General features: G+C 41.5%; 2 protein-coding genes across 51 annotated transcripts; one reads left to right on the top strand and one right to left on the bottom strand.

The window, feature by feature from the left end:
- Positions 1-7,217: 7,217 nt before the first annotated feature.
- Positions 7,218-14,019, top strand: LOC120551356 (D(5)-like dopamine receptor). Its single transcript, XM_039788750.1, has 2 exons — positions 7,218-7,836; positions 12,549-14,019. The coding sequence occupies exons 1-2, from the start codon at positions 7,388-7,390 to the stop codon at positions 13,474-13,476; spliced, it is 1,377 nt and encodes a 458-aa protein (XP_039644684.1). The 5' UTR covers positions 7,218-7,387; the 3' UTR covers positions 13,477-14,019.
- Positions 14,020-14,955: 936 nt separating this feature from the next.
- On the bottom strand, positions 14,956-59,722 carry LOC120550709 (AT-rich interactive domain-containing protein 1A-like). Of its 50 annotated transcripts, none has more exons than XM_039787415.1 (27): positions 59,593-59,722; positions 56,273-56,331; positions 55,376-55,495; positions 54,216-54,326; positions 53,891-53,944; positions 53,652-53,687; positions 50,563-50,673; positions 50,159-50,293; positions 50,024-50,038; positions 49,940-49,963; positions 48,476-48,586; positions 48,117-48,206; positions 47,953-48,006; positions 46,140-46,250; positions 45,622-45,870; positions 43,459-43,581; positions 43,159-43,248; positions 41,884-41,952; positions 40,618-40,746; positions 40,279-40,347; positions 38,549-38,701; positions 38,211-38,279; positions 36,300-36,452; positions 35,948-36,016; positions 21,835-21,972; positions 19,235-20,924; positions 14,956-15,038 (listed from the first exon to the last, which is right to left on the bottom strand). In XM_039787415.1, exons 1-27 carry the CDS (start codon positions 59,613-59,615, stop codon positions 15,035-15,037), a joined length of 4,059 nt encoding a protein of 1,352 aa, XP_039643349.1. In that variant the 5' UTR covers positions 59,616-59,722; the 3' UTR covers positions 14,956-15,034. The 50 variants fall into 50 exon arrangements, with proteins under 50 accessions (XP_039643349.1, XP_039643347.1, XP_039643338.1 ...); XM_039787413.1 differs by having other exon boundaries at positions 49,940-49,948; positions 50,009-50,038; XM_039787404.1 differs by having other exon boundaries at positions 49,940-49,948; positions 50,009-50,038; positions 50,099-50,293.
- Positions 59,723-65,472: the final 5,750 nt, after the last annotated feature.

Genomic DNA, 65,472 nt, shown 5'->3' on the forward strand with positions numbered 1-65,472 from the left:
CGTCTGCACATGCATGGACACGCGCAAGGACGGAGTTATATCTTCCGATTCGGCAGTTAAGGGGAAACTTGAGGGAAACTTAACGTTAAAGCCTGATGTGACAAGTCTGAAGGTATAGTGGATATGATCTAGAGCCTGTCTCATGTGGTCTTGATGTGCAGAAAAACGAATATCAAAGCGGGTTTCAGACAGGTGTAACATTTCTTACAGGGGCGATTTTAGCCTTTTTTTTATTGTGCTGAAGCACCCCTAAACTTGATCCCTGCACCCCTGAAAAATACTTGCTGAATAGTCTTTGTTAATCTATTTTAAGATAATGGCTTCTGCTCTGGGAATATCACAACATCGTGAAACCTAAACCCAAAATTTAGATGCCGAGATGATTTAGAGAAACACTGTGAGCCATTTTTTGGAAAACAGTTCCTGTCAGCCATGAGTCAAAATCGCATAAATAATCTAATTTTCAAAAGTTATTGATGCTGCATTTTGGAAATGTCTGCTTTTCCATAGATATATATCCAATTTAATTCGCAATACCACCTTTACTTTTGTAGTAACGGCCCCCCCGTGGCTCAGCATTAATCAGAGTCCAACCTTTAAGGTTGTTGGTATCTTTCTAGTTACATAATTCAGTGTTCCCCCCCTACCATCATGGTCCAAAAATATGTCTAAATGCAAAGTCAGCCCAGCAGAATAACGTTAAAAGGGTGCCAGGCACCTCTAAAGCTCTGATCCTATAGAATTGCCCCAGATTTTGGAAATTTCTGTCTGTATCCCGGAGCTCTTTTAAGCCAGTGCGTTCAAAATGTGATACAAACTTAATTAGTTTGTACGTGTGTGTGCTTTCAGACGGTGTAGCTGTTATCTCTGCAACCCAAACAGAAAACGCACAGTTTAGTGTTGAACACTGTCTGGATTAGTGTCTGGATTAGCTGTACCGTACTCTGGGGGGAAATTAGGATCATGACAAAAACTTGATATTATTCAACACTTAAATTACTTAATATTTGTGTGTGTGTGTGTGTGTGTGTGTGTGTGTATGCTGAGAGGCCGTCTTTCTTTTCCAAGGCTGAAATAAATTAAAAAAAACACAAACCACGGCTTTAAAATGAACATTTTTGATCACCAGCCTACAGGCTAAGGCAGGGGTGTCAAACATACGGCCCGTGGGCCAGAATTGGCCAGCCAAAGGGTCCAATCAGGGGCCACTGGATGACTTTGCAAAGTGGGAAATTTGCAGGGAAGAAGTTAATTCCAATTCCAAATTTACCATCTTTTTACCATAAATTTCCGACTTTAATCTTACAAATTCAGAGTTTTTCCTCTGAATATTACCCCTCTCTCACGGGTCCATTTTTATTATTATTTATTTTCCTACGACGGCCTTAAGAACGCTGTCAACAAGCTGACAAGAAACTCTATGAAAGATAAATACCCTGTTTACACGTACGTAGTTATTTTTACAAACGGGGACATGTCCCTTCGTTTACACGCAAACTGAGAATTCGCCTCAGAAAAGAAGTCTTTCTAAAAACTCCGGCCAGAGTGGAGAATTTGGAAAACTTTGTTTGCACGTAAACTGAGACAAACGGAGGTTTAGGCAGCCGAGGAAGTGAGGAAGAAAAGAGAGAGAGGAAGTGATTGGTTGCTGTTGTTGCTATTTTGGGGATTCTGATTGGCTAACGTGGGCTTGAGCTTCTCGTCACACCGCCACCTACAGGTCTGGCGTGCTCTTGACAGCACATATATACACGGGGACGTGTAAACGAACACTTTTCTGAAAACTGACAGCTGTGCACGATGTTATTTTAGAAAACAGAGAGGTTGAAATGTCCGTTTATGAAAATAGCCAATCACGTGTAAACGTAGTATAAGTTTCTGATCTTTCTGGAGGTTTACTGGTCTGGGCCACTTGAAATCAGAGTAGGGGGATGTGGAGTTTGACACCCTACAGGCTAAGGTGTCAAACTCAATTTCCCAGAGGGCCACACTGGAAACTAAGAATCGCACCAAGGGCCGGACATGTTTAGTTTATTCACATGCTTTTATTTCATCGAAAAAGTCAAGGATCTTTTACTGGATTATTGCAGTGTCTCATATAGTCTTCTCACTCACAGTTTGGTCCACATGAAGCCCCCAAAAGGTAACTTAGCCATCAAAGAAATAAGCGACAAAAAATGTTGAAAAAAGCAACCAGAAAAGGCCCCAAAGAAGTTGGAAAAGTGGCAAAAACGTTGGAAAAAAAGCACCAAAAGCTTCTGCAAAAGTGACGAAAACTTCAGAAAAAGCTACAAAAACTAGGCGGGCCAAAATGTGTTGTGAACCTAAATTGATATTCAGGCCAGATATAAATCTGCAAGGGGCCAGATTTGGCCCGCGGGCCTCGAGTTTGACACCTGTGCCCTACAGGCTAAAGTAAACCACGTGACAATCATTCATAACGTTAATGTCTGATTACTTTCTGCCAACGTAGGTTACTACTACACAGACAAGCATACACACAACACTGATTTTTAACATCGCTGCGACAGTTTCTCGGTCCTACGTTTTTACGTTAAAGGTGCTCTAAGCGATGTCATGCATTTTTTAGGCTACAAGATTTTTTTGTCACATACAGCAAACATCTCCTCACTATCTGCTAGCTGTCTGTCCCCTGAACACACTGTAAAAAACATCTCCTCACTATCTGCTAGCTGCCTGTCCCTTGAACACACTGTAAAAAACATCTCCTCACTATCTGCTAGCTGTCTGTCCCCTGAACACACTGTAAAAACATCTCCTCACTATCTGCTAGCTGCCTGTCCCCTGAACACACTGTAAAAACATCTCCTCACTATCTGCTAGCTGCCTGTCCCCTGAACACACTGTAAAAAACATCTCCTCACTATCTGCTAGCTGCCTGTCCCCTGAACACACTGTAAAAACATCTCCTCACTATCTGCTAGCTGCCTGTCCCCTGAACACACTGTAAAAAACATCTCCTCACTATCTGCTAGCTGCCTGTCCCCTGAACACACTGTAAAAAACATCTCCTCACTATCTGCTAGCTGTCTGTCCCCTGAACACACTGTAAAAACATCTCCTCACTATCTGCTAGCTGCCTGTCCCCTGAACACACTGTAAAAACATCTCCTCACTATCTGCTAGCTGCCTGTCCCCTGAACACACTGTAAAAACATCTCCTCACAATCTGCTAGCTGCCTGTCCCTTGAACACACTGTAAAAACATCTTCTCACTATCTGCTAGCTGCCTGTCCCCTGAACACACTGTAAAAACATCTCCTCACTATCTGCTAGCTGCCTGTCTCCCTGAACACACTGTAAAAAACATCTCCTCACTATCTGCTAGCTGCCTGTCCCTTGAACACACTGTAAAAACATCTCCTCACTATCTGCTAGCTGTCTGTCCCCTGAACACACTGTAAAAACATCTCCTCACTATCTGCTAGCTGCCTGTCCCTTGAACACACTGTTAAAACGTCTCCTCACTATCTGCTAGCTGTCTGTCCCCTGAACACACTGTAAAAACATCTCCTCACTATCTGCTAGCTGTCTGTCTCCCTGAACACACTGTAAAAACATCTCCTCACTATCTGCTAGCTGCCTGTCCCCTGAACACACGTAAAAACATCTCCTCACTATCTGCTAGCTGTCTGTCCCCTGAACACACTGTAAAAAACATCTTCTCACTATCTGCTAGCTGCCTGTCCCCTGAACACACTGTAAAAAACATCTCCTCACTATCTGCTAGCTGTCTGTCCCCTGAACACACTGTAAAAAACATCTCCTCACTATCTGCTAGCTGCCTGTCCCCTGAACACACTGTAAAAAACATCTCCTCACTATCTGCTAGCTGCCTGTCCCCTGAACACACTGTAAAAAACATCTCCTCACTATCTGCTAGCTGTCTGTCCCCTGAACACACTGTAAAAAATCACGGTCTCTGTAGACAGCCCAGGCTCCACAAACGCCAACAAAAACAAACTGTGCCAACCTGCACCACCAAACATAACAAACAGTGTTCCAGCCAATAACCGACAAGAAGGATTTGGGGGGTTAGTGCACGGAAGGGAGGGGGAGGGATGAGGAGGAGGGAGGGGCGAGCTAGCCTTCGTTTTATGTCACCTTTTAGTCACCTTTTAGTCATCTTTTAATCTCCTTTTAGTCACCTTTTAGTCTCCTTTTAGTCATCTTTTAGTCATCTTTTAGTCATCTTTTAGTCATCTTTTAGTCTCCTTTTAGTCATCTTTTAGTCATCTTTTAGTCTCCTTTTAGTCATCTTTTAGTCACCTTTTAGTCACCTTTTAGTCTCCTTTTAGTCATCTTTTAGTCATCTTTTAGTCTCCTTTTAGTCATCTTTTAGTCTCCTTTTAGTCATCTTTTAGTCATCTTTTAGTCATCTTTTAGTCTCCTTTTAGTCATCTTTTAGTCATCTTTTAGTCTCCTTTTAGTCATCTTTTAGTCATCTTTTAGTCATCTTTTAGTCATCTTTTAGTCTCCTTTTAGTCATCTTTTAGTCATCTTTTAGTCATCTTTTAGTCTCCTTTTAGTCATCTTTTAGTCACCTTTTAGTCTCCTTTTAGTCACCTTTTAGTCATCTTTTAGTCTCCTTTTAGTCATCTTTTAGTCACCTTTTAGTCACCTTTTAGTCATCTTTTAGTCTCCTTTTAGTCATCTTTTAGTCATCTTTTAGTCATCTTTTAGTCTCCTTTTAGTCATCTTTTAGTCATCTTTTAGTCATCTTTTAGTCTCCTTTTAGTCATCTTTTAGTCATCTTTTAGTCTCCTTTTAGTCATCTTTTAGTCATCTTTTAGTCTCCTTTTAGTCATCTTTTAGTCACCTTTTAGTCACCTTTTAGTCACCTTTTAGTCTCCTTTTAGTCATCTTTTAGTCATCTTTTAGTCTCCTTTTAGTCATCTTTTAGTCACCTTTTAGTCACCTTTTAGTCTCCTTTTAGTCATCTTTTAGTCATCTTTTAGTCTCCTTTTAGTCACCTTTTAGTCTCCTTTTAGTCACCTTTTAGTCTCCTTTTAGTCATCTTTTAGTCATCTTTTAGTCTCCTTTTAGTCTCCTTTTAGTCTCCTTTTAGTCATCTTTTAGTCATCTTTTAGTCTCCTTTTAGTCATCTTTTAGTCACCTTTTAGTCACCTTTTAGTCTCCTTTTAGTCTTCTTTTAGTCATCTTTTAGTTCTTTGTCATCTTAGTCATCTTTTTAGTCATCTTTTAGTCATCTTTTAGTCTCCTTTTAGTCATCTTTTAGTCACCTTTTAGTCTCCTTTTAGTCACCTTTTAGTCATCTTTTAGTCTCCTTTTAGTCATCTTTTAGTCACCTTTTAGTCTCCTTTTAGTCATCTTTTAGTCATCTTTTAGTCATCTTTTAGTCTCCTTTTAGTCATCTTTTAGTCATCTTTTAGTCTCCTTTTAGTCATCTTTTAGTCACCTTTTAGTCACCTTTTAGTCTCCTTTTAGTCATCTTTTAGTCATCTTTTAGTCATCTTTTAGTCATCTTTTAGTCATCTTTTAGTCTCCTTTTAGTCATCTTTTAGTCTCCTTTTAGTCATCTTTTAGTCATCTTTTAGTCATCTTTTAGTCTCCTTTTAGTCATCTTTTAGTCTCCTTTTAGTCATCTTTTAGTCATCTTTTAGTCATCTTTTAGTCATCTTTTAGTCATCTTTTAGTCTCCTTTTAGTCATCTTTTAGTCATCTTTTAGTCATCTTTTAGTCATCTTTTAGTCTCCTTTTAGTCATCTTTTAGTCTCCTTTTAGTCATCTTTTAGTCTCCTTTTAGTCATCTTTTAGTCATCTTTTAGTCATCTTTTAGTCTCCTTTTAGTCATCTTTTAGTCATCTTTTAGTCTCCTTTTAGTCTCCTTTTAGTCATCTTTTAGTCATCTTTTAGTCATCTTTTAGTCTCCTTTTAGTCATCTTTTAGTCATCTTTTAGTCTCCTTTTAGTCATCTTTTAGTCATCTTTTAGTCTCCTTTTAGTCTCCTTTTAGTCATCTTTTAGTCATCTTTTAGTCATCTTTTAGTCACCTTTTAGTCGCCTTTTTGTCGCCTTTTTTGTCGCCTTTTTCGTTGCCTTTTTCATTGCCTTTTTCGTTGCCTTTTTCGTTGCCTTTTGTTGTCTTTTGGTCGCCTTTTAGTCGCATTTAGTCACCTTTTAGTTGCCTTTTCGTCGGCTTTTAGTCACCTTTTGGTCGCCTTTTAGTCGCATTTTGTCACAACAACTAACCCAGACTTGTGTTACCATGAACTAGCTGCATTTACAGCTAACAGCTAAAACATTAGCACTAACAACCTGCATGAAGGATATCTACATAGATACACATTACACATGATTTGTGTGTAAAAATGTGTAAGTATCATCAGGAAAATATAGTTAAAGTATTAAAAGTAATTAAAAATCCTCCCATTTTATTAATGTAGTGGAGTAAAAAGTCCAATATTTCTCTCTGAAATGTAGTGTAGTAGAAGTAGAAAGTGGCATGAAAAGAAAGGACTCAAGTAAAGTACAAGTACCTCAAGTACTGGAGTAAATGTACTTAGTTTTTACCTAAAATGTGTAGCGACAGTAAAAGGGGCAAAAAAAGGGGAGCATCAGTCACTCAGAAATGTAAGTTATGTTTCCTTTAACGTTAACCTAAACTATCAAAACTTCAGCGTCCATGGAGCGTGAAGTCTAAAAGTATAGGCTAGCTGTTTATGTGCAAAAAAAAATCCAGAATGCATTTCCACAAATAGTAAAAAAGCTTTTTCACAGCATCAGTAAAGAGCAGAAAACAAACGAGCGTCAGCCGCTCAGAAACAGGGACGTGCACAGACATTTTCGGGGGCTCAGGTCAGGGCTGCTCGATTATGGGAAAAAAATATAATCACGATTATTTTGGTCAATATTGAAACCACGATAATTTAACACGATTACTCGTTGACTTCTGGAAAGATGTTGCAGTTATTGAACTTAAAAAACAGTGGAAAAAGATAAATAAATCAACAGTAAAAAAACTTCCAACTGTGAAATTTGCCGTAATACTTTTCCTATTTAAACTTTATTATTTCATTCAGAACACAAAGAGAAAATAATAGTTTACTTTGCAAAACGTAATGAGCTAAATAATAGTTTTTCTCGATTATTCTGTTTTCGTGTTCATTGGGAGCCAAAAATCATAATCAGGATTACATTTCGATTAATTGCACAGCCCTAGCTCAGGTGAAAAAAAGGAAGTCTAATCTCCCAACCTGATATCTTGAAGTCTTATCCAATAAATATACGTTTTGACAGAGAAGCTGTGCACAAACTGGAATATTCACTCATGTCTATGTGTGCAGAAATGTAAGTTATGTTTCCTTTAACGTTAACCTTAACTGCGAATCGAAACTTCAGCGTCCATGGCGAGTGATGAGAGGGACAACCAGGATCCCCAGCGGCCTGCAGTGGTGGTCACGGCAGGATCGGACAGCTCCGGGCCAGGCGGCGGTCTCAGCAGCCTCCGAGCGCTCACGGGCTGCGTCCTGTGCGTCCTGATCGTCTCCACCCTTCTGGGTAACACTCTGGTGTGCGCCGCGGTGATTAAATTCCGCCACCTGCGCTCCAAAGTCACCAACTCCTTCGTGATCTCTCTGGCGGTGTCCGACCTGTTCGTGGCCGTGCTGGTGATGCCCTGGAGGGCGGTGTCCGAGGTCGCGGGCGTCTGGCTCTTCGGACGCTTCTGCGACACGTGGGTGGCCTTCGACATCATGTGCTCCACCGCGTCCATCCTCAACCTGTGCATCATCAGCATGGACCGCTACTGGGCCATCTCCAGCCCCTTCAAGTACGAGCGCAAAATGACGCGCAGGTTTGTCTTTGTCATTTTATGTTAATGGAAGAAATGAAAAAGAAGAGTTATAGCAGCCCGCAGGGGCGGATCTAGAAAAATATTTATAGGGTGGCGAGAGGGGGGGCAGGAATTTTTGAGGGGTGGCAACATATGGCAGACGTACAGTACAGGCCAAAAGTTAGGACACACCTTCTCATTCAAAGTGTTTCCTTTTTATTTTCATGACTATTTACATTGTAGATTCTCACTGAAGGCATCAAAACTATGAATGAACACATATGGAATTATGTACTTAACAAAAAAGTGTGAAATAACTGAAAACATGTCTTATATTTTAGATTCTTCAAAGTAGCCACCCTTTGCTTTTTTGATAACTCTGCAAACCCTTGGTGTTCTCTCAATGAGCTTCATGAGGTAGTCACCTGAAATGGTTTTACCTTCACAGGTGTGCTTTGTCAGGGTTCATTAATGGAATTATTTCCTTTAATAAAAAAGCAAAGGGTGGCTACTTTGAAGAATCTAAAATATAAGACATGTTTTCAGTTATTTCACACTTTGTTGTTAAGTACATAATTCCATATGTGTTCATTCATAGTTTTGATGCCTTCAGTGAGAATCTACAATGTAAATAGTCATGAAAATAAAAAGGAAACTCATTGAATGAGAAAGTGTGTCCAAACTTTTGGCCTGTACTGTATATACACTGAATTTTATCACAGTTATCACAGTGTGATGAGAAATAGTTTGTACACACTACAAATAGGGCACAGGCTGCCATTTACAAGCTCAATCAATGTCTTGCGTTTGAAGCGACCATGCAATGTGATCTCACTTAACAGGAGACAGAAGTATGATAGAAGTAAGGGGCTTTATCACAGGACAGGCATTAATGTAAGACACAGGTGATGAGAGGCAGATGTGTGAGAGGGGAAGCGAACAGGTTTTGACTGACTGCAGTCAGATATTGGAGATTCACGCTCGTAAATGGTCAAATTGGCCGTAACTGTACATTCGCCAGCCTAAGCCACCCCTGTAGCTCCGCCCCTGGCAGCCCGGTCTCATGGCAGTTGGTGATATGGTCAAGTTATTGAATCTATTGAGTCGTGGACAGGACATGTAAATGTCTTTTTTTTTTTCTTGTGGCAATTACGAATTTTAAAGCAATGTACAATACAGGCCAAAAGTTTGGACACACCTTCTCATTCAATGCGTTTCCTTTTTATTTTCATGACTATTTACATTGTAGATTCTCACTGAAGGCATCAAAACTATCAATGAACACATATGGAATTATGTACTTAACAAAAAAGTGTGAAATAACTGAAAACATGTCTTATATTTTAGATTCTTCAGAGTAGCCACCCTTTGCTTTTTTTATTAATAAGGGAAAAACTTCCACTAATGAACCCTGACAAAGCACACCTGTGAAGGTAAAACCATTTCAGGTGACTACCTCATGAAGCTCATTGAGAGAACACCAAGGGTTTGCAGAGTTATCAAAAAAGCAAAGGGTGGCTACTTTGAAGAATCTAAAATATAAGACATGTTTTCAGTTATTTCACACTTTTTTGTTAAGTACATAATTCCATATGTGTTCATTCATAGTTTTGATGCCTTCAGTGAGAATCTACAATGTAAATAATCATGAAAATAAAGAAACACATTGAATGAGAAGGTGTGTCCAAACTTTTGGCCAGTACTGTATTTCAATGGGAAGCATATCTCGTGATCACAGAACGATGCCGGTAGCGAGTAGTGTTGATAAGGAGAAAGTCCGTGCAGGGAGGTTGGTCGGGGGGGTGGATGATGGGTCAAACAACACGGGACTTTCACCATGGAGACCGGGGGATCGTGTCCCGCATGTTGCAGATCCTTTCCTCGTTATTCTCTTCCTAACCACGACCGTCCCGTTGTTGTGGCGTTTCATTTCCCCCGTTGTTGCGTCCCGCCCCAGAGCAGGTTCGAAAATCGTGACCTGTACTAGGGCTGGGCGATATGGACCAAAAGTCATATCCCGATATATTTTGGCTGAATATCGATATACGATATATATCCCGATATTTTTTTCCGCAAAGTGAGAGCAAATGTTCAGTCAAAGCCAAAATCAATTATGACATGTCACAAGTAGTTTCATAGAAACAGTTGCAAAATCAAATAAATAATAAACCGGTTTCTTCACCTGGTTCATGATTAAATGCTTAGCTGTTCAAATAACAATACAATGTAAACCTAAATACTGTATAAGAGGAGTACCTTTTTTAAAATCAAAGCTCCATAAGGTGCACATTTACATAAAAAAATCTCTTAAATAAAAAGCCTATAAAATAAAAGAGGCCAATCCAAAAGGAGTCAGCAGCTTGCTTGGAGCAAGGATCACATTTGAGCTATATCGATATATGCGATATGGTCTAATTCCATATCTCATTTAAAAATATATCTCATATTTATATATAGTTTTTGTATCGATATATCGATATATTTTTTATATCGATATATCGATATATTTTTTATATCGATATATCGCCCAGCCCTAACCTGTACCTGTTCAAAATTCGTGGCGCGTACACGAAATAAACGTCAAAATCGTGACCTGTACACTAATCAATAAATCAATAAACTAACGTGACTATTTCACGACCTGGCGTGAGACCGGGTTGGTTACAGGCCATTAATAAAACAGGGGCGGAGCAGAGGGGGGTGGCTTCTGGGGGCTCCAGCCCTGAAGGTTTTCTCAAAAGCGCAGAATGTTTTAGACCAACTTTTGCGTCATTAAAGGCTCTGACACAGCAAGGCAGTCAGACTCAGTCGGCTCCCATCTCTCAAAAAAGTGTCTCGGAACTAGGGTTGGGTCCCGAAACGCGGTGCAAATAGGGCGCCGGTTCCGACGTAAACGGTAGCAACGAGACCGAATAAGAACAAAAATTTCGGTGCCTGACTTTTGAATGTTAACTTAGACTTAGACTAGACTTAAAGCTGCTTACACACAGCCGACGGCCGACCGTTGACAGAACAGCCAGTCGAAATGATCGGTCTCCCCGAGTCGGTCCAAAAAGTGCCACAGAACTCACCGAAGAGACGAGACGTAATACATCTCCATAGTCGCAGGCGGCGCTAATCTGTACTGTCGCCCAGGAAATGAAAACCGGCAGCTGATTGGACGAACGCGTCACATGGGGTTTGTTTTCTCCAGGAAATTCAAAGCCAGACTGTCATGGCGGCTCGTTCAGAATACGATATCTCATATTGTACTAAAATAGTTCACTGAGACATGTTTCTGAAAACATTTGAAGAGAGAAATAGGCCGTGCAGTTCCTGAATCTGTCTTCATTTCAGATCAACAAAGGCCAGTTTAAAAGATTTTCGTCAGATTTTGAGAGACTCTAGTCACACTCATCCCGCTCGCCATGTCCCGGTGAGTCCCGACTGCCCTGCCGCCGAATGAACACGTCAGGTCGCCCAAAATGAACGCCGACAGCCCCCCAGACGGACAACGGCACGGGACACACCGAACAGACTCGAGTCACCGACCTCGCCAGACTGTCCAACGGCCGATTATCGGCCTGATGTGTCCCGGCTCTTAGACTAGACTTAGACTTCTCTTAATTGATCCTTTTGGGAGGAAATTAGATTTCCAGGAGCAGATTTCACACTTACAAAACACACAAATAAAGAGGTATAAAAAAACAGTATAGAAAATACAGTATAAGAATAACAATAAAACTTTTAGCTAAATATAGGAAGTAAACAAAAAGTAAATAAACAGTAAAAAAACAATAAACTACAGATAAATAAAGATACATTATATATATATATATATATATATATATATATAGGACTGTGTATGGCATTGTGTTATAAGCGGTGTAAAGTGTGACTGTGAGGTGTTTTCAGGTGCATTCTGGGAGTATTGCTATCTTGAGGCAGCGGGAAGTGATCCCACCATTGACCAACAAAAACCTGGTCTAAAGTCAATAACTCAGCATTTCATTGTTATTTTAACAGAGCATTAGTACAATGCTCCTAAGCTCGTGCACAGCGCGCACACACTATGCTTGTTACACACACAGGGACACACACACACACACACACACACACATACACACACAGGGACACACAGCAGCACATACACATGCAGAAGATTACAAATAAAAATATTACGGTGCAAATCCTCCATCATAACAGCAATGCTCCAAGGTCCAAACGCGCCTTGCTTTTAAAGGGAATGGGAGATGATCTCTGATTGGTTGATGAATGGGAGATGATCTCTGATTGGTTGATTGCATGTTACGCCCAAAACACACCTCTGATTAATGAAGACACTAAGGACAACCCTTTAGGACCAGGCGCCCGGCGCACGGACCCTTTTTCCCGTCGTTAAACTAGAAAAAGTGGATTTGGACACGCCCTAAACACACCTGCACCAGGCGCTTCACAGACGTGCGCTTAGATCGTTAAAATAGGGCCCCATGTGTCTAAACCTAACCAAACTGGAACTGTTTCGTGACCTTTACTTTCTCTGGTTAAGATACAAGGACGTAAAACGCTCTGATGGGTCATATTAGAGGGGGAGGAACCAACTACTGATATTGCCGTATGGTTTGGAGGGTCTTGTTGGATCTGAGTTAAAGTGAATTTGTGAAAGGAAACGGGAAGTGAATTGTTACAGAATTGAAACACAAAGGTACCTAATGTGAAGTTTATTGATGTCAAATGTGTTTAATAACTCTCAGGTTCGCCTTTCTGATGATCTGTGTCGCCTGGACGCTCTCCATCCTCATCTCCTTCATCCCGGTGCAGCTCAACTGGCACCGCGCGAACGCCGACAACTCCACGACGGACAACCCAGACGACTGCAACGCCAGCCTGAACCGGACCTACGCCATCTCCTCGTCCCTCATAAGCTTCTACATCCCCGTGGTGATAATGGTGGGCACATACACGCGTATTTTCCGCATCGCGCAAACCCAAATCAGACGGATCTCGTCTTTGGAGCGGGCGGCAGGGCCCCGTGCGCAGAACCAACGCCACCGCGCGTCAACGCACGACGAAAGCTCGCTGAAAACGTCCTTTAAGAGAGAAACGAAAGTCTTAAAGACTCTGTCCATCATCATGGGAGTGTTTGTGTTCTGCTGGCTGCCGTTTTTCGTGCTGAACTGCGTGGTGCCGTTCTGCGACCTGGAATCGCTCGGCGAGCCGCCGTGCGTCAGCGACACCACATTCAGCATCTTCGTGTGGTTCGGCTGGGCCAACTCATCGCTGAACCCTGTCATTTACGCCTTCAACGCCGACTTCAGGAAGGCCTTCTCCACCATCCTGGGCTGTAACAAGTACTGCTCCAGCTCCACGGTGGAGGCCGTGGACTTCAGCAACGAGCTGGTGTCTTATCACCACGACACCACCATGCAGAAGGAAGCCTGCGCCATGCCGGGCGCCGGCGTGCAGAGACTCCTGCAGCTGCCTCACACAGATGGAGATCTGGGGCAGAACATTGACAGAGTTTCTGTCATTTCGGACGATTCCCGCAACCACAGCAACTTACTGCTGCCTGCGATTCTGCAGTATGAGTGCGAGGCGGAGATTTCTTTAGAAATGTTGCCCTTCAACTCCTCCGGACACACAGACTGTTATAACATCCCGGGTCAAATCCAGGACCTGTGAGCAACCCTGAACAATAAAAACTCAACATTTCCTGCATGATGCAGAGGCCCCCCTGCGCAGTTTCCATTAGAGCTGCAACAAATAATCGCCAACTGTTTTGATAATCTATTAATATTTTAAGCCATTTTTAAAGTTTTTCAGTCTCTTAAATGTGGAGATTTCCCATTTTATTTGTTTTATATGTGTTTAAACTGAATATTTTGGGGTTCTATACAAAACAAGACATGTAAAGACATGGACATTTTTTCATAGTTTTCTGACATTTTAGAGATCAAACGATAATTTGATTAATCGAGAAAATAATTAGTTAAATAAATAGTTGCAGCCATAGTTTCTACATCATCCCAGGGAGGAAAGTGTTTTTGTGCAGATATAACCAAAGTATTATGTTTAGAATCTGAGAAAATTCAGTAAAACCTGAAACATCTTCGGACCCTTTAGATTCATGTTGGGGGCCTCTCTTTGGGTCTTGACCCAAAATTTCACAAACAAGCATTTTCACAAACAGCAGACTGGACTCTGTCTACAGAGATAAATCATGAGTTGGTCATTTTATATTTGCTAAACTATCTATTTTGTGTGGTTTTCATGTCATGATGCATATTATAACCTTATTTAAAACTTATAAAAGTTGAGTTTCTGTCACAAATCAAAAATATTCCTGTTGATATGGAGACAGATGTTTCAATAATATTTGCGTGAATAAAAACTTAAGTTCTGGGTTCTTTACATTGTTGGTAGTTCATATCAGCACACAGCAGCTTTTAGACATGTTTCTGTTATTTGCTAGCAGATGGAATTGACGATACTTCACACAATACAAGTCAATGGAGAGCGGAGAGTTGTTTTCCTGGGACTTAAATGCACTCTGTCTCTATTTCTCTCGCAGGAAATAAAGTCTAACTCCTGCACACAGTGTCTGACGGTCGCACATGATTGTACAGTGTGTAACAACACACAGATTGAACTGGGTGACTGTCGGCGGCTGTAAAATCCAGTTGTTTGAGTAATTAATTCAGTGGTCGAGTGACATTTTGAACGTTTGTTTTGATGTGAATGCCCGGGTCCTGCACCACTCCCTGAACTGGCCTTTGATATGTTAAAAAACGGCAAATAGAACAAGAAAACATTAGTTGATAACAATTACATCATTAGTCTAAGTGCCTAATTGGTCCTTCGGGTAATTGTGAGCAGTTTTTGTTGGATAGGTTGTTCATGGACACTGAAATTAAACACGAAGCTGAAGAACAAGAGATGAGACGGACAAGTGTTTGAATGACCTATGTTGTGAAGGTCTAACAGTGAGTGTTTGTGTTGAAATGGTTAGGCTAAGAGTTGAATGAATAGATGCAACCTTACAATGGTTGAGGGCCCCTTTCAGACCTGGTATTAACATGTGATCTGTATCTGTTCACCAGATTGAATTTAAAACCCAAATAGGTGTAGGTCACAAGACAATGGTAAATGAAAAAGCACAAGTTCTCATGGTCAGATTTTTTATTAATACTTTTTAAACGTGTAAACAGTTCCAGGAAGCTGAAGCTCTCAGTCACCAAGTTCACCTGCAAAACAAGGAAAAGGAGGTTAGTGATGATAAAATATTTTATAACAGGTAGCTAGAGATTGGTTCATAACAGTTACAATAACTGCATGAAAAAACCCAGAAACTGATAGCTGGTAACGCGGCGAGAAGCCATTCCATCTGCAAACTGCGCCATGAAACAGAGCCGGTTTAAAAATCAGCTGGTATCCCTTTAAGTAAATGCTATATTTAAAATATTTTTTTACTGTTTTACCTTGTGGACAGTGGTAAGGATGCCTCCTGGGCCACTTCCACTTGAGGTCTTTCAGGTGTAACATGATTATTAAGGCTTCTACTTGCCATACGTGTATTTGTGTACTTTGGTTTAGTGTTCTGCCCCTTTAAAGTATGTGAGTGGTTAATTTTAAGGGAATGGAACGCATGTTACGTTCTTCCCAGTTCAACCTACCTTTTTAAGCGGTAAACAATCTTTATAAGACTTTAAAAGGTCCGATGGCATGAAAATTTCACTTTAAGAGGTTTTTTAACATTCACAAACACAAATACAACCTGTAGCTGCTAAGGACTAAGGACTACTGTTATGAAAGCGCTATAACTAGAGATGCACCAAATCCAGATTTTTGGGGTTCGGCCGAATACCGAATCCACTGGTTAAGATTCTGCCGAATCCGAAACCGAAAACAGAATCCTCCTCCCATCCTCAGTCCATTTACACAGTAAACACATTAATTAAGTAAACAACGTCCACAGCAGTGTATTTTTCATTGGGTGTAGGGCTAGCAAAGCTGGTAATGGTCGTCTGGTTAACACAAGTTTTTAGCTGTGACTGTCCTTTCTTTGCAGTACCTAAAGTTGAAAAAACCCACCCTTGATCCTGAGGTCTTAGCCAACTATAGACTTATATCTAACCTTCCCTTTCTCTCCAAGATCCTTGAGAAGGTAGTCACTAATCAGTTATATGATTTTCTACATAGCAATAGTTTATTTGAGGACTTTCAATCAGGATTTAGAAAGCATCATAGCACAGAGATGGCACTGGTGAAAATTATCAATGACTTTCTAACTGCTTCAGACAAAGGACTTGTCTCAGTACTTGTGTCACTTATCTTACTAGATCTTAGTGCTGCATTCGACACTATTGACCATACCATCCTGTTACAGAGATTGGAACATTTAGTTGGCATTAATGGAATTGCACTAAGCTGGTTTAAGTCCTATTTCTCTGACCAATCTCAATTTGTTAATGTTAACAATAAATCCTCCAGGTACGCTAAAGTTATCCATGGCAATCCACAAGGCTCAGTGCTTGGACCAATTCTGTTCTCCTTATATATGCTTCCTTTAGGCAATATTATTAGGAAACACTCAATTAACTTTCACTGTTATGCGGATGACACCCAATTATACTTATCAATCAAGCCAGACAAAACCAGTCAGTTAGCTAAACTTCAAGCATGCATTAAAGATATAAAATCATGGATGACCTACAATTTTCTGATGTTAAACTCAAACAAAACTGAAGTTATTGTGCTGGGCCCTAAACACCTCTGAGCCTCATTATCCAAAGATATAATTACTCTGGATGGTATTGCCCTGGCCTCCGGCACTACTGTCAGAAATCAGAAAGAGTCTTTTTTTGATCAGGATATATCCTTTAACGCCCACTTAAAACAAACCTCTAGAACAGCCTTTTTTCAGCTTCGTAACATTGCCGAAATTAGGAATATCCTGTCTCAAAACGATGCTGAAAAACTAGTCCATGCTTTCGGTACTTCCAGGCTGGACTATTATAATTCCCTATTATCAGGATGCTCAAATAAAACCCTTAAGACTCTCCAGCTGATCCAGAATGCTGCAGCGCGTGTTCTGACAAGAACTAAGAGAAGAGATCATATTTCTCCTGTATTAGTTTCTCTGCACTGGCTTCCTGTAAAATCCAGGATTGAATTTAAAATCCTTCTCCTGACCTTCAAAGCTCTAAATGGTCAAGCACCTTCATATCTTGAGGAGCTCTTAGTACCTTATTGTCCCACTAGAGCACTGCGCTCCCAGAAAGCAGAGTTACTTGTGGTTCCTAGAGTCTCTAAAAGTAGAATGGGAGCCAGAGCTTTCAGCTACCAGGTTCCTCTCCTGTGGAACCAGCTCCCAATCTGGGTTCGGGGGGCAGACACCGTCACCACTTTTAAGAGTAAACTTAATGTATGAGGTATGAGGAGTTGCAGCGTTCGCCTAGACCGGCGGGGAGCGTGTGTAGCCACAGTCATGACGCACCCCCTCCCTATCCCTGCTTCTCCTCATAGAAAGCTTACTATATTTAGGGTATGAGGAGTTGCAGCGTTCGCCTAGACCAGTGGGGGTTGGGGTGTAGCCAGAATCACGGAACACAGCCTCCCTATCTCCCCTTCCCTGCAGCTCTTAGTTATGCGGTTATAGTTCTAGACTACCGGGGTACCTCGTTTGACACACTGAGCTTCTCTCTCCTCTCTCTTTCCATCTGTGTGTATCCATGTCCCAGAAATGCTTGTTACTAACCTAGCTACAGGAGCTTATTCCCTGGAGTCCTTATGTTCTTTTTCCGCCCAGCATGTTTCCTTGGATGATGATGGCACCTACATCATGGTGGCAGCTGTCGCCGTGGTCCTGCTCTACGCCCTGCTGTGCCCTATTACACCCTGCTACTGTGGTGGAAAATTTTATTTTAACCATTATTGATTAATGATTTTAGACCATTTGTTTAAAGATTGTTTTAAACCTCCACACAATCCTGTTCCTTCCTCTTAGACTCTTAAAGACAGAGAGGGACAGCTGCAGCCATGAACTCTCAGCCTAGTTTTATTTTTCAGAAACTCTAGCTTCTCAGCTTGTTTAACTTTTTAGCAGACAAAGTTGGAGAAGGCCATAAACTGTGTCTCCTTCTGCCTCCTGAGATAAACTGTTGTTTAGGCTAATGTTAGGAACAGAGAGCAGAGGGGAAGGTGAGACAATGGCTTAACAGAGTTTCTTCACTATATGATGTTTTGATGTTTAGACTTTAGGTTAGAAATACATTTTCAGTTGTGCTGTGTGTACCTTTGAAACTGTGTTTCTCCATTTGCAAATGTAAATAAATACTCAAAGACCAAACTTTGGTTTAATTCTCAAACAGTCGTTATTCGTTTTGATTTTATCATGGATATCACTAAACTCTGCTGCTTCACGAAAAAAACTTCCACCACATTACGCTCTGCAATGCCCGGCTTCGACTTGCTATGTCCGGCCAACGCAATTACATTACAACATTACAACTACTAATTCTAGTCATTATCTTTATTGTGACTGTTTCCACTGTTCATCACACCCCCAACTGGCCCCGTCAGACACCGCCTACCAAGAGTCTGGGTCTGTCCGAGGTTTCTTCCTAAAAGGGAGTTTTTCCTCGCCACTGTCGCACTTACATGCATGCTCTTAGGGGAATCACTGGAATTGGTGGGTTCTTGTAAATTATAGAGTGTGGTCTAGACCTACTCTATCTGTAAAGTGTCCTGAGATAATTCCCGTTATGATTTGACACTATAAATAAAATTGAATTGAAGTTGCTGCATTCTGGCTGCTATCTGGAGATTCCTTCGTGCACAACTCGTATTCTTTCGGATGTTTCATACCAAATGTTGTAACAGCGGCCATGTTGTGTATAGTTTAGGGTCCTCGCCACCACCAGACCAATCAGCATTGAACAGATTGAACATGTAGCTGGACTTGAATGGCCTTATTTTGGCAAACAACACTTTTTCTGCTCACCAGTTTCATGTCCACTTTCTCACAGCCTGCTGCATTGAACGCTCCACCTACGTAAACACCTTCCCGTAATCAACGGCGCCGTCGTTACGGCGACCAGCGTAGCGTGCCGAGTGCAAGCGTAGGGTTCGGTTCAGTGGGAAAAAATTCTAAGGTTCTGCAGAAACAGAACCCACGGCAAAAAGCCCAATATTCGGCCAAATCCGAGGCCAAATCCTGGATTCGGTGCATCGCTAACTATAGTGAGTTATAGGAGTACAATGCCTTTGTTTGTGTCTTTTTATTAGTATTTTATCTTGTTTTTATAATTGATCTACTGCTGCTGCACTGATTGCCACCAACGCCCCTTAGCTGTGATAGAATCACAACTTACCACGGCCTGTCTTGAGCTATTGTTTAATTATACAGTACGACAGCTTAAATTTCAATTCAGCTTTTTACCTGATTACACCTTGACGTGCCATATTGGCATATGTGGTTGAGTCCCGCCTTGTCCATAGGGGGGCTGTCCTCCTCCTCCAGGCACAGTCACTGGTTGAGTCCCGCCTTGTCCATAGGGGGGCTGTCCTCCTCCAGGCCCAGTCACTGGTTGAGTCCCGCCTTGTCCATAGGGGGGCTGTCCTCCTCCAGGCCCAGTCACTAGTTGAGTCCAGCCTTGTCCATAGGGGGGCTGTCCTCCTCCAGGCCCAGTCACTAGTTGAGTCCAGCCTTGTCCATAGGGGGGCTGTCCTCCTCCAGGCACAGTCACTGGTTGAGTCCCACCTTGTCCATAGGGGGGCTGTCCTCCTCCTCCAGGCCCAGTCACTTGTTGAGTCCCGCCTTGTCCATAGGGGGGCTGTCCTCCTCCTCCAGGCCCAGTCACCGGTTGAGTCCCGCCTTGTCCATAGGGGGGCTGTCCTCCTCCAGGCCCAGTCACCAGTTGAGTCCAGCCTTGTCCATAGGGGGGCTGTCCTCCTCCAGGCCCAGTCACCGTTTGAGTCCCGCCTTGTCCATAGGGGGGCTGTCCTCCTCCAGGCCCAGTCACCGTTTGAGTCCCGCCTTGTCCATAGGGGGGCTGTCCTCCTCCAGGCCCAGTCACCGTTTGAGTCCCGCCTTGTCCATAGGGGGGCTGTCCTCCTCCAGGCCCAGTCACCGTTTGAGTCCCGCCTTGTCCATAGGGGGGCTGTCCTCCTCCAGGCCCAGTCACCGTTTGAGTCCCGCCTTGTCCGATAGGGGGGCTGTCCTCCTCCAGGCCCAGTCACCGTTTGAGTCCCGCCTTGTCCATAGGGGGGCTGTCCTCCTCCAGGCCCAGTCACCGTTTGAGTCCCGCCTTGTCCATAGGGGGGCTGTCCTCCTCCAGGCCCAGTCACCGTTTGAGTCCCGCCTTGTCCATAGGGGGGCTGTCCTCCTCCAGGCACAGCCACTAGTTGAATCCAGCCATGTCCATAGGGGGGCAGTCCTCCTACAGGCCCAGTCACTGGTTGAGTCCCGCCTTGTCCATAGGGGGGCTGTCCTCCTCCCGGCCCAGTCACTGGTTGAGTCCCACCTTGTCCCTGGGGGGACTGTCCTCCAGGCACAGTCACTGGTTGAGTCCCGCCTTGTCCCTGGGGGGACTGTCCTCCTCCAGGCACAGTCACTGGTTGAGTCCCGCCTTGTCCCTGGGGGGACTGTCCTCCAGGCACAGTCACTGGTTGAGTCCCGCCTTGTCCCTGGGGGGACTGTCCTCCTCCAGGCACAGTCACTGGTTGAGTCCCGCCTTGTCCCTGGGGGGACTGTCCTCCTCCAGGCACAGTCACTGGTTGAGTCCCGCCTTGTCCCTGGGGGGACTGTCCTCCTCCAGGCACAGTCACTGGTTGAGTACCGCCTTGTCCATGGGGGGGCTGTCCTACTCCAGGCACAGTCACTGGTTGAGTCCCATGTGGTACATTGGTGGGGTTGAAGGTGGAGGCTGGTAGTTTAGGGTTTAATGGGATGTATGTACTGCGGGAAAATACTTGTTGTACACGCGTGTAGCTATTTTTGGAGCGGGTGATGTAGGTTGGAGGCGGAAGCTGATCGGGCATGTCACTCTCTGAAACAATTTGAGGAAAGCCAAACTCTGGGAACAAGACGTAAGTTCCCCATCCAGGCTGCCAGTTTTGGCTTACTTGATCTGAAATGAAAGACCGATGAGGTTAGTCTTCAGAGGAGTTGGGTAAAAAGTAGTGCTGTCAGTTAAACGCGTTAACAGTGTTAACGCAAACTCATTTTAAAGGCGTCATTTTTTTTATCGTGAGATTAACGTTCTTTTTGTCCTAGCAAACTTTGTAGTTTTTTTCACATGCTGTTGCAAATACTACAACACCACACCGGATCTAGCTAGACCGGAAACAACAACCGGCACACAAGAGAAGTAGGCTAACGTTACGCTTTGAGTAGATGGCGAGCGAGAGACGCCGAAATGGACGCCAATAAGATTCTGAATGGAAAGTTTACTTTTAAAAAGATGCCAAATGGTTCCATTGACGAGACCAAAGTGATCTGTGTGTTTTGTTGTTGTGAACTGAGCTATCATCGCAGCATGTCCAGTCTGAAATACCACTTGATGGCCGAGCACACAGCTGATGGCTGAGTACACAGCTGATGGCCGAGCTCACAGCTGATGGCCGAGCTCACAGCTGATGGCAAAGCACACAGCTGATGGCAATTCTCCGCACCCCTCGTCAAAGCCAGGTGACAATGGATGACTTCAGACAGAAGCAAGCCGATCCACTTTTCCATGTTGATAAGAGAATTAAAATGAGAAAAAAACTAATGGGACAAAAAGAAATCTAGGGACATTTAGAATAGATAAAAATGTGCGATTAATTGCGAGTTAACTATGACATTAATGCGATTAATCGCGATCAAATATTTTAATCGTCTGACAACACTAGTAAAAAGTTAAAAGTAAAGAAGTAGAACTGAGTAGCAATACAGCCAATCAGAATCAGTGTGGAATTATATGGCCTCAATGCCATGAAGGCAAATACTGAGCCTTTGGATAGTGAGACATACCATAAAAAGATTGTTGGGAGACTTACCAACACCAGGCATAGGGGGCATGCTGAAACCAGGTATGAAGTTTGGAGGATGGGTAGGTGGAGAAGCATGGAAATGCAGATTGCCTCGGGTCTCTTGGTCAAGATAAAGCCAGCCGGTGGAAGTATAGCTCACTTGACCTAAAACAGAAGACAGATATGATTTGTGCAGGAGGGGTCGAGTGCTGGGCTACAAACCCCAACTCTTGGTTGTGTGAAACGTAAATAAAAACAGAATACAATGATTTGCAAATCCTTTTCAACCTATATTCAATTGAATACACTACAAAGACAAGATATTTAATGTTCAAACTGATAAACTATTGGTTTTTGCAAATATTTACTCATTTTGAATTTGATGAAAAAAAGCTGGGACAGGGGCTTAATTGGTCATGATTGCGTATAAAAGGAGCATCCCTAAAAAGGCTCAGTCGTTCACAAGCAAGGATGGGGTGAGGTTCACCACTTTGTGAACAAATGCATGAGCAAATAGTCCAACAGTTTAAAAACAACGATTCTCAATGTACTATTGTCAGGAATTTAGGGATTTCATAATCTACAGTCCATAATATCATCAAAATATCCATAGTAATCTGGAGAAATCTCTCTCTCAGGCGGGACTGCATTAAAAACTGATATCAGTATGTAAAGGATATTACCATGTGGGCTCAGGAACACTTCGGAAAACCATTGTCAGTTAACACTTGTAGTCATAAAGTACAGGCCAAAAGTTTGGACACACCTTCTCATTCAATGTGTTTCTTTATTTTCATGACTATTTACATTGTAGATTCTCACTGAAGGCATCAAAACTATGAATGAACACATATGGAATTATGTACTTAACAAAAAAGTGTGAAATAACTGAAAACATGTCTTATATTTTAGATTCTTCAAAGTAGCCACCCTTTGCTTTTTTGATAACTCTGCAAACCCTTGGTATTCTCTCAATGAGCTTCATGAGGTAGTCACCTGAAATGGTTTTACCTTCACAGGTGTGCTTTGTCAGGGTTCATTAGTGGAAGTTTTTCCCTTATTAATAAAAAAGGAAATGCATTGAATGAGAAGGTGTGTCCAAACCTTTGGCCTGTACTGTACATCTTCAAGTGCAAAGCAAAGCAATTTATCAACAACACCCATAAACGCCGCCGGCTTCTCTGGGCCCCAGCTCATCTGAGATGGACTGACGCAAAATGGAATACTGTGCTGTGGTCTGACGAGTCCACATTTAGGGCCCGGGCGCCGACAGCGGCGAAGGCCCTATTGAAACTGAAGAAATTATTATACCTTCCTTCTTTCTTTCTTCCGGCAAATTAATTGCCTATTTGAGGGGCTTAACATATTCAAAAACTCCCCAAAATTGGCGTAGTCTGGTGAAAATGTAAGTATTGTAAGGGTTTCGGGCATAGATGCAAAAAAAGCTTCGCTAGCGCCCCCTACAAAACTTTTAAAATTGAGCCCCTGCAGTACGTTTAACGTAAACTAACGGAACTTGGTACACATATGTAGCTCGTCAACACGTACAAAAACTGTAATTGGAGCCATACACTAAACCCAACAGGAAGTCCGCCATTTTGAATTGAGGGTTTGATTTTGGCCATTTCCACGTGTCCTACTTTAACAAATTCCTCCTAGAGATTTCATCCGATCAACTTTAAATTTGGTCTGTGCCATCTTAAGACATTAAAGATGAAAAGTTATTATAAGAAAAACTTTTCATCATAGGACATGGCCGTGGCGGCGCGACCATTTTGTGTGTTTCGCCATCAAAACAGGAAGTGGGTGTAACTCAAGTGTACAGTGGCAGTTCTACACGGAGGGACATGTCTAGGGAGGCCCGTGCCTCCCTAGACATGTCCCTGGCCTCCCCCTTGTGACGTTAACCACATAACTTCATCCGTCTTGGCTGTTGCATTGCGATAAATACATTTGAGTAAGGTAATCGACAGGCCCGTGTTAAGTAGGGAGGGATGGTTAGGCAACCAAATGCAACGCATGCCCCTACATTTTTCTTCTTCTAATAGTTATCATAAAATGAGGAAGGGACATAGGGTAATTTTTTGCCCCAGTAAACAAAAAAGTGAGAGAAACAAATAAAGGTGGAGGATCGAAGGAGGGTGAGGAGGATGAAGAAGAGGGTGAGGAGGAAGAAAACATACAGGGACAGAGAGAGGAACAGCCAGAGGGACAGCAAGTGGATCCATGTGGATCAAGTAATGCACCATCAGGTTTGTGATGAAGGTTCTTACTATTTGCAAAGCAGTGCAATTATAATTTAATTGTAAGCCTGCTGTGTGCCCTTAAAATGGTGCTTTCTGCTGTACATTCTGAAATACATGCAGATATACAGTTAATGCGTAAGTAAATAAATGTTGTGGTTGTGCTTAAGTTTACTGTACATCTTTCTACAGATATCAGAAAGTCCAATAATGATGTACTAGTACATAACCCTAAACCAACTTGAATATATTCCCAACCACTTTGATGGGGAACAGAAGATGGAGCTTCATGCCAAATTGCTATAATCTTCATCCATGGCTTGAGTATTCTGTCATGATGGACTCTACATATTGCTATGCATGAAGACATTTTTTTTTTTTTTTTATTGCCCTACCTCTCTTGCACCTGCACTCACGCTTGTACAAAATAAATGTTTATATGATTTTAAAGTAAAATAAAGTGCATAATCTTTAAATTTGTTGCTATTTTTTGATGTGACCCACTGGATAAACACTGGCCCCTCCTTGGCCTCCCTAATAAAATGGGTCTAGAACCATCACTGCAAGTGTACAATGTCCAATTGGCAAATTGAAACTTTTCATGATTCATAAGACTCTGAGAATATTTAAAACCGACTCAAAGTCACAGCGCCCCCTAGTGGCAACAGGAAGTAGGCACAAAACTATACATGCTATTCTTTAACAAACTACTCTAAAACTAGATCTAATTCAATGGACTTCCGTCTGTGTCGTCTAAAGACCTCAAGGATGAAAAGTTATTAAAAGCTAAACTTTTCCTCCAGCGTGGTGCGGTGGCCATTTTGAGCATTTCTTGATGAACAAAGAAGTTGTAACTTGAGAGTACATTGTCATATCTGCCTGAAATTTCTCACGATTTGACAAGAGTCCAAGCCTGAGGACATCTAGAGGCCAAAATTGACTTTTGGTCATAACGCCCTCCGCTGGCAACAGAAAATCTGCCTTATAAGACAAACATCATCCGATTTACATGAAACTTATGTGTGATCTACATGTGATACTGAGCCGCCCCCTATACTTTAACCACGCCCACTCAATCAGGCCACACCCCCTATTAAGGTAGAGTCTTGTGTGAGGTGTCATTGTAATCAGCAGAGAGTTCCTTCTTCATTGGTTGGGGTTTGGCCCGCCCCCTATGCTTAAACCACGCCCCCTTTCATAGCTAATTACCAGTTTATTTTACACTATTGTGTGAGGTATCATTCAAAGAGTTCCGTTTTCATTGGTCATGGTTTAACCCTCCCCCCTATGCTTAAGCCCCACCCCCTTTCATAGCTAATTAACTGTATTTGTGAGGTATCATTGAACTCAGTGGGGAGTTCCCTTTTCATTAGTGATGATTTGCGGTGTCTGAGTGCCGCGCAGATGCACGGTCGCAAGGCAGCCAGTAACCCTGATGCACGCAGAAGAGCGAGGGCCCGTCCATCGCTGCTTACAGCTTTAATTAGGGCCCAAGTGCTGACAGCGGCAAAGGCCCTATTGAAACTGAAGGAATTAGTATAATTTTCAGCAAATGAATTGCCTTTTTGGAGGGGCTTAACATATTCAAAAACTCACCAAAATTGGCGGTCGCATTAAGTCCCGTGAAACTTTACATATTTTAAGGGTTTCAGGAATAGGTGAACAAAAATGGCTCGCTAGCACCCCCTACAAAGTTAAAAAAATTGAGCCCCTGCAGTGCGTTTAACGTAGACTCACGAAACTTGGTACACATATGTAACATGTCAAGATGTACAAAAAACTTCATTAGAGCCATACCCCTAAACAGTCCGCCATTTTGATTTCAAAGTTCGAAAAGTTATTAAAAGAAAAACTTTTCGTCATAGGGTGTGGCCTAGGTGGGGCGGCCATTTTGTGCGTTTCGCACATAATAATCACTAAGAAACGTTCAAGCCTCAGATGATGGGGAATACTGGCTCGGTGTGGAGGTTATCAATGTAGATCCACTGGGAAAATTCAGGATACAGACTTTTGTTAGACCAACACCTGCACCTAACGTCCCAGCTAATATAACCATGACACCTGCCCCTAGTGGTGCACCCACTGAGCCTAAACCAACACCAGACACTCATATAGTCCTATATATAACCTATACTCTTTAAGTTATGCTAATTTAACTGCATTAGAGGTAGGTTATGGCCAGAGTAATAAATGGTTAAATTGGGTATGGTACACTGCTCACAAACACAGCAATACAGACTGCCTTGCATATGCAGCGGCAAGGCCTCAATTAGGAACTACACTTTTTCTTCTAAATATGAACAATGATCACGAAGGATTCAAATGCATGACTGCTCTTTTCCACAAAACTAACAAAACACTAGAAGTAAAATGCCAAACTCAATTATCTGTTCCCTGCTGTCTCCACCACTATCCTTCCTCCTGCAGCCTTAGTCCTACCTGGTAACTATACACGTTTCCTGCGAAATGCCACTAATGCTAAGAATGTGAGAGATTTGCTTACAACATACTTTAATCAGACATATAACATAACTACTAACAATGTAGGATTTAATGTTTCCAGTTTTACCAAGCCAAATTTGTCCAGGGCTGACATCTGGTGGCTATGTGGAGACAAGTGTTTAAGAAATCATCTACTGTCAATTTGATGTGGCACCTGCACCCTTGTTCAACTCTTGATGCCAGTGAGTATTATCGCATCCCAAAACATGAATGCAGTTATTAAAGAAATGAGTACTCGTCATCACAACAATTGGAGGAAGTGTGCTATTGCAAACAAACCTAAATTCGACTCCGTTAACAACCCATTTGGTTCTTTGACTCTACAATTTGGTTGGATTTGATTGGAGTCCCGAGAGGAATTCCACATGAATTTAAGACCAGAGGAGAATTAGCTGCTGATTTTAGGTTAATAACTACAGCATTGTCAAAAGAGGGTGCCCCACCAGCCTATCAACTAGTAGCCACCCAAGAAGTCCCTTTTCCAGATTATCATCCTCCAGATGGTGAGGGTCATTCGAATGAGACCGACTCATCCTCTGATGAGGAAGAAGTCTAGTCACACTGGGTCTAAATTCTGCCTATCACCACCAAGTGCACCACCTTCTGTTTTTCCACAGGTTCTTTGTAGGCCTTTTGTTTTGAGTCAAATATAGCCATAAGCATGACATAGATGTGTGAAAGTTTTGCAAAATGCTACACACTGTTACATATTTCCACTCCAGGCATTTATAACCAATGGTATAGCTAGAGGATGCTATGTAACCTAACAGCTTACACTAGTAGCTAAATTACCACATATAGGACACATGCCACACACACATGCTCATATTGTCATATTTTACACTTTGCTGTATAGCTATGAGTTACACCTCGACTTATTAGATGGTTACAAGTTCCAGTATACAACGGCTATAATGTACATGGATATTAGCTCGAGTTGGGGAAGGAGGTTTAGTTTGCTATTTTTTACTTTACAGTTTGTTTAAACTGCATGTGCAGGGTAAAAAGGGGGATTGAAGAATGTATTTTGTAGAATATTAGTAAAAGGCCTTAAGCCATGTTGACCTTGTTTCTCTGTTTCATAAGATCTGTGAGTGATAAAACATGTGCTGGGTGTGCTGGAACAGAATGCACCCAGAAATAACTAACATTGTAACAAATATATCTCCAGACAAGAGAAGCAGAGAAAACAAGGTGCAGTCATGTGTTTGCGTGAGCTGTGTTGGGAAACAGGACGTCAACAGAAGAACTACCGCTCCCTGCACTGACCCAATGTATCAAGGAGAAGGATCCTGCAAGAAGAATAAAGAGAGAGGGAAATGTTAGGTTCAGGGTAAGATTTCGGAAAGACTGTTGGTGTCAGGGCGAGAGAGTTTGGTCTTATAGGAATTCGGATCCTTATGCATAAGTTGTTATTTCCTTGCAATACCATTTACTAAAATTTGTTATAGACTAATTGAGTGAATCCTGTGTATTGATTTCTGGTCTACCATTCAACGAACACAACTTAAAAGGTGCAGACTGTGAGGTGACCAATTGGAGTCAGAAAGACTCCAGAACTGGTCCAAAACCTTTCAGGACGTCACTGCTTATTTCAGCAAGACAATCCCAAGCCACATTCTGTACCTATTAAAACAGCGTGGCTTCGTAGTAAAAGAGTGCAGGTACTAGATTGGTCTGCCTGTAGTCCAGACCTGTCTCCCATTGAAAATGTGTGGCACATTCTCCCCCGAGTCCTTCAGTATATTGAGCAATATGGTACTGTCTCTGGGTATGAACTAAATATTAGTGAACTGTTCCCTTTAAACATTACTGCGGAGACCCTCTCCCCATCAGCTGTTCTCTTCAAACTTGCACATAATGAGTTTAGATATCTGGGAATTACAAATCACCCGAAAATACACAGATATGCATAAAAATAACTTTATATCCGCACCAGACTTGATTTTGCCCATTGGTCTTCTCTCCCCTTATCCCTTATGGGTTGTGTAAACTCAGATGAACGTGCTCCCTTAATTTCTTTACCTTTTCCAACCAATCCCAATCCTTATTCCTAAATCTTTTTTCAAAACCTTGGACCAGATAATTTTCTCTTTTATATGGAACAAAGGCCCTGCTAGAATACATAAGTCACTTTTACAAAAGGCCAAAAACATGAGGTTTACTGGCCCTCCCAAATTTTCTAGTGTATTATTGGGCAGCATACATGGCATCCTGTACTGGCTCCATTGCCATTATGGCCTTAGTGAATGGGTTCCAACACGGGTGCAATTAGAGGAGGCTTCATGCAGACCAGCATCTCTTGATGCACTTGCCTGTGCTTCACTGACTATGTCCTCGTCCAATCTAAACTATAGTCCCGTAGTAGGCCAATCGCTGGGAATTTGGAAACAGTTAAAGTGCAACTACGGAATCCAAACAATTTCAACACTCTCTCCTTGTAACAGTAACCCTGCCTTCCCCTTTTGCAGTATTTAAAGATCTTTACATGGGCAAAACATTTGCCTCTTTCTCTCAACTTTCACTTATCTTTCAGCTCCCCAAAACTCACCTCTTCAGATACTTCCAGATCCGGGATTTTGTTTGGAAAAACTTTAAAGGTCCCATGGCATGAAAATTTCACTTTATGAGGTTTTTTAACATTAATATGAGTTCCCCCAGCCTGCCTATGGTCCCCAATTGGCTAGAAATGGTGATAGGTGTAAACCGAGCCCTGGGTATCCCGCTCTGCCTTTGAGAAAATGAAAGCTCAGTTGAGCTGTTCTGGAATCTTGCTTGTTATGAGGTCATAACAAGCAAGGTTACCTCCCCTTTCTCTGCTTTGCCCGCCCAGAGGATTTGACCAACCCATAAGAGAGAGACATCATGGCTTTCAAACGAGAAAAGTGGCAGTTGGTCAAGGCCACACCCCCACCCTCCACCTTTCCTTTTCTTTAACACTGCCCTCTCTCCTACCGCAATAGGAGCACATCCAAAAAACATTGTGGAACTGGCCGCAAGTGGCTGTAGTTCTGCACCAAGGGGCTCAATTTTGGGAAAGAGACTTCGTGAGCACAGTATTAGGGGACAACTTAAGTAAAAGAGACTTCAGATACAGGTATTAGGGGCCACTAAGGTCTATATAAAAGAGACTTCAGATACAGTATTAGGGGACCACTAAGGTCTATATAAAAGAGACTTCAGATACAGTATTAGGGGACCACTAAGGCCTATATAAAAGAGACTTCAGATACAGTATTAGGGGACCACTAAGGTCTATATAAAAGAGACTTCAGATACAGTATTAGGGGACCACTAAGGTCTATATAAAAGCATCCAAAGAGCACCATGTCATCGGACCTTTAAAGGCTTTCCATCACTTCCAGCTGAAACTCTTAGTAAGTAAGTAAGTAAGTAAGTAAGTAAGTAAGTAAGTAAGTAAGTAAGTAAGTAAGTATCTTCCAAACCAATCTGCACAACAAAGGAGTTGCCTCCTGCCTATATACCCTTATTGCTAATTCAACATCATCTGAGGATCTGACTGTAATACATCAGTGGGAGACTGACTTTGCCTGTAAGTTTGAGGACTTAAGTTTTAGACAAAATTCACTCCTCCTCCATCTGCGCACGCCATAGTCTCATCCAGCTTAAATTTGTTCACAGAATATACTGGACTAAAACCAGAATATACTGGACTAAAACCAGACTTTCTAAGAATAAGCCTGGCATTGACCCTATATGTGATAGATTTAGACAGAATCCGGCTACATTGATGTTCTGGCTCTGCCCCACTTTACTTACTTTTTGGAAATCCATATTCAAAACTATGTCTAAAGCCTTTAACACAAGCACAACTATTGACCCCTCTCCATTTGTCGCACTTTTTGGCTTTCCTCCTAGAGACGTTCCTCTCTCTAAACATCAGAAAGATGCGCTGGCTTTTGCCCATTTAATTGCCAAAAGGCTGATTCTCACAGCCTGGAAATCTCCAAAGCCACCGTCCTTTATACATTGGATGAGAGACCTAATGAACTGCCTACATCTGGAGAAAATGAGACACACAAGACAAAATAAAGCAGAACACTTCCACTCAAGTTGAGGTCCTTTTATGTCCCTCTTCTCCTCCCTCAACCCCACTGAACAATATTTATGGACTTCCGGTTGGACGATGAGGGGATAGCAAGCACGGGTCGGTAGCTCTTGCTTAGTTGCGTTTAAAATTACATTCTAAACAAAGTCTAACTTACCTAGCAAATACTTAACTTTCCTTGTATCAAAAATACTTCACATAAAAAAGGAAACAAACCAGGTATAACAAACGAAAAATGCCGACTACACGAGCCGCTAAGACGGGGCAGCAGAGGAGGCAGGCCCCGATGAAGCCACGGGGGAGACTTTGGAGAGGAACCCCGATATGAGTGTACAGACCGTGAACAACCAGGAGGTCTTGACCGCCATAGGAACTTTGCACACTTAGCTCGCCCAGGTATATTCCGAAATATGCAATAAAATAGAGGAGAAAATTGCTGACGTAGCAACTATTCTAAGAGGGGAAATTGCTGCATTAAAAGCCAAAACACCTCGGCCATTAACACAGTAAAAGCACAAGTGGAAAGTCAGAATCGCAGACTGAAGGAGATAGGGGCGTGTGCCTCCGACACGTCTGATACCGTAGCGGAGTTGCATTACATGTCATTTAGCTGACACTTTTATCCAAAGCGACTTATAATTGCTACATATGTCAGAGGTCCCACACTTCTGGAGCAACTATGGGTTAAGTGTCTTGCTCAGGGACACATTGGATGATATCACAGTGGGAATCAAACCCAGGTATCCCACACCAAATTCATGCGTCATATCCACTGCACCATCACCACCTGTTTGCAGTTGCAAACAAAGTTAAACGATTATGATCTCAGGTTATGGAGGTTACACCTATGTTATGGTTTTGTTAGGTGTATATGCAGGAGCTTTTCTCCCACCAGTTAAGGTAGTTCAGAATGTTAGGATGAGAAGTGTTTTTTGTGTATTGTTAGAATGGGGTTGGGACGGGTGGAAGCACTGCTTAACTCAGGACTGTGATGAGTTAGTGGAGAGGAAAAGGAAGCCAAATAAGATCATAACAAATTACCATTTCAATGCAGGATATGTTCGATAAAGACAAAAATAGAGGTGACTTTTTGTACCTGGAATGTAAAGGGGATAAATGAAACAGTTAAAAGGGGCAATGTTCTGTCCCACTTTAAAGCATGTAAAGCTGATGTGATCTTCTTGCAAGAAACTCATCTGAAAAATGATGCTCATAATCAACTTAGATGTAGATGGATAAGCCAAATATTTCACTCCAAGTTTTCTACAAAGACAAGGGGGACGGCCATATTGATCCGGAGGGGAGCTCCTTTTAGGCACCAATCCACAATTCAGGACAAAGATGGGAGATAGGTTATGGTCATGGGGGAAATTCACTCAATCCCAATAACACTATTAAATATATATGGTCCGAAACACGACGATCCAGAATTCTTTAGGAAGGTATTAGGTTTAATCCCAGACATGTCAACCACACATCTTATTATCGGTGGAGATTTTAATTTAGTGTTACACTAACATCTGGGCAGGTCTTTTACTCAAAGGAGTATAAAAATGAATGCAAGTGGCCTTTTAACACATACATGGATAATATGAATTTATGTGACGCATGGAGGATACTAAATCCAACGGGGAGGAAATGTTCTTTTCACTCAAAAGGTGCATAATGTGTACTCAAGGATCAATTATTTATTAGTGGATGGGAAGGTATTGCAACTCACCCAGGAGTCAAAATACCATAAAATTGTTATATCAGATATCACTGTCATGTCACCCTCTCAATGAAAATGTGTCCTTTATCCGAAGCACAGAAAAATTGGAGATTTGATCCTCAACTCCTTAATAACCCTAAATTATGCGAGTACTTAGAACCACAGATTATTTTATTTTTTGAAACCAATAGTCAAACGTCTCCCACTTTACTGTGGGAAACCTTTAAAGCATATATCAGGTCCTCTCAGAAGAAGCGCGATAAAATTGAACAACTAGAGTTAGAAAGGCAAATTAAAGGTCTTGATACAGAGAATGCTGAACAACCCTCCCGAGAAAATTACAATACTATTATGTCACTCAAGTATAAGCTTAACCATATACTATTCAAGAAAATCAGCAGGGCTTTTACTTTTACTAAACAAAAATATTTCAAATTCGGTGATAAGCCACATAAATTACTGGCGAGGCAACTGCGCAAAATGAAAAATGACCGAACCATCCATAAAATAAAAGCTGAAAATGGTCAACTTTGTACCATACAGCGGGACATGAATGATCAATTTCATAAATTTTATGAGGGGTTATATTCATCTAAATCAAGGAATGAATAAAGGAATTTTTGGATAAATGTAAATTGCCAGCATTGGATCAACAGGATTGTAGAGCACACAATGCTGAAATTACATGTGAAGAAACTTTTAAATCAACAGGATCCTTAAAGAAGGGTAAAAGCCCAGGTCGAGATGGATTAGGAAGTGACTTGTAAAAGAAATTCAGTGGCCTACTGGCCCCCTATATACTTAGGATGTGCAAACAGGCAAAGAAAGATGGTGTTTTGCCACAAACGCTAAATGAGGCAGTTATAACTTTAATACCAAAAAGGGCTCATATAGATCTATCTCTCTTTTAAATATGGATCAAAAGATTTTGGCCAAGACTCTAGCCTGAAGACTTAATTTGCTAATAAATAAGCTTGTGCACACCAATCAAACAGGTTTTGTCGCTGGAGGGAGCTCCTTTCTCATCTTCAGACGCCTTTTTAATATAATATACTCACCTATGGATTTTATTTTGTTAAGCCACGATGCTGAGAAAGCATTTGATCAAGTAGAATGGCCCTACCTCTTTGCCGTCCTGGAAAAATTTCAAATGGGTGAGGAGTTTGCTGCATGGATCCGATTACTGTACAGCACCCCCACTGCTAGAATACTCACAAATCAAACGCTTTCGGACAAGTTCTGACTCCACAGAGTCACAAAGCAAGGTTGCGTGCTAAGCCCTTTGTTTGCTAAAGCTTTGGAACCATTAACGGAAACCATTAGATAAAGTCAGCCTGATATACATGGATATAACACAGCGTACACAGCAAACAAAATATCCTTGTACGCTGATGATATTCTGTTATTTATATCCCAACCGAAAGTTTATATGCCAAATGTTTTAGCAGTTATTAAGCTATTCGGCACCTTCGCTGGATATAGGATCAATTGGGTCAAAAGCAAACTCATGCCCTTAAAGCTAGATTATAATTGGTTTAGGTCCCTCCCTTTTAAGATAACATCAGAAAAATTCACCTATCTGGGAATCATCATTACTAAAGAATTAAGCTCTATATTTTCTTTTCTTCCCGCTTTAAGTCCAGATCACATAGAGGACTTACACTTCCAAATTTTATAAATTATTATTGGGCTATATTTATCCATTCCATTGCATCAGTGTTAGATGATACTGCTTTGTTGTCGAATGGGCTGGAGATTGAGCGAGAGGACTGTCTGCCATACTCAATTGGTGCTGTAATTTCAACTCCTTCCTCTTAACAGAACATGTTACAAGCACAATCTGGTAATATATGGCACAATAAGGACTTGGAAACAGGTATCAAAGAACTTAAGACTGATTGGTTTTATTGTTATTCTTATACTGTATTCTTTCTATCTTTTTTCTATTAAAAGAGTGTTTTTGTAAGATGCTAAAATCTGCTGCTGGAAATCTAATTTCCTTGCGGGAGTCATCCGAAAGGGATCAATAAAGAGAAGTCTAAGTCTAAGTCTAAGTCTAAGTCTAATAGCAGCGAACCCTTCCTTCCCTCCTTGTCTAGACACGGCCTTTGATATGTGGAAAGAACTGTGTTCGTAACGTAGGGGATTTATATATAGAAGGATCATTTGCATTTTTTCATCAGCTACAACAAAAATATGGTTTACCCAAACACCACTTATTCAGATTCTTTCAAGTAAGAAATGATGTAAGAACACATCTTCCTCAGTTTGAGAAAGCAGGGCCAGATAAGTTGGATGACTGCCTAGGTGAGTTAGGGAGGTCAGATCACAATATATCCTGTTTATATGATAAGTTGCAAGAGATAAGCTGCCCAACTACTGCCACTGTTAAAGCGGATTGGGAAAAGGAGTTGGGTACGAACATACAAATTACCTATGGGATGAGAGTTTAGCATATATTCACAAGTGCTCCATAAACGCATGTCATTATGTAATACAGTTTAAAATCCTGATATCCAATGAAGCAAAGAGACTGACACTGGCACAACAGCGCTTCTTGGCATATGGAATTCCCACTGCAAAGAAGTTTATCCTCTTATTCTGGAAAAAGAAAGAGGGACCAATACTGAGGATGTGGCTTTGAGAACATTTGGCAACCTTTGGAATCTTATCTTACAGGACAAGCAGTATCAAGATTGCCGTCCGGGTGGGTTATTGCGGGTAGGGATTAGGGCCTGTCATTTGTTAGTTATTTGTTTTTATTTAGTGTTTTATTTATTTATCCTTATTTCCCTTTATATTTTGTTTGAACACTGTAAAAAAAGGATTGTAACAACAATTTTGTAACTTGATTTTTTAAATTAAGCTTCATAATAAAAAACATTTGAAACAAGTTGCAATTATTAATTTCAGTGTTGCTATCTGGGTAGTGGGAGGAGGGAGGGAGGGAATGTACTTTGTCAAATCTACATTGTGCATTGTTTCCATACATTGATAAGTCAAGAAAACAATAAAACCAAAGAAAATGTTTGCCGCATTATATGAAGCGCAAAATACGAGATCCCGGACGGTTGAGCAACTGACGTCGTACATCAAGCAAGAATGGGAAAGAGTTCCACCTACAAAGCTTCAACAATTAGTGTCCTCTGCTCCCAAACGCCTATTGGGTGTTGTTAAAAGGAAAGGTGATGTAACACAGTAGTAAGGTTTGGGGATGTGTTGCAGGCATTAAATTCAAAATTAATATTTGCAAAAAAACAATAAAGTTTATCAGTTTGAACATTAAATATATTGTATTTGTAGTGTATTCAACTGCATATAGGTTGAAAAGGAATTGCAAATCATTGTGTTTTTATTTACGTTTTACCCAACTTCATTGGAATTGGGGTTTGTAATATTTAAGCTTCTGAACTTATCTTGCTGACCTTCATGTGTCGGTGTAGACAAAAAAAGATGTAGAACTGAGTAGCAGTAAGGCTTGCTAATAACAAATCTCCAACTAAATTGTCACAATGTATTGAAGGCAAACGCTGAGTCTTTACATAGTAAGACATATTTTGCTTTGACTGTACACAGGAGAGCTAAGAAAATAAGAATGTTGTCACCTAGCATTACCTGTTTCAGAGAGCTTTTTGAGGTCCATTAACCAGTAACCGGTGTCATCTGTAAGACCGAGTGCTTGACCTGAAACCAAAGACAGATAAGATTAGTCCAAGAGGGTTCGAGTCGAAAATATACAATTCAACCTTCTAAACTAATCATGCTTAGCTTCATGAGCCAGTGCAGACAAGTAAAGAAATAGAACTGAGTAGCAAATAAAGCTTGCCAATCAGAACGTTGTGGAATACGATTGTCTCAATGCATTGAAGGCAAATGCTGAGTCTTTGGATAGTGAGACATATTTTGATTTGTAAAATAAGGCTGTACACAGGAGAGCTTAAGATAAAAAAATTGTTGGGAGACTTACCACCATATGGTATAGTGGGCAAGTTGTTAGGTATAGAGCCGCTACCCAGTACTGAGGTTGGAGGAAGGGCAGGTGGAGAAGCCTGCATCTGCAGATTTCCGCGGGTCTCTTTGTCAATAAAAAACCAGCCGGTGGCATAAGTGCTCACTTGACCTAAAACAGAAGACAGATATGATTTGTGCAGGAGGGGTCGAGTGCTGGGCTACAAACTCCAATTCCACTGAAGTTGGGACGTTGTGTAAAACGTAAATAAAAACAGAATACAATGATTTGCAAATCCTTTTCAACCTATATTCAGTTGAATACACTACAAAGACAAGATATTTAATGTTCTAACTGATAAACTATTGTTCATTTTGAATTTGATGAAAAAAAGCTGGGACAGGGGCAACAAAAGATTGGGGAAAGTTGAGGAATGCTCAAAAGTTTAATTGGTCATGATTGGGTATAAAAACAGCATCCCAAAACACTCATTCGTTCACAAGCAAGGATGGGGCGAAGTTCAGCACTTTGTGAACAACTGCGTGAGCAAATAGTCCAACGATTCTCAATGTACTACTGTCAGGAATTTAGGGATTTCATCATCTACAGTCCATAATATCATCAAAGTATCCAGAGAATCTGGAGAAATCTCTACATGTAAGCGGCAAGGCCGAAAACCAACATTGAATGGCCGTGACCTTCGATCCCTCAGGTGGGACTGCATTAAAAACTGACGTCAGTATGTAAAGGATATTACCACGTGGGCTCAGGAACACTTCCGAAAACCACTGTCAGTTAATACTGGTCGTCGTACATCTTCAAGTGCAAGTTAAAACTCTACCATATAAAGCAACACCCAGAAACGCCGCCGGCTTCTCTGGGCCCGAGCTCATCTGAGATGGACTGACGCAAAGTGGAAAAGTGCGTTGTGGTCTGACAAGTCCACATTTCACTTTGTTTTTGGAAATCATGGATGTAGTGTCTTCCGGGCCAAAGAGGAAGAGGAAAATCCAGGTTGTTACCAGCGCCAAGTTCAAAAGCCAGCATCTGTGACAGTATGGGGGTGTGTTAGTGTCCGTGGCATAGGTAACTTACACAGTTGTGAAGGCACCATTAATACCAAAAAGTACATACAGGTTTTGGAGCAACATATGTTGCCAAACAAGCAAAGTCTTTGTTAGGGACGTTCCTGCTTATTTCAGCAAGACAATGCCAAGCTACATTCTCTATGTTTAACAACAACGTGGCTTCATAGTAAAAGAGTGCAGGTCCTGGACTGGTCTGTCTGCAGCCCAGACCTGTCTCCCATTGAAAATGTTTGGCGCATTATATGAAGCGCAAAATATGACAACGGAGACCCTGGACTGTTGAGCAACTGAAGTCGTACATCAAACAAGAATAGGAAAGAGATCCACCTACAAAGCTTCAACAATTAGTGTCCTCCACTCCCAAATGCTTATTGGGTGTTGTTAAAAGAAAAGGTGATGTAACACAGTAGTAAACATGCCACTGCCCCAGATTTTTTGGGACGTGTTGCAGGCATTAAATTCAAAATGAGTGACTGTTTGCTAAAAAAAACAAAGTTTATCAGTTTGAACATTAAATAGCTTGTCTTTGTAGAGTATTCAACTGAATAGGAATTGCAAACCTTTGTGTTTTATTTACGTTTTACACAAGTACCCAACTTCATTGGAATTGGGGATGGTATTAGTTAAGGTTTTGAACTTATCTTGCTGACCTTCATGTGTCAGTGTAGACAAGAAAAGAAGTAGAACTGAGTAGCAGTAAGGCTTGCTAATCACCAATCTCCAACCAAATTGTCACAATGTCTTGAAGGCAAATGCTGAGTGTTTACATAGTAAGATATATTTTTCTTTGACTGTACACAGGAGAGCTAAGAAAATAACAATGTTGGACACCTAGCATTACCTGGTCCAGTGAGCGTTTTGAGGGCCATTAACCAGTAACCGGTGTCATCTGTGGGACCGAGTCCTTGACCTGAAAACAAAGACAGATAAGATTAGTCCAGAAGGGTTCGAGTGTAAAGATACAATTCAACCTTCTAAACTAATCATGCTTAGCTTCATGAGTCACTGCACACAAGTAAAGAAATAGAACTGAGTAGCAAATACAGCTTGCCAATCAGAATGTTGTGGAATACGATTGTCTCAATGCCTTGAGTCTTTGGATAGTGAGACATATTTGGATTTGTAAAATAAGGCTGTTCACAGAAGAGCTTATGATAAAAAGATTGTTGGGAGACTTACCACCACTTGTTACAGGGGGCATGTTGGCAGGTGTAGAGCTGCCAACCGGTGTGAAGTTTGGAGGATGGGCAGGTGGAGAAGCCTGGAAATGCAGATTGCCTCGGGTCTCTTGGTTAATAAAAAGCCAGCCAGTGGCAGTAGCGCTCACTTGACCTAAAACAGAAGACAGATATGACTGTCGTTATTCAACTATTTCAAGGTATAATCAGTTTTGCATTCTATCACCCCTTTAAGTATAGTGCTTAAAGAGCACTTCAACTTCTACTAAAGTCACTTTTTTGACAGACTACTTATACTTTTACTCAAGCCTGGGTCTCTAGTACTTTATACATGTCTGACTAGAACCAGACTTTATAAGATTAAGCCTGGCATTGACCCTATATGTGGTACATATAGACAGGCTCTGGCTACAAATGATGCACATGTTCTGGCTCTGCCCCACTTTACTTACTTTTTGGAAATCCATATTCAACACTAAATCTAAAGCCTTTAACACAAACACAACAATTGACCCCTCTCCATTTGTCGCACTTTTTGGCCTTCCTCCTAGAGACGTTCCTCTCTCTAAACATCACAAAGATGCGCTGGCTTTTGCCCATTTAATTGCCAAAAGTCTGATTCTTACAGCCTGGAAATCGTCAAAGCCACCGTCCTTTATACATTGGATCAGAGACTTAACGAACTGCCTTCATCTGGTAAAAATTAGACACACAAGACAAAATAAAGCAGAACACTTACACTCAAGTTGGGATCCTTTTATGTACCTCTTCTCCTCTCTCAACCCCATTGAACTTTCTCCCCTAGTGACTCCTCAAACCTAACTTGCTCCTTGCTCCCGTAAACTCAACTCAACCCCATGCACAACTCAAGAGATACCCCCCTTCCCCTTTTCTTTTATTATGATTATTATTTAATTGTATTTTTATCTTATGTGTTTATGTGTGTGTCTGTATATCTAAGTATTTCTGTCTCTTCCAGTTGCAATTATTAATTTAAATGTTGCTATCTGGGTAGTGGGAGGAGGGAGGGAATGTACTTTGTCAAATCTATAGTGTGTATTTTTTCCATATGTTGATAGGTCAAAAAAACCTATAAAAACAAAGTTTGGAAAAAAAAATGTTTGGCGCATTATATGAAGCGCAAAATATGACAACGGAGACCCTGGACTGTTGAGCAACTGAAGTCGTACATCAAACAAGAATGGGAAAGAGATCCACCTACAAAGCTTCAACAATTAGTGTCCTCCACTCCCAAACGCTTATTGGGTGTTGTTAAAAGGAAAGGTGATGTAACACAGTAGTAAACATGCCACTGCCCCAGATTTTTTGGAACGTGTTGCAGGCATTAAATTCAAAATTAATATTTGCAAAAAACAATACAGTTTATCAGTTTAAATATTAAATATGTTGTCATTTTAGTGTATTCAATTGAATATAAGTTGAAAAGGAATTGCAAATCATTGTGTTTTTATTTACGTTTTACCCAACTTCATTGGAATTGGGGTTTGTAATATTTAAGCTTCTGAACTTATCTTGCTGACCTTCATGTGTCAGTGTAGACAAAAACAGATGTAGAACTGAGTAGCAGTAAGGCTTGCTAATAACAAATCTCCAACTAAATTGTCACAATATATTGAAGGCAAACGCTGAGTCTTTACATAGTAAGACATATTTTGCTTTGACTGTACACAGGAGAGCTAAGAAAATAAGAATGTTGTAACCTAGCATTACCTGTTTCAGAGAGCTTTTTGAGGGTCAATAACCAGTAACCGGTGTCATCTGTGAGACTGACTGCTTGACCTGGAACCAAAGACAGATAAGATTAGTCTAAGAGGGTTCGAGTCAAAAATATACAATTCAACCTTCTAAACTAATCATGCTTAGCTTCATGAGCCAGTGCAGACAAGTAAAGAGGTAGAACTGAGTAGAAAAAAAGCTTGCCAATTAAAACGTTGTGGAATACGATTGTCTCACTGCCTTGAGATTTTGGATAGTGAGACATATTTTGATTTGTAAAATAAGGCTGTACACCGGAGAGCTTACGATAAAAAAGATTGTTGGGAGACTTACCACCACCAGGTATAGAGGGCACGTTGGAAGGTGTAGAGCCGGTACTCGTGTTGGAGGTTGGAGGAAGGGCAGGTGGAGAAGCTGGTTGGTAAAGATAAAGCCAGCCGCTAGCAGTAGCGCTCACTTGACCTAAAACAGAAGACAGATATGATTTGTGCAGGAGGGGTCGAGTGCTGGGCTACAAACCCCAATTCCACTGAAGTTGGGACTTTGTGTAAAAGGTAAATAAAAACAGAATACAATGATTTGCAAATCTTTTTCAACCTATATTCAACTGAATACACTACAAAGACAAGATATTAAATATTCAAACTGATAAACTATTGTTTTTTGCAAATATTTACTCATTTTGAATTTGATTAATAAAAAGCCGGGACAGGGGCAACAAAAGACTGGGAAAATTGAGGAATGCTCAAAAGGTTAATTGGTTATGATTGGGTAAAACTTTTTTAGATGTAATAGCAAATTCTGTACAGAAACTGAATATTTTATGTTTGTCTATTTTCCCACTTTTAACAGCTGAGTAAAAAAAGAAACTGAAAAGGGAAAATCTATAAATTCTTATCTTAACCAAGCAAAACATCTTTTGCATTAACATACCCTTATGGTCTTTGTTCCTCTACAGCAAATTATAATATATTGCACTTTCAGGGAGACTTGGGTCTAACACATTCAGCCAATTGGAACAGAAGAACACAGGCCTGTTTAGTAAGCAGGATTTGATGGCTGCATTCCTACACTTATAAAATGCAATTCAATGTGGAAGTAATCCAAGTATTCAGAATACATTACTCTGATTGAGTAAACGCTTATTGGGTGTTGTTAAAAGGAAAGGTGATGTAACACAGTAGTAAACATGCCACTGCCCCAGATTTTTTGCGACGTGTTGCAGGCATCAAATTCAAAATGAGTGAATGTTTGCAAAAAAAATCGGTTTGAACATTAAATATTTTGTCTTGGTAGTGTATTCAACTGCATATAGGTTGAAAAGGAATTGCAATTCATTGTGTTTTTATTTACGTTTTACACAACGAACCAACTTCATTGGAATAAATTAAGCTTCTGAATTTATCTTGCTGATCTTCATGTGTCAGTGTAGACAAAAAAAGACGTAGAACTGAGTAGCAGTAAGGCTTGCTAATAACAAATCTCCAAGCAAATTGTTATAATGTCTTGAAGGCAAATGCTGAGTCTTTACATAGGAAGACATATTTTGCTTTGAGGAGGAGAGCTAAGAAAATAAGAATGTTGGACACGTAGCACTACCTGTTCCAGGGAGCTTTTTGAGTCCAATTGACCAGTAACCGGTGTTATCTGTGGGACAGGATACTTGACCTGAAACCAAAGACAGATATGATTAGTCCAAGAGGGTTCGAGTGTTAAGATACAATTCAACCTTCTATATCAGGGGTTTTCAAATTGGGTGAAAGTGAGCCTCCCCTTAGAGTAGGTAAGGACAGCCGAGCCTCCCCTTCCCCAAAATCCCATCCGCCTGCCCTAACCCACACACGCCTCTGCAGTAAATGCCATCTTTTGTGTTATCTAGGCAATGATGAGTTTCAATAACAACTGATAAAATGTAAAAACTTTTAACAATATATTTGAAGACATTTCTACAACTTTTTTTAAAAGTGCATTTCAGAAAATAATCTACCTGCACCATAGCCTGCTGTGCATTACGTGATTGCTCTGCTGATACAGTAGATCTGACAGACACAGAGCCCCGTTTGGGTCTCTGGTCTCTGAATGAGACAAATTTTAGGGAAGTGGCTGTAATCTGCTCTACATCAGAGGTGGAAAACCGAAACTACGACAGAAATACACAGAGCTCAAACGCGACACATCCACAGCAGACCACGTCCTTTATAAACCTAAAGCTGTATAGCTTTTTACAGCGAAAGTGGACACTAAACAACATCCGGTTTTATATTTGTCAGTCAACTTTTCAAAATACATTCGGGGCTGAAGCCCCGGCAAAATCAGCTGACACAGTGTCTTTCAGTGGGAACAATGAGGCCTCACTTTTGATACCACATAGATGTTCGATGCGGGGCTGCACTGCAGAGAGAAATAAAAGCAAGTCATCCTCCACCTGCAGCCTTGATCTGTATTTGTTTTTAATCAGGGTCAGTGCGGAAAACCCACACTCGCACAAGTAGGTGGAGGTGAAGGGGATTAGGACTTTCATAACCTTAGTGGAGATCTGGGGGAACTCGCTCTACACAGACAACCATAAACGCGTGATCGGCATTTCTCCCAGTCTCTGTCACACTGCGGCAGAGGTGCAGCCTCGGACCCCAACCAGGTTAAACCTAACTTCAACTCAGGATCATATTTCCTAAGTTTTTTGCTGGGTCCTGTCTCCTTCCTTAATGCTGACTTCTGTTGACTTGGGAAAATAAAGCTGGCCAATCAGAACGTTGTGGAATACGATCGTCTCAATGCCTTGAAGGCAAATGTTGAGTCAGTGGATAGTGAGACAACTTCACCCTGGGCTTTACACAGGAGAGCTAAGCAAATAAAGATTGTTTGTAGACTTACTACCACCTGTTGCAGGATAAGTGACTTGGCCACCAGAGCTGGAGGTTGCAGGAGCACCGCCTTGAGGAGCGCCGCCTTGAGGAACAGCACCTAGGGGAGGGACATGTCTTTTTATTCTTTGTTGATGGGAGTGTCATCCAATTTTTTTAGTCTAGGGGGGATGGTCACCCAACTTTTGTATTCATGAGAATAGAAACATTTCTGGAATAAAATGGTCTTGCTGAGTCTTTACATAGTAAGACATCTTTTGCTTTGACTGTATACAGGAGATTTTTGAAAATAAAATTGTGAGAGACTTACCACCACCTGTTGCAGGAGCAGGAGGAAACCAATAGATGGGAGGAGTACTGAGGTAGTTAACAACTACATTGCCAAGATTTTCGGGGGTAGCTGTTTGACTGCCACCTTGAACTTGACCTGAAACTAAAGACCGATAAAAATAGTTCAATTGGCCACCAGAGGTTGAGGTTGCAGGAGCATGAAAAAAACAATAGCCTGGAGGACAACCGGGGTAGGCAAATTTTGATCAGACCCGCATTTCATTTTAGGTTCACAGCTAAATCTTCCCTAGGGCCCCTTTTATTTTACATTTTTATAAATGACCTACCACAAATATGTTTAGACTGTCAGATCCATCTATATGCAGATGACAAAGTTATGTATACATCTAAACATGACAGAGATTCAAACTTCTCTTCAATTTGATTTCAATCGTATTCAAAAATGGTTCTCTTCCAATCCGCTTCCATTGAATTAAAAGAAGTGCTATAGAAAACTAGATCTGCACTCCATAAGCAAAATAACTCTTGAGGTTAAATTCCTGGATGGTACACCTCTAGAGAATGTTGAGGAGCTTAAATATCTTGGCCTTTGGCTTGATTCCCGACTTACCTTCAGACCTCATATTGACTCCATTGTGAAAAAAGTAAACTGTAGCTTAAGAATGTTATACCGCTCAATTAAGCGGTATGTTGTTTTGCAAAACAGATTAGATTAAAAATTATTACTCAACTATTATTGCCTATAATTGATTATGTGGATGTTGTTTATCAGAACACAGCCAAAATCAATCTTAAACCTTTGAATGTGATTTATAATAGTCTCTTCAGTTTTGTTCCAAGGTGTCCATTTAGAACCCATCACTGTCAAATGTATCAGTCATTGAATCTTCTTTCACTAAATGCTAGACGTCAGTTTCACTGGTTGCAGTTTGTTCATAAATGCATTTTTTCAAACTACCCATCCAATCTGAAACAACACTTGATCTTACATCAATCATATATAGTAACCATATATAGTTTAAGAGATACTGACCACATTTTCTTCTTTGTACCACATGTATCCAATGAAATTGAGAGGAGAGCCTTTAAATTTAAAGCCCCTTCCGATTGGAATGGTTTACCTAGATCTTTTAGAACTATCTTCTTTTCACCAGTTTAAGATGGCTCTTAATTATTTTCATACAAGCTGCAACTGTTTTCCTCATGTTTGATATTGTTATTTATCTATTTTATATTTTTATTATTCATTTATATTATTATTATTATTTTAATTTTCCTTAAATTCTTTTTTTCAACTGTATATTAATGACCTTAACTGTTTATTGTCTAATATTTAATGGTTCGAATGGGGAGGATATGAGTGGTTTTGGTGTGATGGAGAGCTTTCTTTTTTGTCTGTCAGTATGTATGTATGTCTGATGTATGTTTTTCTTGAGGTTTCCTCAAGTTGTTTTGTTAACGGTTTTGTTTAGTTGTGAATGTACTGTATATGTTTGCCTTTAAGGACCCCCTCGGAAACAAGATGCTACATCTCAAGGGGTTATTCCTAATAAAAGAATTTCCAATCTAATTCTGGCCTGACTAGTTGTGCACCACACCAAAAAAAATCAGGAAACTGTTTTGCATAATGTAATTATGCGACACTGCCTTGCAGAATTTAACAGCTTTTCCGACTGAGACTCAGAATTCCCCGAAGAAGCAGAGTTTTTTTTTAATATTCAGGCTGTGAGACAGGTTGTTGTGAGTCGGCTGAGTGGCAGCTGTGTTCAAAAATGTAATGTTTGTTTTTCATGACTTGCTAAATTCTACGATGGCTAAAAAACCTTTTTGCTGACTTTTTTAGGGTTTTATCTCGACCAAACTGTATGGGAGAAAGCTATATGAGACATACAATAATACAAAGTTAATTGACTTTTTTTGTAAAATAAAAGCATGTCAATAAACTCAACATGTCTGGCCATTATTGTGATCGTCATTTCCAGTGTGGCCCTTAGTGAAATTGAGTTTGACACCCCCATTCTAAATGAATGATGCTTACCTTCATTAATCACTGCAGATGTAAAGAAGTAGAACTGACTAGCAAATAAAGCTAACCAATCACAATGTTGTGGAATACGACTGTCTCAATGCCTTGAAGGCAAATGCTGAGTAGATTGAATTGCTGAGTTGTTTGTAGACTTACCACCAGTGCCTTGAGGAACGCCGCCTTGAGGAACGCCGCCTTGAGGAACGCCGCCTTGAGGAACGCCGCCTTGAGGAACGCCACCTTGAGGAAAGCCGCCTTGAGGAAAGCCGCCTTGAGGAAAGCCGCCTTGAGGAGCGCCACCTTGAGGAACGCCACCTTGAGGAACGCCGCCTTGAGGAAAGCCGCCTTGAGGAAAGCCGCCTTGAGGAGCGCCACCTTGAGGAACGCCACCTTGAGGAACGCCGCCTTGAGGAACAGGTCAGGAGCAGGAGGGGTCGAGTGTAAAGTAAAAATTCAAGCTTCTGAACTAATCATGCTAAGATTTACAAGTCAGTGTAGACAAGTAAAGAAGTAGACCCAAGTAGCAATAAAGCTTAATGAATCTGGAATAAAAAAATCTGGAATAAAATTATCTTAATGCCTTAAAGGCAGTAGCTGAGTCTTTACATAGTAAGTCATCGTTTGCTTTGACTATACATAGGAGAGTATCGAAAATGAAATTGCGGGAGACTTACCACCACCTGTTCCAGGATAAGTGCCTTGGCCACCAGAGCTTGAGGATGAAGGAGCGGCAAAATACCAGAAACCACTGGTGCCAGCTGTTTGACCACCTCCTTGAGATTGACCTGACACCAAAGACAAATAAGAATAATCCAAGAGGGTTCGAGTGTTAAAATACAATTCAACCTGCGGTCCAGATAGCTCAGTTGGTAGAGCGGGCGCCCTTATATAGAGATTTACTCCTCGATGCAGCGTGCCCATGTTCGACTCTGCCCTGAGGCCCTTTGATGAATGTCTTTCGCCCCCTCTCTCTCCCCTTTCATGTCTTCAGCTTTCCTGTCAATTAAAGGCCTAAAATGCCCCCCAAAAAATCATAATTTAAAAATACAATATACAAACCTAAACTAATCATGCTATTAGCTTCATGAGCCAGTGCACACAAGTAAAGAAGTAGAACTGAGTAGCAAATAAAGCTTGCCATTCAGAACGTTGTGCAATACGATTGTCTACATACACTGTAAGAAATGTAATGGTAGTTTAACTTGGAAGTGCAAGTTCACCTGCTGCCATGACAATAGACCTTTTTCATGGCAGACATGTTGACATGTCGTTGTAGGAAAAGCACAGGTGTATTCAAAACCATTACTGATGGCTGCATTCCACTTAGGAGAGGTCCTGGTATTAAACCATTACTGATGGCTGCATTCCACTTAGGAGAGGTCCTGGTATTAAACCATTACTGATGGCTGCATTCCACTTAGGAGAGGTCCTGGTATTAAACCATTACTGATGGCTGCATTCCACTTAGGAGAGGCCCTGGTATTAAACCATTACTGATGGCTGCATTCCACTTAGGAGAGACCCTGGTATTAAACCATTAATGATGGCTGCATTCCACTTAGGAGAGGCCCTGGTATTAAACCATTACTGATGGCTGCATTCCACTTAGGAGAGGTCCTGCTATTAAACCATTACTGATGGCTGCATTCCACTTAGGAGAGGCCCTGGTATTAAACCATTAATGATGGCTGCATTCCACTTAGGAGAGGTCCTGGTATTAAACCATTAATGATGGCTGCATTCCACTTAGGAGAGGCCCTGGTATTAAACCATTACTGATGGCTGCATTCCACTTAAAAAAGCCCCTTTCTAAAAACCATTGGTTCTCAAACTTTTTCGGTCATTCTCCACTTTGGACAAGGGGGAATTTTCAAGCCCCACCTGCCCCTATCGCCAATATATAGCAACAAGCTTAAATCACAAGCAACAAGCTTAAAATGTTCCAATTTATTGAAGTAACAACTATCTACATCAAATAACAGCAAGCTCAAAAATAAAGAAAATAAAAGTGCAGCTGTGTCAAAATTTGTATCAAGTTCAAAAATAGAAAATAAATAAAAGTGCCACTTTGCAATCTGATAAAAAAAGAAAAGAAGAGAAATCCATTGGCAAGACAGGTCTATTCTCCCTGCATTAGTGGCTGCAATGAGACTGTTTTGCATTGCACAATTTCAGGGGTGATCGGTCTAATAAGCGGCAAAACACAGCTATAAGGAAGGTTTGCTCTCACACGCGCTGCATTTATAGTCACTAGGTCCCATTTATACGAAGGGAAGACGCAGATATTTTCCTGCGGTTTGGCCTCTCATTTACACGAAAACCCAGTTTTTATTACAGGAAAAGGATTATTTCTAAAAACTCCGGCCAAAGTGGAGATTTTGGAAAACTTCGTTTGAAGGCAAATGCTGAGTCGTTGGATAGTGAGACAACTTCACTCTGGGCTGTCCACAGGATAGCTAACCAAATAAAGTTTGTTTGTAGACTTACCACCACCGCCTTGAGGAGTGCCGCCTTGAGGAACGCCGCCTTGAGGAAAGCCACCTTGAGGAGAGCCGGCCGCCTTGAGGAACGCCGCCTTGAGGAAAGCCACGCCGCCTTGAGGAAAGCCACCTTGAGGAGTGCCGCCTTGAGGAGGCCTTGAGGAACGCCACCTTGAGGAACGCCGCCTTGAGGAAAGCCGCCTTGAGGAAAGCCGCCTTGAGGAGCGCCGCCTTGAGGAACGCCACCTTGAGGAACGCCGCCTTGAGGAACAGGTCAGGAGCAGGAGGGGTTGAGTGTAAAGTAAAAATTCAAGCTTCTGAACTAATCATGCTAAGATTTACAAGTCAGTGTAGACAAGTAAAGAAGTAGACCCAAGTAGCAATAAAGCTTAATCAATTTGGAATAAAAAAATCTGGAATAAAATTATCTTAATGCCTTAAAGGCAGTAGCTGAGTCTTTACATAGTAAGTCATCGTTTTCTTTGACTGTACATAGGAGAGTATCGAAAATGAAATTGCGGGAGACTTACCACCACCTGTTCCAGGATAAGTGCCTTGGCCACCAGAGCTTGAGGATGAAGGAGCGGCAAAATACCAGAAACCACTGGTGCCAGGTGTTTGACCACCTCCTTGAGATTGACCTGACACCAAAGACAAATAAGAATAATCCAAGAGGGTTCGAGTGTTAAAATACAATTCAACCGGGTGGTCCAGATAGCTCAGTTGGTATGCATTCCACTTGGAGAGAGCCCTATTAAACCATTAATGATGGCTGCATTCCACTTAGAAAAAGTCCTGGTCCTGTAAACCATTACTGATGGCTGCATTCCACTTAGGAGAGGTCCTGGTATTAAACCATTACTGATGGCTGCATTCCACTTAGGAGAGAACCTGGTATTAAACCATTACTGATGGCTGCATTCCACTTTAGAGAGGTCCTGGTATTAAACCATTACTGATGGCTGCATTCCACTTAGGAGAGGTCCTGGTATTAAACCATTACTGATGGCTGCATTCCACTTAGGAGAGAGGTCCTGGTATTAAACCATTACTGATGGCTGCATTCCACTTAGGAGAGTACTCTATTAACCATTACTGATGGCTGCATTACCACTTGGCAGAGGCCCTGGTATTAAACCATTACTGATGGCTGCATTCCACTTAGGAGAGGTCCTGGTATTAAACCATTAATGATGGCTGCATTCCACTTAGGAGAGGCCCTGGTATTAAACCATTACTGATGGCTGCATCCCACTTAGGAGAGGTCCTGCTATTAAACCATTACTGATGGCTGCATTCCACTTAAGAGAGGTCCTGCTATTAAACCATTGGTTCTCAAACTTTTTCGGTCATTCTCCACTTTGGACAAGGGGGAATTTTCAAGCCCCACCTGCCCCTATCGCCAATATATAGCAACAAGCTTAAATCACAAGCAACAAGCTTAAAATGTTCCAATTATGAAGTAACAACTATCTACATCAAATAACAGCAAGCTCAAAAATAAAGAAAATAAAAGTGCAGCTGTGTCAAAATTTGTATCAAGTTCAAAAATAGAAAATAAATAAAAGTGCCACTTTGCAATCTGATAAAAAAAGAAAAGAAGAGAAATCCATTGGTAAGACAGGTCTATTCTCCCTGCATTAGTGGCTGCAATGAGACTGTTTTGCATTGCACAATTTCAGGGGTGATCGGTCTAATAAGCGGCAAAACACAGCTATAAGGACGGTTTGCTCTCACACGCGCTGCATTTATAGTCACTAGGCCCCATTTATACGAAGGGAAGACGCAGATATTTTCCTGCGGTTTGGCCTCTCATTTACACGAAAACCCAGTTTTTATTACAGGAAAAGGATTATTTCTAAAAACTCCGGCCAAAGTGGAGATTTTGAAAAACTTCGTTTGAAGGCAAATGCTGAGTCGTTGGATAGTGAGACAACTTCACTCTGGGCTGTACACAGGATAGCTAACCAAATAAAGTTTGTTTGTAGACTTACCACCACCGCCTTGAGGAGTGCCGCCTTGAGGAACGCCACCTTGAGGAAAGCCACCTTGAGGAGTGCCGCCTTGAGGAGCGCCGCCTTGAGGAACGCCGCCTTGAGGAACGCGCCGCCTTGAGGAGCCGCCTTGAGGAAAGCCGCCTTGAGGAACGCCACCTTGAGGAAAGCCACCTTGAGGAGCGCCGCCTTGAGGAAAGCCGCCTTGAGGAACGCCACCTTGAGGAAAGCCACCTTGAGGAGTGCCGCCTTGAGGAGCGCCGCCTTGAGGAACGCCACCTTGAGGAACGCCGCCTTGAGGAAAGCCGCCTTGAGGAAAGCCGCCTTGAGGAGCGCCGCCTTGAGGAACGCCGCCTTGAGGAACAGGTCAGGAGCAGGAGGGGTCGAGTGTAAAGTAAAAATTCAAGCTTCTGAACTAATCATGCTAAGATTTACAAGTCAGTGTAGACAAGTAAAGAAGTAGACCCAAGTAGCAATAAAGCTTAATCAATCTGGAATAAAAAAATCTGAAATAAAATTATCTTAATGCCTTAAAGGCAGTAGCTGAGTCTTTACATAGTAAGTCATCGTTTTCTTTGACTGTACATAGGAGAGTATCGAAAATGAAATTGCGGGAGACTTACCACCACCTGTTCCAGGATAAGTGCCTTGGCCACCAGAGCTTGAGGATGAAGGAGCGGCAAAATACCAGAAACCACTGGTGCCAGCTGTTTGACCACCTCCTTGAGATTGACCTGACACCAAAGACAAATAAGAATAATCCAAGAGGGTTCGAGTGTTAAAATACAATTTAACCGGTGGTCCAGATAGCTCAGTTGGTATGCATTCCACTTAGGAGAGGCCCTGGTATTAAACCATTAATGATGGCTGCATTCCACTTAGGAGAGGCCCTGGTATTAAACCATTACTGATGGCTGCATTCCACTTAGGAGAGGCCCTGGTATTAAACAATTACTGATGGCTGCATTCCACTTAGGAGAGGCCCTGGTATTAAACCATTACTGATGGCTGCATTCCACTTAGGAGAGGCCCTGGTATTAAACCATTACTGATGGCTGCATTCCACTTAGGAGAGGCCCTGGTATTAAACCATTACTGATGGCTGCATTCCACTTAGGAGAGGCCCTGGTATTAAACCATTACTGATGGCTGCATTCCACTTAGGAGAGGTCCTGGTATTAAACCATTACTGATGGCTGCATTCCACTTAGGAGAGGCCCTGGTATTAAACCATTACTGATGGCTGCATTCCACTTAGGAGAGGCCCTGGTATTAAACCATTACTGATGGCTGCATTCCACTTAGGAGAGGCCCTGGTATTAAACCATTAACGATGGCTGCATCCCACTTAGGAGAGGTCCTGGTATTAAACCATTACTGATGGCTGCATTCCACTTAGGAGAGGCCCTGGTATTAAACCATTACTGATGGCTGCATTCCACTTAGGAGTGACCCTGGTATTAAACCATTACTGATGGCTGTATTCCACTTAGGAGAGGTCCTGGTATTAAACCATTACTGATGGCTGCATTCCACTTAGGAGAGGTCCTGGTATTAAACCATTACTCATGGCTGCATTCCACTTAGGAGTGACCCTGGTATTAAACAATTACTGATGGCTGCATTCCACTTAGGAGAGACCGCGGGTATTAAACCATTACTGATGGCTGCATTCCACTTAGGAGAGGTCCTGGTATTAAACCATTACTGACGGCTGCATTCCACTTAGGAGAGACCCTGGTATTAAACCATTACTGATGGCTGCATTCCACTTAGGAGAGGTCCTGGTATTAAACCATTACTGATGGTTGCATTCCACTTAGGAGAGGCCCTGGTATTAAACCATTACTGATGGCTGCATTCCACTTAGGAGAGGTCCTGGTATTAAACCATTACTGACGGCTGCATTCCACTTAGGAGAGGCTGGTATTAAACCATTACTGATGGCTGCATTCCACTTAGGAGAGACCCTGGTATTAAACCATTACTGATGGCTGCATTCCACTTAGGAGAGGTCCTGGTATTAAACCATTACTGATGGCTGCATTCCACTTATAGGAGAGGCCCTGGTATTAAACCATTACTGATGGCTGCATTCCACTTAGGAGAGGTCCTGGTATTAAACCATTACTGATGGCTGCATTCCACTTAGGAGAGGTCCTGGTATTAAACCATTACTGACGGCTGCATTCCACTTAGAGAGAGACCCTGGTATTAAACCATTACTGATGGCTGCATTCCACTTAGGAGAGGCCCTGGTATTAAACCATTACTGATGTGTTGCATTCCACTTTAGAGAGGCCCTGGTATTAAACCATTACTGATGGCTGCATTCCACTTAGGAGAGGTCCTGGTATTAAACCATTACTGATGGCTGCATTCCACTTAGGAGAGGTCCTGGTATTAAACCATTACTGATGGCTGCATTCCACTTAGGAGAGGTCCTGGTATTAATCCATTACTGACGGCTGCATTCCACTTAGGAGAGACCCTGGTATTAAACCATTACTGATGGCTGCATTCCACTTAGGAGAGACCCTGGTATTAAACCATTACTGATGGCTGCATTCCACTTAGGAGAGGTCCTGGTATTAAACCATTACTGATGGCTGCATTCCACTTAGGAGAGACCCTGGTATTAAACCATTACTAATGGCTGCATTCCACTTAGGAGAGGTCCTGGTATTAAACCATTACTGATGGCTGAATTCCACTTAGGAGAGGTCCTGGTATTGTGCATGCTGACTCACTGAAATATCTTACTGGGACACTTGATGGAACTGAGCCATCGTTAAGGTTATCAATGTCAGTTATGCTTTTCCTGCTATGACAAGTCAACATGTCTGCCGTGAAAAAGGTCCATCGATGTTCACTCAACTTGAAGACTGCCTTTGTTTCAACTTAGAAATTAAAGTTAAAGATGATGTAACTACAGTGTTCTAGTTTTGTTAAACTTGTTCTTTTAGTTGATTGAAGTTTTTATTACTTGGTTTAACTTCATACTTTAAGTTAAAACAAATAATTTTCTTTAATAATGCAAGAAACCTTCCTTGCCTAGTATAACTGACATACTTTTCTGCTTTATCACAACTCACAGTTTCAAGTTAAAACAACATAACCACATTAATAGCAGAGATAGCATGGATGCAGCCGCCCCAGAGCCCCGCGCAAAACTCCTCCAAAGCCACTGATCTTGCGTCACTTGACATAAAATGGCCGCTACCTCTGCCGGTGGCACCAGTGCTTTCTTGTTTGCCACAACACATGTTAAAGTTTAGTAGAAATTTGAATAGGCTACATCACTTATCTGCGGTGTATAATTAATTTATTGTGTCCATGCTTTAACTTTGCCGTGGAGGAAGAAAGGTTATTTTAAACTCAAAAGGCAACTCTTTTTTGTTGCAACACACACACACACACACACGCTTTTTTTTCAAATGATAATTTACATGCCCAAGTTCAATCAACACATACATATCTGACAAAAAATTAAAATAGTCAACCAAATTAATAAATGCTTATTAAAAGTTTAACTTTCAAAAACTCATAAAGTTGAGTTCAAAATCCACAACTTGTATAAGCTCGTTCAGTTAAAAATAAGAAATAAGTGGACATAACTAAATGGGTCTGTAATATTTTACAGTGTAGTAAGACATCTTTTGCTTTTACTGTACACAAAAGAGTGTTGAAAATGAAATTGTGGGAGACTTACCACCGCCTTGAGGAACGCCGCCTTGAGGAACGCCGCCTTGAGGAGCGCCGCCTTGAGGAACGCCGCCTTGAAGAACGCCGCCTTGAGGAGCGCCTTGAGGAACGCCGCCTTGAAGAACGCCGCCTTGAGGAGCGCCGCCTTGAGGAACGCCGCCTTGAAGAACGCCGCCTTGAGGAACGCCGCCTTGAAGAACGCCGCCTTGAGGAGCGCCGCCTTGCCGAACCCTTGAGGAACGCCGCCTTGAGGAACAGTTACAAGCCCGCCAGTGGCCACTGTGTTACCGCCTTGTTGACCTGATACAGAAGACAAGAGAAGATTTGTGCAGGAGGGGTCGAGTGTAAAGTAAAAATTCAAGCTTCTGAACTAATCATGCTAAGCTTTACAAGTCAGTGTAGACAAGTAAAGAAGTAGACCCAAGTAGCAATAATGTTTGCTAATCAGAAATCTGGAATAAAATGGTCTTAAGGCCTTAAAGGCAGTTGCTGAGTCTTTACCTAGTAAGACATCTTTTGCTTTGACTGTACACAGGAGAGTATCGAAAATTTGAAATTGTGGGAGACTTACCACCACCTGTTGTAGGATAAGTGCCTTGGCCACCAGAGCTTGAGGATGCAGGAGTGGCAACATACCAGAAACTACTGGTGCCAGGTGTTTGACCACCTCCTTGAGCTTGACCTGAAACCAAAGACAAACAGGAATAGTCCAAGAGGGTTTGAGTGTAAAGATACAATTCAACCCTCTAAACTAATCATGCTTAGCTTCATGAGCCAGTGCACACAAGTAAAGAAGTAGAACTGAGTAGCAAATAAAGAATAAAAGACGACAAATGCTTAGTCTTTGAGTAGTAGACACATTTTGATTTGTAAAATAAGGCTTTACACAGGAAATATGATTGTGGGCATATTGGCAGGAGAAGAGCTGCCACCAGAGTTGGAGGTTGGAGGAACAGTCGCAAACTGGAAGCTTTGATCAACCCTGGCAGGTGTGTTACTGCTTACATCACCTTAAACCAGGGATCTTCAACAGGGGGTCCGGGACCCCTAGGGGGTCCTCAGAGTTACTGCAGGGCGGCCTCCAAATTATTGTTAATTGTTGAAAGTTTTTTCAAAAATTAAAAAGTCTTAACATGATTCCAACATATTGTTTGCAAATATAAATCCCCACTGATGATAGGCTTACTGGCCAATAGGTAATGTAGTCACTAAGGTAGCCGTCCACAGATACACTTCATCCCAAAGGATTGACTGTTCCACATTTATGTTTAACATTAAAACATGATTTACAAAATCATGCCAACAATTATTAGGCTATTTATATAGCTTAGAATTCTATGCAGAAAAAGGTATCTTTAAATGCTTTAGGCTGCCCAAAAAGTTATTGTGGGACCAGATTAATATGCAACTTTAATTTTATACAATATATGTAGTAGGGGGTCCCTGATCAGTCTCTCTATCAGTTAAGGGTCCTTGGCTTAAAAAAACATTGAAGACCCCTGCCTTAAACCATTGACGGATAAGATGTATACAGGAGGGGTTGAGTTAAAATTAAAGCTTGAGTCAGTGCAGACAAGTAAAAAAGTAGACATATTACAAATCAGGCTTGCTAATTAGAAGTCTGGAATAAAATGGTCTCAATGCCTCAAAAGACAAATGCCGAGTGAGACAACTTCACTTTGGGCTATACACAGGAGAGCTTAGTCAAATAAAGATTGTTGGGAGACTTACCACCACCTTTTGCAGGGTAATTGAAAAGAGATCCAAAACTTCGTGGAGAAGGAGCAGCTCCATCATCAGAAGCAGATTCATCACCAGAGCTCGAGGGCAACTTGTAGGGATATATGTATTCTAGACAGACAGATTTAAGTTGTTAATAAACTACTGCATTTAATACATGCTTAAACTTAAAGTTCCTATTCTTGAAATACCTTGATCATTTCCCGAATTTCAAAACAGACTTTAATGGCATCTTGTTTTGAATACAATCTCGTATTTTACGAAAACAGTTTACCTAAACGTGTTTCTGAAAACATTTTAAGCGAGAAATAGGCCGTGCAGTTGCTGAATCTGTTTCTTTGATTGACAAAAGGTCAGTTTAAAAGATTTTCGTCAGATTATAAAATAATAGATAGAACTGCAGCTGTGTGCAAGCATTGTGCAACATGCATTCAATATGCAATGTTTTAGCCATATATCATATGCTGGAATATATATTTCTGGAGTGTTAAAGATTAAAGAAAAAAAATAAGAACTGAAAACCGTGATACGAACCGAATTGTGGGTTTTGTGAACCGTGACACCCCTAAAAAATAAATAAATATATATATATATATATATATATATATATATATATATATATATAAATCCTCCACTACACCACTGATAGGAACTTAGTCAGTGTTGTGCATTGTTTGAATTTCCACAGCATCTGAAGAAACATTGAATTTTGGCAAATTTAAAATGATTATCAAAACATTGCCATCCAAAAACATAACCATGAAACTCCGAAAACTAAGTTCTAGGACATTTGCGTTGAGTTCTCCAAGACTGAAGATCTCTTATCTTTAATACATGTCATCTGTGTGTTTAAGAACAGTAAAAAGACAGTAAAACAGGGAAACAGACCTTCTTTTAAGGGTAAACAAGCACCACTGCTCAACAACAGCACAAAGATCCAAGGAACCCTGTAAGACAGTGAGAGAGATATGTGTGAGTATTATTTGTGTAAATATGTAATCTGTAAATATAAAACATTTCACAAATACAAAAAAAGAAGGATCTGGAAATACACAAACAAGTTCCATAAATAAATAAAACACATCTGCAAGTACATTACATACATTAACAAATAAATGAAAAGCATTTGTGAACATCATCGTAACGTGTGTTGACACCTGCGCAGTATATTTCTAAGAATTTTTTTCAAAATTAAACCCTATGTTCCCACATTTCCTTTTTCATAACTCTGTATCAGAATGTATCCCCCTTTCTCCAAATTTGGTACCCAATTACACCCAACCTAACTTAACCCTAATTTACTATAAAGAGCTTCCAAAAATGTTGTGGGAGGATAGGCCTAAAATTGAAGGGAAATGTAGGAACACACACCCACCCACCCACCCACCCAATTCTAACACTATACTAACTATTCTGTTTTTAGGTTTTGTTTTTCATGATTACTTTTCCTTTTCGCTCTTTCTTCATTCTTTATTTTCTTCTCTCATTTAATTGTTACTTTCTTCTGTCCCTTTATCATAAACTGTGTTTTTATTTATTTAGCATTTTCTATAGGCTACCTTTGGTTGAATTACTTTAGGGAACAATGCCGAGCCACTTCTGGGTCTCCGCTGCATTAGTCTAGATTAGCCAGACCTCCTGAGTCATGATTCATCTCTGTTGACATTTCCAGTCCGCTCTTTGTAATATTACAGCCTAGATAAGTTATATCAGTGGTTCCCATCTCTTGAGGTTAGGACCCCGAGAGTTCATGTTTATTTAATTTTTCAGATTGTTGCTATTTGTCTTGTGAAATTATGGATTTTTTAATTTTTTTTTAAAATCATTAGGCCCAATCAAAATCCTTTAAAGGGATACTCCACCGTTTGGTGAAATAGGGCTTATCTCGGTCTCCCCTAGCTGTAGATAGGTAGGGTCTCCTCTAGCTGTAGATAGGTGGGGTCTCCCCTAGCTGTAGATAGGTGGGGTCTCCCCTAGCTGTAGATAGGTGGGGTCTCCTCTAGCTGTAGATAGGTGGGGTCTCCCCTAGCTGTAGATAGGTGGGTTTTCCCCTAGCTGTAGATAGGGGGGTCTCCTCTAGCTGTAGATAGGTGGGGTCTCCCCTAGCTGTAGATTAGGTGGGGGTCTCCTCTTAGCTGTAGATAGGTGGGGTTTTCCCCTAGCTGTAGATAGGTGGGTTTTCTCCCTAGCTGTAGATAGGTGGGGGGTCTCTTCTAGCTGTAGATAGGTGGGGTCTCTTCTAGCTGTAGATAGGTGAGGTCTCTTCTAGCTGTAGATAGGTGGGGCTCCTCTAGCTGTAGATAGGTGGGGTCTCCCCTAGCTGTAGATAGGTGGGGTTTCCTCTAGCTGTAGATGTAGTTGGGGTCTCCCTAGCTGTAGATAGGTGGGGTCTCCTCTAGCTGTAGATAGGTGGGGTCTCCTCTAGCTGTAGATAGGTGGGGTCTCCTCTAGCTGTAGGTGGGCCAACACATTTTTTGTGCATGCATTGTTTTAGTCCGGTGCAACACCGGCAGCGCCGCCACCGCTAGTTAGCTTAGCGTAGTGAATGGAATCCTATGTTGCCGGTTAGCATGTTGTGAGTAAAAGTGAGCCAACAAAAGACGAAAAAAACAACCTAATTACTTGCACTGAGACAAAGAATGTGTTGGCCCACCTAACTACAGCCAGGGGAGACCGGGATAAGCCCTACTTCAACACACGGTGGTGTATCCCTTTAAGTGATGCAATGTACTTACAGAAGTATGTTTTTTATTTGTGAAACTTGTTTGTGTATTTGTAGTTCCCTTCTACATTTGCAAATCATTTTTGTGAGTTGTGTGAGAGTTTGTATTTACAGATTGTCAATCTGTAAATACAAACATTATTGAAACATACGGTATATCTCTCTCCATAGAGAAAAAACAAGAGCTAGAACTTGGGCAATCATTGGCTATGTTAAACCAGGAGGTCTTCAACGCACCCCTTACAACATATATTATATAAATGAAGTTGCATATTAAACTGGCCTACAGCCTTTACACCAGGGGTGTCAAACATATGGCGTGTGGGCCAGAACCGGCCCACCAAAGCGTCCAACCAGGCCCACTGCATGACTTTTCAAAACAGTGAAAATCAAAAGGTGTAACCTTGGGTTTAACATTGGGGGCTCATGACACACACACACACACACACACACACACACACACACACACACACACACACACACACACACACACACACACACACACACACACACACAGACAGACACACAAACAAACACACACACAGACAGACAGACAGACACACACAGAGGTGAGGGGGGGTTAACTATGTGGGGAGGACCCGGGACATGTCTGCATGGATTAAAAAAACAGAGAAAAGCAAACAAAAGGTCAAAAAAAAAAACTTGAAAAAGATGACAATTGATTGTAAAAAAATCTGAATGAAAAAGCAGAAAAAATGTCGGAAAAAGCGTCAAAAACATAAATGCGACAGATACTTAAAAAAACATTTAAAATAATATTTGTTTTTGGAAAAAGACCAGTTTTAGGGGACCACTAAGGCCTATAGCCCCCTACAGCCCCCCCACCACCACCAATAATCAGTACTGGGCTTTTCACCCCCCGTAAATTACACCTATGGTGAAAATTGCAGATTAGTCATTAGTTTTTTCTCTGTGTGAAAGATGAAGTTTCTGATCTTTCTGGAGGTTTACTGGTCTGGCCCACTTCAGATGAGATTAGGGGGGATGTGGCCCATGAATTAATTTGAATTTGACACCCTTCAATTACACATAGGTCTTTCTATGGTGCATACAATACTAAGCTTTTAAAATACAAATTTGTCATATTCATATATTTATACATTATGTTTTAACATGCACAGTAAATCCTTAAGCTAAACGGCATCTGTGATCGGCTACTTTAGTTGTAAGGTATGTATACTGTATAATTAACAGTATTTTTATATTTCTTACTGTCCTATATGTTAAGTGAGTGTTGTTCTTTCAGAGCAAAGAGTCAAATTCCTTGTTTGTTAATGCAAAACTGACCAATAAAGCTGATTCTGGTTAAAAACAATATCTTCAATAACAATATTTGGATTCATCTTAATGTATATTTTTAGACAGACTATAATTTGGCAGCCCTCCCCTGAAGCTACTCTGAGAATCCCCTATAAGGGTCCCGGACCACCTGTTGAAGATCTTTGGTATTAACCATTTAACTCACCTTAAAGACAGTCTGAACTCCATGTTAGACTTGAAGAAGCAGCAGCAGCAGCAGCAGCTGTGGAGGTTGGAGACAGAAGCTCTGTGCTGTGAAGTAGACGTGGCTCCTCCTGTCTTATAGTGGTGCTCATTGATGACACCAGGAGCCCAACCTGCAACCAATGGTGGAAGGGAGTGTTCTTTCTTATCTAGAAAGCTGTAATTCCAGCTCTCAGATCAATGTAGGTGCAGTAAAAAGTGCATGTGATTGGGAACTTCTATAGTGACAGACTCAATAAGAGAGAAAGAGTCTCATCAGGTTTAGTTTGTATACATTTTCACACAGATTGTAGTGTTGTTTGAGTTACCACAATGGATAATTCTACTTCACACGTGTCAAACACAAGGCCCGCGGGCCAAATCCGGCCCCTCACAAATTTTGATCCGGTCCGCATATCAATTTATGTTAAATATTCAATAGATTTTGGCCCGTCTAGATGTGAGCCAAACCAAAAAGACGGGAAACTGTTTTTACAGACTGCAGTTGTGCGACAGTCAAAGCAGAATTTGGCAGATTTGCCGACTTTGAGACTCAGAAATTGCCGAAGAACCAGAGAGTTTACATATTCAGGCTGTGAAACAGGTTGTAAAGAAAAAAAATGTATCTTTGATTTGCTCAACTCTGTGATGGCTAAGGAACTTTTTTGCTGAGTTTTTAGGGCTTTATGTGAACTAAACTAATAGTGAGAAAGAAATATGAGACACAAATAATACAGTCAAAGGTATTATTCAACTTTTCGGTTGAAAAAAAGAATCATGTCAAACATGTCTGGTCCTTAATGTGATTCTCATTTTCCAGTGTGGCCCTCAGTGAGGTTGAGTTTGACCCCCCCCCTGTTCTACTTAGTTACAATGTGGAAAACATTCACGATGCTACCCTCTCAATTGTCGGCCTTTCATTGGCTACTTGTGTTCGTTCTTTTCGTCTGATCACGTGTTGATAAAGGCATCATGTTTACTTAAACTTTATCTTGCACCGCAAAGAGGTCAGCGCGCTCCGACTAGGTCGCAGCGCCTCGGTTCCTGGGTCAACCAATCAATACGTGGCTCACTTTAGGTGCTGAATCTCCATGCAGCATGATCGATGATGAAACACTTTACAATTTAAAAAAAACAACCAAATTAGATAATAAAAACATGACAATCACATTAAGGTAGTCTGAAATTAATACAAAGGACAGAACATACAGCAAGCAAATGACGTAATATAAACATGATGACCCAGTGGTGTATCTGATGTTTTGTAGTGGGTATACTGTTCTGTCAAAGACTTCATTTCCTGCATTCTGATACACTTTTAAGCACCAATATATGGTGGGAATACCTTTATTTATCCTATGAGAAGGAAAACACAGATGACATTCAAAATATATCAAAAATATAATGGAATATGAAGCAGTAAAGGGGGCTTTCACATCAGGGACCTGAGCCTGGATCACACAAGTTGACCCCAAAGCAACGAGGACTAAATAAAATAGGCTCCTTATATTTGTTTTAAATGGGGTGAAAGGAGGATACTGGTGTTAGTATAGGCGGAGGATTTGGGGCCCGGTCACTACGCACACACTATGCACACTACACACTACGCGCTACACACACACACACTATGCACTACACACACAGTACACACACACTACGCTCTACCCACTACACTATACACCACGCACACACTACGCACTACACACACACTGTGCACACAGTACACACACACACTACCCACACACACTACCCACTACGCACTACACACACACACACACACACACACACACTACCCACTACACACACTTCGCACACACTACGCACACAGTACACACACAGTACACACACACACACACACACAAGCACTACACACTACACACACAGTACATACACACACACACACACACTACGCACTATGCACACAGTATGCACACACTCACACTACGCACTACACATAGGCACTACACACTACGCACACAATACATGATGCACACTACACACACACACACACACACACACACACACACAACGCACACACTATGCACTAAACACTACCCACAATACACACTACACACACTACACATAAGCACTACGCACTATGCATTACCCACTACGCACACACTATGCACTACACATAAGCACTACACAATACACACTACACACACACTACGCACTACATACTACACACTACACACACTACGCACTACACACACACACTACACATAAGCACTACACAATGCACACTACACACACTACGCACTACATACTACACACTACACACACACATTACACGCTACGCATTACACTATGCACTACACATAAGCACTACATACTACGCACTATGCACTACCCACTACGCACACACTATGAACTACACATAAGCACTACATACTACGCACTATGCACTACCCACTACGCACACACTATGAACTACACATAAGCACTACACAATACACACTACACACACACTACGCACTACTCACTACACACACACTATGCACACACTACGCACTACACACTACTCACTACACACACACTATGCACTACACACTACGCACACTATACACTACACACTGTGCTCAGAGAGGAGCAGGTCGATGAAAGATGAGAGAAGTCTCTCTGCAGGTTCTGCAGCGTTAGTTCAGTTTGCTGTCACGTTACTCGACCCAGTATTTGTGAATACAAATATCTGAAGTGTAAGTTCGGTCACAAAAATATGTTGTTGCGTATCACTGCATATTTTTAAGTAGGTATACGGACATCCTGGAGATTTCTTAGTGGGAATACTGTGTAGACCCCACTAAAGCGCGATAGTTAGGGCAGTTTTCAGTCCTAAAGTTCTTTGTGATAAGCAAAGACAAAGTTGGCCGGACTTCAGTCTTAAAGATTTCAACTGAACATACTTCTTTAACCAAGAAAATGGCCATTTAAGGTGACTATGCAAACGAACCATATTTACGTTTACACTTTTATCTGCCAACCTCTAGTGGGCGTAGTAATTATCACAGGAGACCAACGGGGAAGTAAGGTGAGAAAGACCGCAAAAATGGAGGGTGCATTTTGCGTTGGTCTCCGACGCTGAGAGCCAATGACAAAGGCTACGTTCAGACTGCAGGCAAAAGTGACCCAAATCTGATTTCTTTTTGCTAATATCAGATTTTTTCATGACAGTGTAAACAGCCCAAGTCACATGGTATCTGATCATTTACAGTTCTGATTTGGGCCACTTTCATATGTGGTCCAAATCCATTACAGGTCGGATATTTCAAAAATGCGACCAGAGTCCGAAAACTTACATAGTCCTCATTTAAATAATTCGTTTTAAAAGTAGTAACATTCAATAATACCCGAATCCAGAGTTGAGAGAGTTGGTTCTCCTAAAGGTCCTAGGACATGCTGCTTTTTGGATGCTTTTATATAGGCCTTCGTGGTCCCTAATACTGTATCTGAAGTCTCTTTTATATAGACCTTAGTGGTCCCCTAATACTGTATCTGAAGTCTCTTTTATATAGACCTTAGTGGTCCCCTAATACTGTATCTGAAGTCTCTTTTATATAGGCCTTAGTGGTCCCCTAATACTGTATCTGAAATCTCTTTTATATAGGCCTTAGTGCTCCCCTAATACTGTATCTGAAGTCTCTTTTATATAGACCTTAGTGGTCCCCTAATACTGTATCTGAAATCTCTTTTATACAGGCCTTCGTGGTCCCCTAATACTGTATCTGAAGTCTCTTTCCCGAAATTCAGACTTGGTGCAGGATTACAGCCACTAGAGCCAGTCCCACAATGAGCTTTCTTTAGGATGTGGCATTTCTGTGTCTGTAACTTTAAATGCTATTGAGGAGGAGAGAGGGGGGTCAGGTGGAGGGTGGGGGTGCAGCCTTGACCAACTGCCACGTTGCTTGTTTGCAACATGGATGTATTAAGAGAACAGGATACAGTGTTTGGTGGGAAGCCCCGTTCATTCCACTGAAATCTCAAAAGCGCATAAAGCAAACATGGAGCTCGGCTCTTCCACATTCTTGGCCCATGACGTCACGGTGGACACGCGCACCAGCAACTATTTATTTGTGTTGTCATAGCAACCGGTAGCAACATGCTCGTTCAGGAGCTTATCTCTCGTGTCTCTTACAAGTGGCGAACTCATGAACTCGTAGCCATTTTCCTTTACAAAACTCTCCCCTCAAAATATTTTTTTTTTTTTTTTTTTTTTTTTTTTTTTTTTTTCTAAAAAAAAAAAAAGGTTGTTTTTAAAAAAAAAAAAATTTAAATAATTATTAAATTCTACTACCCGCTAGCGCTAGCTACTAAGGTTAGCCTGCAGTTTGGTGAACAGAGCTCATCCATGGCTTCATCACTCATCCACGTTACAAGCTTTACAGCATACAGCCCTCGGATGGATCATAAGAGAGAACCAAGGCCATGTAATCACTGTCTGTAGTAACGTTATGTAGGCATATAGCTAGCTATGGTATCTCTTAATACATCCATGCTAGCTACCGCTGATAGCTACTACTGTGGGTATATTTTGATAAGCATTTAAACAGGGTGATGCATGTGACACGTGAAATTGTATTACTTGTTTGTACATGCAGGTCACTTTGAGCCCGGGCCCAGTATTTGAGTCTGATGCGGGCCAAATTTAGTCAGTCAAGAAAAATCGGATCTGAAAAAAACAAATCGTAATTGAGCATTAAGGCCTGCGGTCTGAACGTAGCCCAAGAGTCAGTACTTGATGAGTTGGGAGTGAGGGACATTGTGTTGAAACAGACACTCGTACACACACACCCACACACACTGAAAATCCGCAGTGATTGTGTCTCTGAGTGCAGCAGTAAGTGTCATGTCGCCTGCTGTTTGAAGCCTTTGTTCCACTTGTGTTGGAAGCTGTTCTGGCGTGGCAGCGAGGTCAAAGGTCAGCAAGCGAATCCGAACACACAGAACAAACAAACACAATGGGCCTTAAGAGCTGTTCCCAACAAACAAACACACACACACACACACACACACACACACACACACACACACACACACACACACACACACACACACACACACACACACACACACACACACCTTTCATCTCGGGGAGAAGAAGGATGGGATTGTGTTGGAGCCTCTTTCATTCGCTCTCTGAAGTCACTTCAGCTCTGTCTCGAGCTCACACAGCGGTGGCTTTTAAATGACAGTCGATCAATACGCTGAACTTAAACACAGTGTTTATCCTGCCGGGGATGTTAGGAGCAGTAACTTCACATCGCTGCAGATGAAAGATAGAAAATATAAACCACCAGCATGCTATTTAGTGGCTAAAACAGTATGTGACTCCGAAACCTTAGTATGAAACCAATAGTACGCGAATTGCAAACTATTTCCAGCAAAATATTACGGTATGCAATACTGAAACACTGTGCCGGCATACATATCCCACACAGTGGTGTAGTCTAATGTATTGTAGTGGGTATACACTGTATATGTTTGGGCCTATATACATGGGCCAGGATGGGCATATCATAGTGGGGGGTCTGGGTGTCCTCCACCAGGAAAGTTTTGAGTGTCAAAGACTTCTTTTCCTGCATTGGGATACACTTTTATGCACCAATTTATGGTGGAAATCCCTTTATTTAGCCTATGTGAAGAAGAGAAAACCCACAGTTGACTATTCAAAATATATAAAAATATAATGGAAAGTATGTTGTTGTGGGTGTATGGAAATCCTGGAGCTTTCTTAGTGGGTATACTGTGTATACCTGCGTATCACGTAGACTACACTGATCCCACAATGCAATGCAGTAGTAACAACAACGTTCATAACGAATGGACAGAAACCGAGGAGCTCCGTAACGTCAAGGCCCAGATATTC

This window comes from Perca fluviatilis, chromosome 21 (assembly GCF_010015445.1).
Source record: "Perca fluviatilis chromosome 21, GENO_Pfluv_1.0, whole genome shotgun sequence".
NCBI lineage: Eukaryota > Metazoa > Chordata > Actinopteri > Perciformes > Percidae > Perca > Perca fluviatilis.

Coding starts and splice junctions, on each gene's coding strand:
- LOC120551356 (XM_039788750.1), top strand. CDS start 7,388: ATGGCGAGTGATGAGAGGGACAACCAGGATCCCCAGCGGCCTGCAGTG. Junction 7,837..12,548: donor GAGCGCAAAATGACGCGCAG/GTTTGTCTTTGT, acceptor AATAACTCTCAG/GTTCGCCTTTCTGATGATCT.
- LOC120550709 (XM_039787393.1), bottom strand. CDS start 59,615: ATGGAGTTCAGACTGTCTTTAAG. Junction 46,251..47,952: donor CACTCCTCAAGGCGGTGGTG/GTAAGTCTACAA, acceptor CTTTGGTGTCAG/GTCAATCTCAAGGAGGTGGT. Junction 38,280..38,548: donor GCCCCCTGTAACAAGTGGTG/GTAAGTCTCCCA, acceptor CTTTGTTTTCAG/GTCAAGGACTCGGTCCCACA.